The 52086-nt window shown below is 39.0% G+C and overlaps 1 protein-coding gene across 2 annotated transcripts; it reads left to right on the top strand.

Annotated features, from left to right (window-relative positions):
• Positions 1–3196: 3196 nt before the first annotated feature.
• On the top strand, positions 3197–46895 carry OTUD7A (OTU deubiquitinase 7A). 2 transcript variants are annotated; one of them, XM_026052531.1, is made up of 11 exons: positions 3197–3384; positions 17861–18043; positions 19781–19999; positions 27275–27376; positions 28926–29053; positions 29495–29607; positions 36298–36425; positions 37904–38053; positions 41647–41761; positions 42017–42101; positions 44737–46895. In XM_026052531.1, the coding sequence occupies exons 1-11, from the start codon at positions 3300–3302 to the stop codon at positions 46165–46167; spliced, it is 2739 nt and encodes a 912-aa protein (XP_025908316.1). In that variant the 5' UTR covers positions 3197–3299; the 3' UTR covers positions 46168–46895. The 2 variants fall into 2 exon arrangements, with proteins under 2 accessions (XP_025908316.1, XP_025908306.1); XM_026052521.1 differs by lacking the exons at positions 3197–3384; positions 17861–18043; positions 19781–19999 and adding an exon at positions 26651–26706.
• The last annotated feature ends 5191 nt before the right edge of the window (positions 46896–52086 follow it).

Below are 52086 nucleotides of genomic sequence, written 5' to 3'. Positions count from 1 at the left end.
ACCCAGCCTTCTCACTGGCTCAGTTACACGTGGGCTGTGTTTCTGGTAGCTCTGAACGCAGAGATGGCCGGTTCTCTATTGGGACAGAGAACACTCTGTAGTACCAGAAGGAACTTCCTTTGGAGGAACCAGTTTAGAATATGGGCTCACAACATCAGCATGACATACATTAACTTCCAGCTTGTTCTGAATCATTCTCAAACTGCAGCAGTTCAAAAGTTGCTCATATCGGTAGGGATACGCAGGGAAGGCTGTTTTACTGATATGACTTACTTCAAATAAATCTTTGTACTTGCAGTTTCAGAGCAATATCACTAAAAATAATCATGAGAAGGAGATGCTTTTTGCATGTGTGCACATTGGAGCACACACAAATGTGCTTTTGTGCAACACCTGTATCTGGAGGTGACCAGAGTACAGACTGGCTAGGGGGAAGTCATTTGGGGATCACTCATGCTGTTTCATGGGATGAGAAATGGCCTCTGCAGAGTTTGTGTATTTTAGTTTGTGTGTTTTCTTTTGTATGCAGGAAGAGTTAGGAAATGGAGTGAGAAAATACCGAGCTTCTTGGCTGGGTTGGGGGGGGCAGTGAAATGCAGTTGTTTCCATCTTTTTCCACAGCTCATTTCCCTGTGGCTGTGGTGCAAGTAATAACCAACTTATAGCATCTGCTTCTGCCGTAGATAATTTGTATGTTATCCTTTGGCTTGGGCATGTGGTAAAGTCGCACCTGAATCTGCCAGAAGTGAATAGCAGGAATGATGAAATTCATGTTTAAAGGCGAACTTTGACCAATAACGAATAATAGACATGAAAGCAAAAGTACGAGTCTTACCAATCTTTTATCTAGACCTTTCTTTTTCTTTGCAGTATTTCCACAGCAGGGCAGACTGAGAAATGTGGAACACCTTTAGCCTAGCTGTTTTGAATGCTTTAATGTCTCAGTAGCATGTCTAGCACCACCTGCTAGAGAAAATTATCTAGAAAGATGGATTTTCTTTATTCAGGAAAAGGTACAAAATACAGTAAGATAGATGGTTGTCAGTTAGCCATGGATTTGGCAAGAGAAACTCCCGTAACATCAGTGTGTTATTTATCACTTGAGACTGGACTTGCTTTACTTCCTAATGAATATTAAGGTGCTTGTGCCAGAAGAAGGTGCACTGTTAAGACTGCATCTTCAAAATGTTGAAAAAMCACAGGACAAAACTGTGCCATCGTGGTTGTCAGTAAATACAAGACAACGTTATACATCACCATAATCAGCTCCCTGTTCCTCTTCCTCCTCCTAAAAGCAACTTTCTAATTTGATATAAAGTAGGACTGTGACTCACAGGCGCTGCCATAGTTGTGATATGTGATTCACTTCATTTCCAAATTGTTTTATTCGACAAAATAGAAGAGAAATTGTCAGTGACAGAAAATTAAAAAGACTTCTCTTCTTGTTTCTTTTGCTTGTTTTTAGTGAATGCACAAACATCTTTCAGGRGCATTGTTGAAACTACACTTAAAATATTCTACAGAAGAATTAATTGCACACTTTGTTTGTTTTGTGTTAAAATCATTATCTGTACAAAAACAAGAACACATTTGAATTTCCTCAGCTCTGACTGTGATGCCATTAGCTGCTATGTGCTGCAGCTACTTTGGCTGTGAGTCATTGTCACATATTGGTGTGACTGTTGCTTCTGGGCGAGGGGAGAGTGCAAGGAGCCCTTGGCAGCTGCTGAGGACAGCGCCTCRCTGGGCCTTGGGGCCTTGCACAAGCGATGTATTCTCTAAGGGAATCCTCATGTCTTTCACTTAGGAGGAAAAAATTATGTGTTTGTCTCTTGTGGTTAATCTGGTATTAAGCAATAACTATTTGAGAAAGCCAGGATAGGCAGCTGAATCCTTTTTTCTTTTTTTCTTTTTTTTTCTTCTGGGGGAAGAATTAGATAAARGTTTTGAAAGTTTTTACTAAATACCCATGTGTACCTTAACTGTATTAACCTGAGCTCTAATTCCATCTCTCAGAGAACATGAGTGAAGTCCTACCAAGCCCTTTTGCCCTTCTTTTCTGCCTCCCCCAGCTAAACAAGTGTTTATATTGAGTACCTGTTGCAAGTGTTTCTGATTTAGGTGATTGCACCAGTGGAAATTCAAGAGCAGAAATACAGCAATAGAGGAAACTTTTCTTTCCAAAAAACGTGCAGGGTTTTCCAAGGCAGTATGTGCATTCTCTCAGGCCTAGAGTTCCAGAATGCCGCTGGCCAAGGACTGAAAGCTGCAGGTCTGCGCAAGGTCTGTGTGGTAACATGCTGCAGTTTTGATTGTGATACCCCAGTTTGTAACAATGAAATAGGCTGTCACTGTGGGTCACGCAGCCACAGCCAGGCTTTGGCTCCCAGGCCTCTCCTGAAGTGTCATGAGACTGGCCTCCTACCACTTCTAGGAGTGATGATGAGCACGAGTGCAGCCTTTTGGATGGGAGTGGCTGTTGGTGCTGCTCCTTCTGGTGTGGTTGTCATCATTATGATTATATGGAAAAGGCTTGTATTGATGCAGTTCCTCAGGGTTTTTTTAAAACACTTCTGTGAGGCAAAAGTTGATACTGAAGCTAAAAAAGAATGTCCGCTGTCCTCATGCGAGGAAGGCATCGCTGTTTCAGAAGTGCATGGARATGATGTGGATTCCATATGCCCAAGATCGCTGAGGTGAGGCAGCTTGAAATAACACAAAGGGTGTTGGCAAGGGAAGTAAAAAAGCAAATACAACATTCTGTATGTGCTGTGCTAGCCTTAGCAAGTAAGGGCAAAGAGTTATGGTCTAACCAAACACTTACCTGCCAAGCCAGAGTGTGTGAGCAGCCCTAATCACACGCACAACGTAGGACTTTGGTGCTTTGAATGAGCAGGAGCCTTTCAGCTGCAGAAATGGGGACTTCTGGGCAGAAAGCTCAAACCCTTCAGACTGTGGGTCCTATACGTATCATGTTCCACCTAAGCTTTGAGGAAAAACAAAACTCTCCTGAAAGCCTAAGTGATCAACAGCTTCCRGGCAAAGGCAGAGATGCAATGCAAATGCTGTTTATTAAAACATTGTAACTTGGATGTTTTAGGATTTTAACGAGTCTTGTTTGGGAAAGAAAGGAAACATTTGGTTTCTGTCACTTTGGGGTATATTCTAAAATCCTGCGTTTTTTTCTCCTTTGCAGATGGATACCTTCTAGCGAGTCCTGCAGCGAGTCTAGCGAGTCCTGCAGCGAACCAGTGAGTCCTGCTGCTGCTGCGTGCCCGGCAGCAGCCCTACATGAGCCCATGACTCTTGATATGGATGCAGTCCTGTCAGACTTTGTTCGGTCCACAGGGGCAGAACCAGGTCTGGCAAGGGACTTACTGGAAGGTAAGCCCTCGAGACACAAATATTCACCATGTTCAGTGCCGCCTTAAAGCAAGAGCCAGTAATAGAAAGAAAACTGTTTAGTCTGTGGAGAGAGACATTTCTGAGTATTTATGCTAGTAAGCCAGTTCTTCTAATAAGTAGATCTCAGCCCATACAGAGTAGGTGGTTTTTTTTTTTTGTAATATGCTTTTTGTAATATGCTTTAAGAAATGTTAATGATAATTATGATTGTTATGATAATTATAATTAACATTTCTTATAATGTTAATATCTAATATCTAATGTTAATATCTAATGTTAATATCTAATGTTAATATCTAATGTTAATATCTAATGTTAATATCTAATGTTAATATCTAATAATGATAGTTTAATCAAACTAAACTACTGAATGACCACAGTAGGTTTTAAAGAATTCTTGGGGGTATATATGTTTCCCCCTGTTTTCAACAGTTTGACTTAACATGTCCAGTGTGCATACTATAATTTTATGGTAAGTTCTCTTTTCTGTCAGGGATTTTAAGTAATAAGGGATGATTTACTATTAACTCATAAAAGCACCCATTTTTTTGCTATTTCCTATGACATCTGTGTCACATAATGTAAAACTTTAGAGTAGCAGTGAATATTATCATTGTCTTTCTATATTTAACAAAATCCTCTGTTTTGTCTGACTGATTTGATAAACCTGTTGTTCTAGACCAGGTCTGTTGTCGTTCTGACTTGGTCTGTTGTTCTTTTTGAGAAGAGAATAGGAGAAGGGTTTTTTTTCTTGTCTCAGTGGTATCAGAACAAGTTGTCAGTTATTGTGTTTGTCAAGTGTTGCTAAAATTTGAAAAAGAGTTCCTGTGTGTCAGAGCTGYTTGAGAAGTGTCACTTATCTTGCTTTGCTTGTTGTAAAGGATAACATTTCCAGATAAATATAAAACAATGTGTTCATACCATAGGTATTATCAAAGATATAGACAATAGTTCAATAATTCTGAACAGACTAAGTGACTTCGATATCTAATGCCAATCATCATCTCCTATGTAGGAGTTTTTCAAGGTAAAAAGAATTGTTGCTAGTTCCTGACAAGATGTGCTCGTGGGAACATTTCAGTACATGTACTTATGGCTGCATTTGGTGTAACAGCTGCTAAAATTGGCTATGTTTCATGCCAGAAGATAGCAATTTATCCAGTGGTTTCTTGTTTGTTTAAAAAAGAAACACAATGGACTGCTTCACTTGGACCACTATTACTGCTCTTAGTAGCTGTCATTGGGTGTAAGTGTTGTGGTATTGAACTGACAGAGTCCTGCTTGGCCTGCTGTTGTAACATGGCTGCCTTTAAAATATATTTCATTACTCTGAAGACAGGTCTAGAGTCAGATGTTTCTCCAAACAAAATACAGGTTTAGTGTAGAACAGTCACTAGGATGCTTTCTTTGCATCCAGTTTGAGGTCAGGATCTCCAGGTAATAGCTGGGCAATATTGCTGATTTTCCTTTCTCGTTTTTGAAATGCAATGCTCTTTATTCTCCTGCCTTAGATTCTGCAGGGAGTAAGAGCACCCAAAAGGTCACCCCTTAAAGACAATATTCAGAATAGCAACTCCCCACACCATGGTGCACAAGGTGCAAAGGAACTGTGCCTGGTCATGGATCAAAGATGTCTGTCTAATGATATCAATTAGAAGCTTGGAAACAGATGTGTACAAATATTTTTAAGAAGTTGGAGATTTGGTGGTCATTTACAGACCCAAAATGACTGTCATAGAGAACATTGAACCAAACCAACCTTGCTTGTACAGACTCTCATTTCCAAGCAATGACAATTTTGGTCAGCCTTGCTAGCACCCCATGGCCTCCTTTCTTCCAGATCTGCACATGGGTTCCATTTTTCTAGCTTGTTTTCACTGTGTGTCCAAATCATGCTCTTTATGGCATAGAACTCGCTCTTAAAAAGAAGTGTATAATATCTTTACTGGAAGGGTGAAGGGGGCTGGAATTCTCAAGTCCTGTCTAGCTGCAGCCAATTGAGGAGAGGTTCTCCTGTGGTTGTGTCAAGGCAGGTTGGTGTGCAGGTTGTGATGTGCTTCCTGGCAGCAAGGGAATTAAATGCACATTGAGAGTTTGTTGTACAAATAGTTCAAAAATCTGTAATTTAACATGCATATAGATTTTGTAAACTACCCAAAGCAGTCTTCTAAACTGAGTTTATTGGTGTCTTTATACTGCATGACACCATTTCTGCTTGTCCTGCTAGTAAAAACCCTGCAGGTTTTTGCTCTATGGAGCTTTATATTGAGCAAAATTGCTTGCCTGACCAAAGTTGTCTTTTTGTTGTGTTTGAGGCACACAGCTTCCAGAAGCGTCCAGTCTGGATTTTAAATGAAGAAAGGGAAAGATGAAGAGTGCATCAGTTCTTATGATGGTTCAGCCAGTGTTGTTTGGGGAGGAGGGAGACTTGATTTGGCTCTAATTTACCTGTCTGGAGTTTCTTGCTAGCTATTAGTATCGTGAAATAATAACACTATCATTCATTTGCTTTTCTATCTGATTTTGAAAAGATAGGTGTGTAGAGCTCCAAGTCTCATTTTTGCTCTTGCTTATGCCCCTTCCAATAAGCTTCTTGCTTATGCCTCTTCTAATGGAGCCATGGGAACTTATTGTGCAGACTTGGAGAGGGTACAAGGCAAGTGGTGAGGAGGCAGAGGGGACGTAGCACTTGCAGCGCATGTTGCTTATTTTGAAGAGCCTTCCTTATGTCACCACTTGYTCCGATAATTTGGTGAATTTGTAAACAGTCCATCTCCGCTGCTAAAGAAAGCTTGTATCACTGCAAGGTGACGCATTGTGGAGTTGTGTTATGACTGATCGGTGATTTTCATTAAGCTGTGTGTAAATATTGAAGAAATAAGCCTTTTCTCCAGGTGCAGAACTAATGCCAAGGAATAGCCCAAGAAAGGATACCTGTCTTCGTAGGTGGATGCTAAGCCAAGTTCGCAGGTTCTTGACCTGAAGACCAGTAAGTCTCCTCTTAAGACCAGTACTTCTGTGGGAACTTCCTTCATGTCTTCACAAAGTAATCTGTGCCAGCTGGCTTTCCTAGGGTCAGGTTTACATCTCTACAGTAATTTCAAAATGCAAAATACAGGAAATTTTTCAGATGAACTCTATGAAGGAATAGTCGGATATTCCTTATTCTGCTTCCCGTACCCAAAGGGATGTTTGAAAATGCAACTTTTCTTGTAGAGTACAATGTTCCTATATATTTCATCAGATTTGCAGCTTTTTCACATATATTTATTCAGCTTCTAAGAGTAAGTTTCATGAGTGAAAGTTTTATATTGGTGCTGTCATAGCATTATCTGGATGTTCGTGTTTTATCACACTATGGAAGGTATATTGTGAAATTTTCTTTAAATGCACCTTCTAAGCAATAGCAAGATATAGGCAGAGTTTCTAATCCTATGGGAGAATTTCCTCCRAAGGACAAGAACTTGAGGGTTCTCYACCTGCCGGAGGAACCCAGTTGTTTTCTGTCTTGTCTCTAGATGGAAGATAAGACCATGTCATCCTTGCAAGTAAATCTACAAGTTCGCACCTTATCTGTCTTCCTATTTTTTAAACAAGTTTCATTGAACTTCAATACTATGATAATTAAAAACACTAATTAAATCAGCTATTATAATTAGCAATTATGCTAATCATGGTGCAAGTGAAAAGAGCTAGTGAAATTTTATTTTGAAATTGTTTTCAGCAACCCTGCAGTCAAATGCAGTTTGCTTTTACAATTACCACCCTGATTGACTCTTATAAATTAAATAAGCATGAAATTATAAGACTAGGTTCTAACTTGAGCCATTTGTTTTAAATTAATAATTAAGCATAACAAAGAATGTTAGTTTTATATTCATGCAGAATTACATAACTGCARTGCTGCAAAGGGCAGACTCTGCACTGTTTTCCAGCAGAGGTTTTGACAGCACAAAATCATTTAACTTATTACTCATTCATCTCTTAAAGATCTATGGTCATTTGAGGAATCAAAATTTGTTCTACCCTGGTGTGCTGAGCATATTTAGTAATCAAGCTTTCTAACAGCTTAGAGTGACTTTATAGCTTTAAAGTCTAAAAAATCTTCTCTCCCTTCCCACCTGACTTTCTTGCTTTTGAACATCCCAGTAACTGCATCTCCACTTCTAGGATGAGAGCCTTGAGGGTGGTGAGATCATGAGAAGAGAAATGAGTAGTGGGCTTTATGTATAACTAACCCTAAAGCGCACCTTATCTCTGTTGATTGGAGAGACTCCCATGCACCCTTCTCTGTAGCTGTATAAATCTCTGTGTCCTCTGTGTGCCTGCATGCCTGAGCAATAGCTGAGTGAGCTATTTCTAGGTTGAACTCTCCAGATGATCCGTCCCCATGTYAGACTCTGTCTTCCATCAGAAACTGCAATTCTGTCTGTTCTGTTAGTTTCTGGCAGTGCTTTGTGCATAAAACACTTCATGTCTGTTTTTATTTTGATTGCTTCTTCTGTTTGCTACCCTTCTATATTTTCATCCTGAAGGGTTTTCTTTCTTTCTCTATTCAACACTCCTTTCATTCTTTGCCGAACTACTCTCCTGGACCACCCAGATGACTTGCGTTATTATTTTCAGTTGAAAGAACAGCTTCCTAAGAGTCTTGCTAAAATGCTTAACTAGAATTATGACTAAATTATTAAAAGCAGAAGCACACTTCTGTCAGCCTGGTTTGGATTACAAGTCTTTGCCCAATGTTCCTCCGTGTTGTTTAGGACTCTTAAGGAGGACAGTTGATCAATAGCTACTTACCTGAGCTATAATCTTGCCAAGACTTGGAAGTAAACACCCAACAGGAATTAACCTCAAGACTATGAACATCTGCAGATTGTGTCCTCAAATTTATGACATTTCCAGTCCTGATGATTTTATGTTAAAAATGAAGAGGCAAACTGGCCAAAGAATAACAAATGTATCCCTATGGAAATACAAGGACACTATAAGCTATTTGCTGACTGTGCCAGATAATAAATAAAACCCTGTGTTGGGGAGAATGTATGAGCACCATATATGTCAGCAAATTGTAGAGTGGGCAGAGTGAATGTGACAGTTGCTTGGCTCTCCTGAGTGGCATTTGACTCCTGGGACATGGAGACTGGATCTGACATTGCTCATTGTGATGGTTCAGGAATCAGAATGCTGGGAGCAGACCTGCTCTACCAACAGAAACATTTCCAACATCTGCTACAGATGGGCAGACCTGAGATCTTGAGTAGTTTGTACTTCCTTCTAGTGGGCAATGAAACTGGAGGAGTTCAACTGCTTTGTTGTTTTTTTTTTCTTTTTTTTTTTTTTTTTTAAATTTCAAAAATACCGATTTATTCCACCAACCTATCAGTGCAAGAGTGTTCTCATTGCTGTGAATCGTGCTTATATGACCATGCCTGTAATCCCATGAGGAAAAGGCCTCGCTGGACTAGTAGTATCCAAGAGCACAGTGTGAACCAACCTCTTTATCTTTTTGAAGTTTTCAACTACTTTCATAAAAGTACATTCAAATTTCTCAATGAATCTTGTGCTTGATGGCCTCATCTTTTGCTCTGAATATTCTTCCAGCATATGTCACTCTTCTCAGTACTATTTTTGTACATGTCTATGTATTAGTATTCTGTCTTTCATTAGGAGCTTAACGAGCCATAGGAAGCTTGRGAGATGGTAGACAATCAAATGCTTTTAAAGTAGAGCACAGTTTGTTCTGTGTTATTGTAATAGAACTTTTTCGTTAAATGAGAATATTAAACACTTCTGTGTTTTCATTGGGGTCAGCCTCATGTTAGAAAACCAGAAATGTATATCCTATAAAGTCTACTTGTATCCTTAAAGTCAAACTAGCACAAAGACGTTTGCTTCGCTTCTTGGGAGAGTCTCTTCTGGTGCAGTTCTGACTGAGTCTTCAATACCCTCGTTTCAGGTCTGTCTGCTTTTGATGCGCTTTTTCCTTTCCCTACATTTTTTCAGTAATTGATTGTTTAGCATTTTTTTCCTCTCTCTCTCTCTCTCTCTCTCTGGAAGTATATATTGAGCCTTTAATTGCATTCAAAGGTATGTTTCTCATGTTATGCAGCAGCATAAGTGATTCTGCTCCTAAGGGAAAGCACTTGTGGGTTGCATTCTTTGAAAACGTTTATGTTCCACATAGATTTTAATGGTCAGCATTTTTTCTTAATGCATCTAGTGCAACATATAGTGCAGTGTAGTCCCTGTGGTAATTTATCATGAACAGATGGATGGGTTTAAGAAAAGAAAAAAAGTAACATCATTACATCCTTTTAATGGCTTTCATCTAGTAGTGATCTTCTGTATTTATTAAGATGTTTACTCTATTTTAAAATAATTATAAGTAAATATTCATGAATCTTGAGAAATGTCAGCTGATATGTACACATTTCCTGAACTTATTTTTTATAAATGTTATTTTCCAGCTCGTTTCTTTGATGGATGATTAACTGTGCATCGGTTCCTGACTCTTTTATCTTTGTTTCATTTCAAATTTCTGTTCAAAAATTAGTTCATAACTTTGAGGTTTTTGTCTTGTTTGTGAGTGAAAGTATGCTCTGCATGTGGACTTCAGTATTGCATGTATTCCACGGGTATTCCATGTTGTAACATATCACTGTCTTGTCATTTTAAGATTTTGCCTTTTTTGTGTGTTACATATCTTCTAACTGACTTTTCAGATTCCAGTTGAACTTTTTGATGTTAGCTAATACATGTTCTATTAATTGTACTTACTATTACTTGATACGCTAGTTATAGATTATCACCATTTCCATTAAAAAAAAAAAAGTAAGATTTTCCTTTAGTGAAAAAATGTCTTCATATCTGCAACTTTCTAAGAGTTCCTTAGCTCAGAGGTTTGTTCTTAGATCTCTAAGCTTCTGCTGGAGAACCTGAAGTTGTTCTTCATGGTTTCTTCAGGAGTTCTGGAGTGCTGCATATGCTGCTACATGTTTTTTGTTAAGGTATGTGTTATCTTGCAGCTGACTTTGTGCAAAACRCGATAGTCTCCTCTCCTCCTCTTTTGCTTCCCTTTATAGTTTTCTTGTGTGAAGCTTAGCAAAGAAAATTAACCGCAGTTATTAATGCCTCATTAGACAGAGATCAAAATTGTCACTTTTAACTGTCAGTTCAGCTTTCAGTGACTTTGATTTCTAGTGAAAATTGAGCAAATGAAGAAAATGTAAAAATTTTCTTGCTGCGTTGTTTTGCCCTGAGAAAATGAACCAAAGGAAAAATTTATTTTAAAACSTGTTCTCTAATTTTAACATGCTTTTGCATACAAGTGTATTCCAAGGAGTAAAGATAGTCCAGATTCCTAAAGCTGGTCTAGATTTCCTCTTTTTGGCTGATGYCTGTTAATATTCATGTTAATCTACATCATGTCAGATAGGAAGCGACTGCATTTAATTTTAACTTATGGATAGCTTTATCAGCACTTGGTTTCCAAGAATAGAATTCTTTGCATGTGAAAGAAGCTGATGGGAGCCTTAATCTTGAAAGAGTTTGTAAATTTAGAGGAATTTCTTTTTAATGTAATCGGCGTGCTGGCCCCRTGGAAAAAAATAAGAAAAACTTTATGTTGATGAAAACTAATATGGTATCAACAGATTTGAAGAGTCCCTTATCATTTGCCTGGATGCTTTTTCCGCATCGTCACCTTTTCACTCTTAACTCATAGGTTGACTAAATAGCTTTTATCTAGTAAAATAGTTTCTGGAATTAATCAATGCTAGCAGTAACTAAAGAGATTAAAAAGCTTTTGTTGTTGAAATTGTTCAAATTGAATTTACTGGTGCATTTGCTAGATTGTGTTCTGATACCCAAGGCCCTCCATGCCTGATGCTGCTTTTCTGCCTTAGCAGAAAGTTAGCTTATTGCCCTGTTCTTGGTGTGCTAGAATGGCTCATGCTGGTGGGRCTGTGTTGCTGTTTGTGAGTGCAGGTGACAGTACTTGCACTAGATTAGGGTTAGGAAGTTTCCAAGGACAACCCTTATTCCAACCTAATATGTAACTCTGAGTTTTGGAAATTCCTCCTGTCAGCAGCTCCAGATACTCCTTCCTGATTACTTGGAAGGAAGAAATACAGGTAGAGATTCATGCTGTTTAATTATTCAAACATGGCTAATTGTTCAGGGTGTGCTGCTTTAAGTGGGTTGTTGTAGATTCACAGCAGAGAGCCAGGCACAACACCAAGGCAGTGTAATGCACCACGAGAGGGATAATGTTTCTGTCCCCACAAGGCACACGTGTCCTATTCGCCTTCTGCTGCTCTTCCCGCACTTCAACGTACAGCAGCAACACGTAGCGGAGACCCAGGGGCAGTTTCTCTACACAAGCCTTGGAACAAGTTGAAATAATCGGGATGATATTGGAAACATAGTAAATTTTGTCTTATGCCAATGCCTCTCCTGTTYTATGGGCAGGAAGTTGTTGGGTTTTTTATTATTTTTATTTTTTATCAGTGAGCTTTTTGTGAAAGCTTTGAAGTAGGATGAGAACACTGGAATTGTTAAATATTTCAATTCATRAGCGAAAACAAGGACAATGATAGTGCAACATTTCTTAAAATAGTGCCAAATTGTTGTTGAAATTGATGTTAGTGTCTCTGTAATATTTTTAAATAGTGTTATATTAAACATGAGTTTCATTAAGAGTGAAAAACATTAAATATAAAGTGGGCTTCTGTGAGGCTCATTTATGTTTTTTTTCGGTATTTCCTTCTGAGATCTTTGCCAGGTGGTTTTCTCTCATCTGTGAAGCATTTTGGTGACTCTTTTCTTTGTGTTTTATCAGAGTTTCACATTCATTCTTGATGCATGTTTTTATGTCTGTGGTTTCTTATACCTTAGGTATTTACACTTGCAGACYGTGAACTGTCAACACAGCCTGCATCATAATTTCTTTAATTCTCTATAAGCTCTCCCTTGTCTTCCTTCCTCCTTTTCATAAATATTTTCAGTCTTTTTTTTTTTTTTTTTAGCCTTATACAGTATTGGCATTAGTTTAGCTTTTTTCCTGCTCTCTTAGTTCCTTTGCTGAGGTTCTGCATGTGTGGGGGTGTTACAAGGTGGCCTTCCCTGTTCTCCCTGCTGGTTAAATGTTTCTTTCTTCTCCTCTAAGATTACATCTTCTCTAGCATGTTGTTTATCACCAAATCAAGAACTGCTGGTGACCTTTCCAATGTTCTTTTTAACATATTGGAGTAGGTGGATTTTTGAAACCTGTGGGTGGGGCTTTACAGCTGCACGCTTGCAATTCCCACTAATTAACAGCACGTGTCCTCTAGTTTTATGATATCCATTTTAAGAATTGGAAATGGATTTATTAACTGTTGCAACCCTATTAAGCTGTATTGCTTAAGCAAAACAAGAAAAATCAAAAAGGCAATATTATATGACTTACGCTTTGCTTTCTGAATGTTATCTGCCATGTCTGTTGCTGTGAAAACCACAGAATATAGATATTAGTAGAGCACTGRCTGCCCAACTGTGCCTGATTTTTGTTATTAAAGGATGTGAGTAGTGACCTGATAAAGCCAGAGGTTAATTTGGGCGGGAAAGGACTGGGAATGCTGCTCTCTCCCCTCACAACGTAACCAGGTTGAAGGCTAGAGAAAGGGCCTGGGGATCAAATCACCAAGCAACCCATTTCTAACCACCTCTTGGACTACTCTAAGCACCTAAGTGAGAGGAAAGCAAACCAACAAAACCAAACTAAAAAGAAAACCTGCAACAAGTCAGTCTTTTTGAATGGCCAAGAAAATTGGAGCCTTTCCTAGCACTTCAGAGGTCAGTCTATCTCCCACTGTTCATCCCCTTTTCCATAGCAATTGAAGCACTCTCTGCAYGTGCAGCCTTTACTGATCCACTTTGAAGGGGTAGGGCAAAAAATGGATAAGGGACTTTTTATAGTTATATTGCTCTATGTGTGTCTTTGTTTTTYCCTTCAGGCTGACAAAGCCTCATGTTGTATTAAAACAGTTATTATTTGGGATGAAAGCTTCACACTGCAACTGAGTTTATTTTTGTATTTCCCTTTCATCTGGATGTCAGCTGTCTCTGACACTAAAAATCCAGTACTAGCTTTCAGTCATAATGTGTCTTTTACTTCTTATTCAGTTGCATTTTTTTCTATCCTTTTTTGCCTTTTTGTTTCTTCTATACCAGAAACACTTTGCTTTGAAAGCAGAGATATTTCACTCCTGTTGGATTTTACACCTCCTGACCCACATAGCACATGCAGCTATTCTGGAAATAGTTGTTCAATAAGAGAATGCTTTCCATTGAGTTAGTGGATTAATTCTGTGCCTAAAATACTAATAGAATTTTATATTGTGCAACAATCAAATGATTCATGACATTGGATAGTCAAGTCAAAGGCATGCATGAATAACAATCTTTAATAAATTTTTCTAAGATCCATAGTAAATATGTAGTATTTAGTGTGAACTCGGATATCTTCCATCTTCTAGTGGAAAAACTGTTTAAGAAGGAGTTTCTAACTGTAAAGCYGTGCCATGAGGAAGTGCTTCTGGGGCCATTGGAAGGTAGTGTATAACTGCTTATGTGCTACCAAGTATAGTCTGGACAAAGCAATGCTGTCTCCTGCACTGCAGCACCCATCAGGGCTGATTGGGAATTCTAGAAAACCTCAATGTTGGTACCAATCTCGAGACAGAGAGTTCCTGGAGAGGGATGCTAAATCTGAATAGCAAATAATAGCTGTTAGTGCTTTAGGGCAGTTATGGCTCATGGTAATGCACTTGAGATAATTTTCAGCTTGGTTAAAACGCCTGTCTCTAGTGTTAATGACTACAGCTCATCTGTGATTGTCAGAGGCTCAATACGTGTTTCTTCACAGAGTGTTGCTTGCGCTGACAGTCTCACATCCTGTGTCTTCCATTCCAGGTAACAAGTTCATCGTAATTTATCTTATTGCAGTCTTGTACTGGCTTGTCCACTGCTTCTGCAGTCCATTTCTGTGGTCCTAGTGACATCACGAAATCTCTCTAATAAATGCCTCTGTTCAATTTTCTTTTTTCCTCTTCCTTTCTCCTAATTCTCTCTGTTGCCTCCAGTTTCCTCTACTTTCAACTCTGAATTCACTCCTATCATCCTTCCAGGTTTATTAATTCTCCTTCTCTTTATGAGCAACAGGAAAAACAAGAGGTCTGGTGTTGTATTTGCCTGACAAAATGAGAACCCAAAGGAGCAGAAGCCCTGGCAAGGGAACAGTCACGTATTTCCCAGGACAGACTGTGAGGTGGTGGCTGAACATGCCCTTGGCTGGTTAGGCTGACTGATATTCTGAAACACTCATGTAGCTGGGAAGGTCCTTACTATGTTGGTTTATTTGTCATACTGAAGCTGCAGGAAATTCTGGGGAAAATGAGTCTAATGATTTCTTATGTGGATTCTCTGGAGTTTCATGCTTTGGTGCTGATTAGTGCTGATTCACTTTAGCGCTTTTTCTCAGATGGGGCAACTCCAGGAGACRGAGAGATTTGAAAAGAAAGTTCTTTTCTTCTCTCTAAGATGGATTTAGATATAGGAATTTTATTTAATGTATAGGTTCATGTTCCTGTTAGAAGTTCAGTTGCTACGCTGTGCCGTGGGGCGTAATTCAGAGTTGCTATGCAATTTAGATTTTAAATGCAATACACTGAGCCCTGCTTCTGAGCGCTGCCTATTGATTATGATAGAGCTTGTGCACAAGATGATTGCGTTTACCCTAAAACGAAGGACAGCAGGATTCCTGTTCCTTGACTAACTTTCTGCTGTTCTGTTACATACATCAAAGCTGTCGCACAGCAGTCTCTTACAGCACTCAAACAGTGATTTTGTTCGATTTCAGAACTTAAAGTCTCCTGATCAAGATATTTTCCTATTTAAGAAATGCACTGGTTTGGGAGGAATACTATCTGTGTTCTCGTTCCCTGCTGTCTGTTACCTCGTACTCTCCAGTGAATAAACCCAGTTGCTTTGAGAGCAGCATCATGCAGGATTCATTGCATGGTCAATACTGACAGCATTTCCTTTCAACCTTTGTCTTCTAAAATGATATTTAGCATGAATATAGTTTTGTTTTCAAATTTCATAGCACTGCCTTTGTGATTAAGAAGGAGATCTAAAGAGTGTGACATGGGTATGTCATAAAAACAGGACCAATGAAGAACAATCCAAGATAGGAAAAAACAGTAATAATAGAAAAAGACAAAAAGCAACTCTGCTCCAAACATTTGCCATCTTATCAATTTTAGGAATTTGACTCTTGAATGTCTGACTTTGGCAACTTCATTCAGGTGATGTATAAAAGTAGTACCAGAGCGCTGACTAGTTTGTAACCAGTGATTCTATATGAAATTAAAAAACAAAAATATTAAAGAAAAAAATGGTAGTAACTCAAGTGTCCCTTGTAAGTATTGATTTCCAGCAATTTTCTGTTAAATATGCATTTTATCCTATAGGCCTTGGAGGAAAGGATTTYTGCATACTACATCTAACCACATCACTGAAAGAGTGTTGTACATTAATGTTCTGAAGTTCTTCAGGAAGTGCAACATTCCTGCTAAGTATTGCCTCAGATAGTTCAGTGCAACCGTGTAGATAGCAGCCTTTTTTGAAAACATATGCTGAATTTATGTTGTTGCTTCCTATTTCAGTTAAACTTTTGATGTGATTATAACAGTAAAAAGACTTTAWAAATGCTTTGTAATATTATTAGCTTCTTCTTTATGTGAGCAAAGGAGTTATACTGTACTGCTAAATGAACTAAATGGAAAAAAGGCTACTCTTCTGGAATTTCTGGAAAAAATGCTCAGGRAAGACTGTGAAAGTCTTATGTAGTTAGTGGGGTCTTTTTTTCTTACTATTACATATTTATAATATGCCAATTGAAAGGAAATACTTCAAGGATGCTAAGAAATCTGTGCGTTTTAACTTAACAGGATTGTTTTGAAAATAGCATATGAATGTGTTAGCGTTTTGTCTTGTTAATTTTTTTGAGCCTGTCAAGAGCCATTTGTCTAACTGTACAAAGCAGACTTCCTTATCTTCAGACGTTAGTCCTCTGTCATTGCTGGTCGTAACAGCATGATGGAACGGTAGCTCAGAGGTAAAACTTCTTTTGGAGGATTCTACATTGGTAGATCTCATGAGCAGCTCCACTGGATTTGGACCTGCATTGACCGAATCCTCCCTCTGCATGTTTTGTTAGAAATGTTGTCCTATATTATCTGCTTTCTAAAAGACTTTGAGAATCTCTGTAAGAGCATATTYTTTCTGTTGTATAACATAAAGTGACCTAAAGTATTAAGCATTTGCATTCAAGCTGCCCTGGGAAAAGCAAGATAAGGAAGTTGGTCTCTTGTGCTGTAGCACTAAGGATCATGCCTTTCCAGCGCTGCTGCTATTATCTATCTATTCTTACCCGACTGTACAGATGGGAAGTATTACTGTCTCTTGTTATTTTGTGGGATTTAGTGTTTATCTTGAATCCCAGTTCTTTGGGTGATCTGGGATCAAAGCAAGAACAGAGCAAGGGAAGTCCTGACTCGCTTCTATGATCAGATGCCTAGATCTGTGAATGGAGGGGTGAGCTGGGGATGCTGTTTAATTCAGCCTTAGGAAGATGTTTTGTGCTGTCTGCTATAGAATTCTGATATCCAAGTTAGGTCGTAATGGGCTGAATAGGTAGACAAGTGGATRGATAAATAACTGTTGGGGTCTTGAGTTGAGAGGGTAGTGGTTAGTGGATTGCATACTTAGAAGCTGGTAATGAATAGGCAAAGAGCAGCTCTACTCCAAACAGTTGCAATCAGGGGTCTGCCTGATTGTCCCTCAGGGCTTTGCCCCTCTTTAAAGTCTCCAAAAAGCTCTCATCAGGTTTGTACATGACACTGAACGGGGGAACCTCCTCAGCACTGCCAGGTGCCTCCTATCGGGGCCCAAGAGCTGGGGAACGCCAGGTTTATTGGAGTATTTTATAATCTTGTTACTTCAGTGTTCCCTAACTTAATGTGGCTTAGTCTTCACTAGTCATGTATCAGGAWTAAAATAATAAAAAGCAGAGTGTTATTTTTATAGATATAAGATTGCCTTGGAATGCAGGAAGCATCTCTATTATATGTGTCAAGTTAATACTAAACAATATTAACAGTAGAATTTCATTTAGGAAAAGGTAAGAAGATTTGTTGGGATTAACTGTGAAATTGAAGTCAAGATAATTTTAACAGATGATTTTAAATAAACAATGTTAAATCCTACTTAAGTTGCCTATGCTGAGTATTTCAGTCTCTTCCACGGAGATTTTATTTTCTTCAGTTATAGAGACAAACCTGTCTGTTAATGGCAAAGAATAACTGTTCACTTGCAGACACGAGTCCAACATCCCTCTGGCTTTTGGCAGGCAAAAACTGGGACTTGTCRGCAGCGCTGAGCGACTATGAGCAGCTGCGGCAGGTGCAGCCGGGCGGGCTCCCGCGCGTGCTCGCCGAGGGCCCGCGCTGCCCGCAGCACGAGGCCCCGCAGCCGCCGCAGGTGACGAAGGCCGAGCGACCCTGCCTGCAGCGGCAGGACGACGTTGCTCAAGGTGAGGGCTCCTCCCCGGCGCCTCAACCGCTTCTGTGTCTACTGGGCTCCCCAGGGAGCTGCGGCTCCATCGCCCGTGGCATGGGCTATGTGTAGCTTTTGCCCTCCTGCACCCTGCATTTCACCTGTTTCAGCTGCTGTGAGCTTTGCTTTAGCTTTGCATGTGTTCTTTTGATTCCCTTTAACATGTGATTGCAGTGTGAAAATAGGTTGTCCTGGAGAAGTCCTGTGGTGCTCGTAGAAGCAATTAGTTGAGGGTAGCACAGGATCTGTGTGTGTGGAGATTTGCATGCTTTGTAAGACTAAACAACACGCATCTAAATGATAACGTGTATGTCAATAACACTTAGCTTTAAAAATGGGTTAATTTTATCGTTCTTCGGAAGAACCCCCCACACACACAGTCAAATTTATATTTCAAGGACTGAAATCTGAAGAAGAGGAATGAGTCAGCTGCCTTTAGCAGTTGGCTTCCACTAGGAGATACTAAGCAGTAGGACTTTTTTTTTTTTTTTTTTTTTTTTTTTTTTTTTTTGTTTTTTTTTTTTTGTATTCAGACCTTTTATAAGCTTAGCTTCAGACCAGTGTCTGTCTCGGGCTATTGGAATACATTTTTTTTATTTTATTTTAGCAAGAAAGAGTGGTTTGCACTGAAATAAATCCCCATGCATGACAGTTTCTCAGCTAGAGAGCTAATAGCCCCAGCTTGGCGATTCCGGCAGGGTTTTCTTTGTGGTTTTTAGAAGGACCAGAAGGACTTGCCTCTCCCTGATGGCTGTTGCCTTCTACTAAACAGGAAATGGCATTTTGGACATTTAAATACCTAGAGACTACTAACCTCCTGCRTGGGTCTGTTTTCTGTTATCAGTTTGCTGATTTGCTGTTTTATTCTGATATTTATTTCGTTTCTTTACCCAAGAATGCCAGACTGTTTGATGTCTTTCAACTACAGAAGTAGTATCTTTCTTGCTAATTTTTCTGTTTTCCTGTTACTGTTGAAGTTCTTTTGGAGATCAGAACTGAGACCATAAAATAAAAAGAAATATCATGATATTATTACTAATGGTTTTTTTTTCATATTCCAATACTTATTTTGTTTTAACGACCTTACTGACCATTCAGCAGACAGTTTTTTCACTGTGGTGTGTAAATCAATGCCCAGATCTGTTCTAACACTTGCAGTGCTCATAAATAATTCACTTTAAAAGGCCTTTAGTGTGCCTTRCATGGCATTCATCCATGGAGAGTTTCAGTACAGACTTGCAGTATAGTAAGATGTTGTTCTGCACGATGTTCTTTGGCTTAGGATTTTAAAATAAATGTGGGCAAAAACTGAGTCTGCCTTAAATTAACCAAGTAAAGTCACTTTTGGGTAGATCATTCTGAGTTTCAGGTAGTGTGAAACGCTTATTGTGAAGTAATTGCCAAATACTGTTTTTTTTTTGAACCACAAGTCAGCTAAAGTTTAGCATTTGAAGCATTTGTTCATTAGCATGTCTGCCAGTAAGAGTTTCATCCAATGCATTTTGGAAACATAACTTTCTAAATATGTTTTTAAAGAAATCCGTTCTTTCATGTGTCCTTAATTGTTTATCTACTTTGGTAGAAGCAGAGTGAATTTATCTGTTAGATGCCCCACTTGTCTCCATTTTCCTCCTCTTAACTGGTAGAACTTTTTGACTTAAATGTTGACTGGCCTATAGTCTAATAGTCTATAATGTTTCTGTTTTTTCTACAGAAAAGCGACTTTCTAGAGGTATCTCTCATGCCAGCTCAGCCATAGTCTCTCTTGCTCGATCACATGTAGCAAATGAATGCAACAATGAGCAGTTTCCTTTGGAGATGCCCGTCTACACATTCCAACTACCTGATCTTAGTGTGTACAGTGAAGATTTCAGAAGCTTCATTGAACGTGACTTAATTGAGCAGGCAACAATGGTGGCTTTGGAGCAAGCAGGTAGGTAAATACTTCAGGTATCAGCAGCTCAGCAATCTGGTGTTTGATTTGACATTCTTTAATCACACTTCATTTCTAGAATTCGTGCACCATGCGTGGGAAAACAAATGCTTGGGGGTAAAAGCAAATATGCTCTTTGCAGCATGACACAGAGCCTGATGTTCTATTTCTTTTAAAACTTTATAGCGAAAAGTGACATGTTTGCTTAGGGGAAAAAAGGAATGGAAGGAGGGAGGAAGAAAAGGGAACAGATAGGGAAGTCATGCAATAGAAAAAGATCTGAGTCTGTATTCAGGGTGTTGATCTGAAGAGAGAGAAGTGTGTCACCAGGGTTGGAAACAGCAGTTCTGTGAGATCCGAATAATAAGTAATGGAAAATACTTGCAAGCTGTAGGTCTGCAGTGGGATGATTTTTTGGTTTAAAATAGTAAACAGCCTTCTGCATATTGTAATGACTGTGGACTGAAGGGGAGATGCCTGCTGATCCCCATTTCCTCCCACCACGTCTTTTCTGAATTAAATGACTGGGCTGCTTATGAAGTAAACTGTGAATAGCTGTAGTTTTGAGGCAAGTTAGCACCAATGCTGGCTCTACACCAGCACATTAACCCCATTCCATCTATCTCGTTCTGTTCCATAATTCAGACTTGGAAACTCTCCTTCCTTCTCCTAGCATGCAAGGTGAACCAATGCTGGGATTCCAATTGCGTCATACCCATCTAAAGGAGCTTTGTTTTTTGGGTCAATGCGTCTGCCTCAATCCCTACAGCATCTCTGTACATCTAAGAGTCCCTGTGTCCAAGCCTGGTAATACAAAGGAGCTGCAAAGCAGATTTCTTTTACATAATCCAGCAGTGACTTTGGCTGCTTTGTGTTACTGGCTATATTGGCCTGTGTAATGCTGTGTATTCATCCAAGGCTTCATTCTCAAAACYCCGTGCATACTTATTCTCTCTGTTCCCACTGCTGAAGTGCTGCTTTATCAGGGCATGCAGTCCCAGGGTACAGGTAGGACCTGAGCAAAACTGGGTCACTACCATATGTCATAACCTGTTCATTTTTTGACTTTGGTAAGTAATGTATTTGAAAAGCAGGAGATACTTGGATAATAGTGTCACACAGTATGTGCTTTAAAATGAAGCAGTGTTCAGCAGACTTTTTTCTGGAAAATAGAGAAAAAAAAAAAGGGGGGGCGGGGAGAAGAAAAAGCTACTGGCACAAAAAAAAAAATGCTACCAAGCAGAAAATGCATCTAATGTCATTAAAAAGCATCTAACACGGGGCAGGAAAAAGCAGAAGATGCTCTTTCCTCCATCTGCTCAACCGAACATGCCTGATTCCATAGGGCTATCAGAAAATACACAGTTAAAACAACATTCTTTTCCCTAAGTGCTGTAGTGAATTTGCAACACTGACAGTCACTTACACAGAAGTACAGGCAAAGAGGATCATAGTGGATTTCTGACCTTAAAAATGTAGAGCTGACATCATCTTCTGACATTCRTCCAGAACTGGCTGGCTTTGAACTTGAAACAGGGCTGCTAAAACTACTGAAAATTTTCTGCCTCTGAGTATTCCTCTTTCAGATCTCTTTGCAAATTAGAATAAATAATTTACTCTTTTCTTCAAGTTACTTTAATTAGGGCAATAACTTGGCTTGCACTAAGAAGTCTTTCTGTTTCTCTTATAAAATATGTAAGTGGCAAAATCAATAACTGTTTTCATCCTAATGCTGGTTAGCGCTCAATGAAGACTGTCRGTCCTCCCATTATTGGCCTTGTGATGAGAGCAAGAGTGTTTCCTACCCGGAGCCTCCTGCGTCCTGAAAAGGAGGGGAGTGAGAATTTGAAGGTGTAGTGCTTCTGATGACAAATATTCTTTTAGGCTAGGTCAGCTTGGTGTTCTCGTGTAAGTTTTCGGCTCAAATAAACTGGACTGTCCTCATAAGCAGGTTTTTGCTTCAATAATGTTGAACAGCCCAAACGGTAATTTTAAGAAAATCATTTAGGATTTCCTGTAAACTGACCTTTTGGCTGTCTTTGCTAAGGACATGCAAATACTCTTTCTGGTTTCTTTTTCTTTTCTCTGATTATTATAGACATACTGTTGCCTGAAATGATAGCAAATGAATATGAAGTCAGCCCTATACATCTTGTTGCCTCTAACCAAAAGAGGGCCCAGAGTGACTGTGCTTTGATCAATGACATCAAAATGATGTGATAAGGGAGCGTTTCCTGCCCCCAAAAATCTAAAGCTTATGAAAAAACAAAACAAAAAGAACAGGACAGTAGCTTCTGTACCTGAGGCTGGGGGTGATGTTAATGGAAAAGTGTATTTGAATTTTGGTTTAATGRCATGAATTACAAGAAAAAATATATAGGCAAGAAGAGAAACTTTTTTAGGGAAAGAGCAGCTTACTACTCACAAAATGTTGATTGGGGGAGCAAAATGAACATTAATAGGCTGCAGCACGTGTTCTTTAAAGTGCCTACGTGAGCTGGATGTCTATAAAAGCCTGTAAAATTGTAAATATGCTCTTCACTTGCTAAGGCGCTTGCTCTCATTACATCGGTATGTGAAAGGATATTTGGGTTATATCCTAGATGTGCAGAAACCTAGAGCAAAATTCTTGCTGCACACAATGCTGCAAGGTGTGTGAAAGGAAAGCCCTGAATAAGGCACTGCTCTTTACTCACTCTCCACTACTGGAATGCAACTTTTATGCTATATATCGTGGCTTTTTGAATATTGTATTAGGATTCATGATGCACTTGAAGAAGGGATTAAGACTCAATATTCAGTTGTTCCTATCCAACTTGGCCGAATCATATATTATGTATGCCCTCTTGTTTTATGACCTTTCTGTTTTGATTTGCATTCTGGTCAGTGGCTTCTGTGACAGTGTCAGGGTTGCTTATGCATCAGACTAGAAGAGAAGCATTGATTTGATTGCTCAGTTTTACTTATTTTTTCATGTGTGACTCAATATTGCATTTCAAGGACAGAAGTAAATGATGAATATCCTTGAAGAAACTACTGGGAAGCTGATTTTATCCACCCAGATTAAAGCAGGGAGAGATCTTTTGGAAGATCTTTTATTTGAAGGACAGAAACTGTATTGATGGATGCTTTATTTATATTAAAAAGTTACCAGTCCAGGAATGATTAAAACACAAATGTTGTAAAAAAACCGCTCTTGTATTTTGTTTCATGTCAGTACTTATAAACAAAAATTGATGAGACTAAATCCAAAAATAAATAAGACCTTTTAGATAGTCATGTAAGAAACAAAACAGATGCAGAAACTCTGTATCTTCTAAATGGTTGAAGTTGCTCTGCYGATATCTGGCTTCAAGGTTCCTGCACGCAGTACGAGCGTGTGACTAGCTGGGAATGTGTTGTGTGATGCCCTGCTCTGCTGCTGTAACTGCCTCTGCTGCACGGAGCCGCGCGGTAACGCTGAGCAGTTACTGCTGTTGTGGGACAAGAAAAAGCCTGTGGATGTTTAGAGGGAACCATGGCTTCTGAGAATAAATGAGGTGTCCAGCATCAAACTTSCTTTGCAAATTGAAAGCACTGCTTTGTGATTTGCTTATTTTGGGGAGTGTGAGGTTGTGGATGTTTTTGTTCAAGAAATGAGAGATTGTAGCTTCATATCGTAAGGAAACCGAGTTTTCTGTCACCAAGCTGCTCTTAGGATGCCATTGTACCCCTGCACAGGGAACTGCTTGTTTTCCTTGCTGAGAGGTCTGCTSCAGCAGTGCTTTTGAGATATAGACCTGAGACTGGTTTCTGTAGCTGTATGAGGCAGAATATTGGAGTRAGGAGGATGTTCAAGACAATCCCAGTCAATCCGAGGTCAAGCTGTACAGACTGTGACAAGACACTTGACACATTTGTTGACAAAGACCTTTATGTGCCTTTGGTTTTCTTTGAAAGTGGATTCTGTTTTTCTGCAAGAAGTCTGCCTTTTTTTCCTTACGGCGTTTCCCCTCAGGCACTGTCTGCTTGTCTTTGATGCGCTGACACGCTGTTTAGCCTTGCATGCAAACTCAGTGACACTCAAGTGTCCAGAGCTTGGGAGGGCTCATCCTGGGCGGGACCTCCTTTTGCCCTGTCAAGAAAAAGAGTCAAGTTTCTGATCATTATGTACTTGCAAGCTTTTGGTTGTTAATTCCACAAAGAAACAAGGCTGTCTTATCTGTTAGTAAACTAAATTAAACCAGGAAAAATAAACTACGTGCTGAGAAAAGGAAGAAGGGATGGAAGATACATGCAGAGGTTCTATAGAGCTTCTTCAGTCTTATATAAGGCAGTGTTGGCTTTGAATTAGTTTGGCTTTTATATGTACCAACATATAAACATTTGCAAACATTTGGACAATAAATATGGACCTTAGTAAACTGAAAGCAGCACTTTGATGGGATAGTCAGAAGCCATGGTAAATCCTGATGCCTGTTTTATCTTTTTACTTTACTATTAATGGAATTTAGCTTAGAGGACATCATGCTGAAGGCATCCTCAACCGTGTGTGTGTGTGTGTGTGTGTGAAAGGCATCAGGGTTAATCCCGAAAGCCAAACCAGGACCCTGTTAATACTTGAACTAAATTTTCTGTTCTTTGCTGTCTTTCTTTTAAGTTATTCAGGTCATGTAGCTCCCTGTAATTCTCTTTGGCAGTTTCCTATGGTAAGTCATGGAGCAGGAAGTGATGTGCCTGTGGCTTAAAATAAAACATACAGGCTTAGAAAAATATTATTTAAACATTTCTAGTGACTATTCACAATACTGCAGAATTATAAACTTTTTAGGGAAAGCCATGTTTTAAAATATGCAGCGAAGTTTCTTTTTTATAATACTGATCTTTTTCAGCCCAGCAGTTGCTGAAGACCTCTTATGCAAGTGGTTGCAGTGGGTTTACAAGAAGGCAGCTGTTGATGTTTGCATCTTTTGGGGGAGTTATCAGATATTTTATCATAAAATGGCATTGAGCAGAAGTGTAAGAAAGCATCTTTGTCTGCTATTCCAAGCTTTAAATACTTTCACTGGATTTTCACTGTACTTTGTATAATATTCTACCCCACTTCTCTCCCTCCCCCCCCACTGTATTTCCTTTTTTCTCCCCCCTACTTTAAATACATGCACACATACATATACATATGTGTCTCTGTATATAAATGTACACTGTGTAGAGGAGAACTAGCACAACATGGGAATACAGAAGTAATTGACTGCAGTATTTTCGGTCGTGGAGGTACAAGATTCTGTTGACAGTTACTTTTGAATGTGCACCCAAAATCTAAGTATCTTGCAAAGAAAGAGCAGTGCCATGTGTTGGATTATGCATTGCTAGACTGCAAATCTGAATAGGGCTTTTAATCTTGATATACAATTTAGATCAAATTGGATGGTAYTAGAATATGACATTAATTCTCAGAGTGATTTTACTCTAAAAGAACAGATTAGTATTTTAAGATTAAATAAATGTAGTGAGAAGGTAAACAGCAAAATTATGGCAACGAGTGAAGAGTGAGAGGGAGAAGTCAGTTGAGTCTCAAAAATATTGTCTTTTAAGACGGGTAGAAATGAGCTGAAATGCAACTGTTTTCATGTTGGGCCTCATTTGAGCTCCACTTTGCTCTTGATTCCTAAAGGGATTTGCTATAGCTGCTTCAGTGTTTGTCTCTTTTGGGTTTCGTAGTTGTGCTTTATGTGGTACCTCAGTTTAACTGCTTACTGAATATGATATCACCAAAATTATTCTGCAAGAGACAGGTGGCAAGTTGTTATTTCACAGCCCACAGACACGGTAGATGCTAAAAATGGTAACTTGTTATTTCAGATTTATCGTTCCCAAAGGCAGTCCAATAACACTTTAAATTAAGCTTCTCTAATGCACATTAAATTTAGAATTTAATAATGCTAGTCTGAGATTTTAGGCATTTACAAACTAGCAGCTGAAATCATATGAGTATTACCTAGAGTGTTTAGTAATTGATCTGAAATGCATTTTTACCTTTATAGTGCAGTAGCTCTCAACCTAAATTAAATTTAATGACACAGTTTTTGTTGAGCACTGTGTTCTGAGGCAAGCAGTGAGGGGCACATGTTGAAGTACCTTTTTGGCATGTTATGTACTACCTGTACAACAACAACAAAAAAAAAAATTAACAGATGAAAGTTTTTTTTCATTGCCTTAAACTTATCATTTCTATTTTGGGGGCTTAACCATAAGCCATATATAGTTACTGTATCTTCTCAGCTAGCAAATTAAGGAATTGGGGAAGAAAAAAGAGTACAAACACAAAGTTGAGTCACCATAGTCTGCCTATTGCATTATTTACTGAATCAATTGCACATTACTTAAAGCTTTCCAAAAAGACTCAGGAAATATACCAGCTGTACTAATTATTTTAATCACTTGCTTCTCCTTGTCCTCAAAGGTGTTATATAATTAGTCACATTTTCTTTCTTCGTGTTATAAAAACTCACATAATCAGTGAACCAAGCCTAGGCTTTCCACTAAGCTACCACAGTGCAATTCATGAGCTAGGAATGATGTACTCGGTTTTGTCTTTGACATTGATACTCTTCATGCCTTTGTTTGCTTCATCCAGATACCTCTGAATATTTGTACTCTTGTCAGTCTGTTTCATCATCCATCTCTGTTGTATAATCTCTAAAATAGACTTCATAGAGCAAGGATGGGTAAGTGATCTTGTAACTGATGTTCTCAAATGAAGAATCTACATGCTGTCCTAGACCTTGGGCTGTCCATGTGGCCTCACCTTTAGTTCTTCTGTGGTGGTGTAGCTGTTGATTTCAGTAGACCTAAGCATGACTTACACCAAACGGGAAAAGAATCAGCACTAGAACAATCCATGCGACTGAAACAATAGTACTCCTAAATAACACACACGCAATACTTGTCTTCTGAGACTTGATTGCCATGATATAATCTGTGATCTATGTATAGGATGCTGATGGACATTGTTTTTGGAAACTGATACCCAGCCTCAAAAGGGGATTTAGACAATGAAATCCCTGGAAATCTCTTACTGAGTGAAGTATTTGAGAATGGAAGTTGCAAATTAATTAAAGATTCTCTCATCTTATCTACCTTTCTATTCCTTTTTAGTTTCTACTTCTAACATTACATTTGAGTTTATTTGGCAGAAAGGACTTTTACAGYTAACCTTCAACATTATTCATCATCACATATGCCTGTACTTTTTTAGCATCCGCTCAGMCATTTTAATGTGTGCTTTCCTTTCAGGACGACTGAATTGGTGGTCCACGGTGTGCACAAGTTGCAAACGTCTTCTTCCCTTGGCTACAACAGGTGATGGAAACTGCCTCTTGCATGCTGCCTCTTTAGGTAAGGGAGAATCTGTACAAAAGTCTTTTACCAATGATATTTATTCTTCCTTATCCCTGCAAAAAGCTCAAGCACACGACATACAAAGACTTTCATCAAAACCCCAGTTCTAGAGCAGTATATCCTTCAACTTTAGCTTACAGAAGTGTTTGCTGTAGGCATATTTGAGGAATGAAGCTGCATGGCTTATTTATTTATTTATTTATTTATTTATTTATTTTTTCCCTCCAGTATCTGGAACAGTATCATAACACTTTCATCATAGATGACGGTGATTCACGTTTTCCACACTGAACCCAATCTAATAGTACTGGTACAGGTGCAGCTTTGGTGCTGCTGATAAGATTTCCTATCTTGGGGTTGAAAAATTACATTCATTCTCCTCTGCATTTATTAAACAATGGTCCTACTATCCTGTGTATCTTGAAGAACACAGTATCTTGAAGAACACAGTACGTTCTTACTGTTTCTGTTGACTCTTTGGAGATCTTAATTACATGGGAGACAGATTTTGAGGGGAATTAAAAATACATTCCAGTTTTTTAATAAAATACTTTTGAAGGCTTCCTTCAAATGCTATCAAATAAATAAAAATCCCTGAAGCTGAAAATTTGTAACAAGTCTTTCCCTGTTATAAGTAATTTGAGGAAATTCCTTTTTCGATTATTATTGCTAAAATCTTGCACTAGTAAAGCTCCTAAAGATTTTTTTTTAAATATTGAGATTTTTAATCATTGGAAGAGACATTTTTTGGAAAAAGTAACAAGAAAAACATTTCATTGTTTCTAAGAGCCCTTTTATCTATGTCCCCTCTGTTTTCACCTTCAAGGAATTTTGTTATTTACAGCAAATGCTTCAAGTATTTTGACTTTAAAGTTTGAAATAAACATATTAACTGACAGCAGCTGACAATATAATAACTGAAACGTGGCTGCCTATAGGCACACGTCCTGCTGAGGGCTTTACTCTCTTTTATCATAGGGTACATTTTTCAAGTACACGAAGACATTTTATTATCTTAAAAGGATCTTGAAAGCCTGTGGCTGCTTGTATTTTTAGACTTCTACTCGTCATGAATGCTCATCTCTTTACTAGCATACAGAAGCAGAAGAAAGTCATTAAGCTGTGTAAGACCAGTCTTATGAATGTCTGTGTCATCATTTGAGATACAGTTGTCATTAGCATTCCAGTGTCCATGCTGGTAATTCCAGCTAAACCTTTGTATTCAATATTCCATTACTTACAGCAAAGTTGAAGTTGCAAGGTGAAAGTTGCAAGCTGAAACAACTCAAGTCTTAAGTCCTTAATCAATCTTTAAAATTTGCAATCCATCTTTAAAGTTTGTTAGAATTCCTTTTTCACTAGCTTATCTATATTGACTGTTTCATTAGGAAACCTCAAAAATGGATGAATTGTTTGCTACTAAGAGAAGTCTTAAATAATGAATACACCATGCTGTTTTTGCTTTAAAACAGTATTAGTTGTATTGATACTGCTTCTATTTCACTGTAGCTTTGTTAAAATTGAGTGTCGTCTTGTGCTGCTTTAGGGATGTGGGGATTTCACGATCGGGACCTTGTCTTGCGTAAAGCGCTCTACACTATGATGAGAACTGGAGCTGAAAGGGAAGCCCTGAAAAGAAGATGGAGGTGGCAACAGACTCAACAGAATAAGGAGGTCAGTGCAGCCTGAAGATAGGCTTGTTAACATCATATAGGGTCAAGAGCATTCTTGTGAAGTTTGGTATGGAAGTTCTAATTGCTACCTTATTTTCTGTATTTCAGTCCTTCATTTGAAAGGAGATAATTGCATTTAGAATTTGAGTATTCAAATGCAAATGTATTTTTGTCATTGTGGGCAGAAATGTGCAGTTTCATATCTACAAAGTTCTATGATGGTTTGGAACCAGTGGAATTTTTCAGTCTCCAAAACTAAATGTAGAAGAGATGATCTAGATGATGACGACTGTATAGACAGGATGAACATAGAACCACTAATAGTCCAAAATATGTCATGTTTGAAGTGCAAAATATATTACTTAGTTCTAAATGCTACTGCAGAATGCTMGTTACATTTTGGAGCAGCATAATTTTAAAGGTATTTCCTTATCTCTCTTAGTCGGGCTTAGTATATACAGAGGAAGAATGGGAACGGGAATGGAATGAACTGCTCAAGCTGGCATCAAGCGAACCTCGCACACACTTCAGCAAAAACGGAGGCACTGGTGGCGGGTGAGTTTGGTGTATAATACAAGCTGCTGGATTTTGCTCTTAGTAGGAAAACTAAACAGTGTAATGTCCTCAAATTAATGAAGATACTGGTAGTGTTGACAAACTGCCTTTTCAATCAGTTGGTTTTTTTTGATGGTGGTTGATTTTTTGTTTGTTTGTTTTTTTGTGCATGGTACAATATAACTCTCTACCATTGCTTGTGGTAAGTAAAGTGACAAAATGGAGCTCAGAACACAATGAGAGTAAAAAAACTTCTGTTTTCTTCAAAAATATATTACATTGCTTTCTCCTTTAAAACCTTTGGCCATGCAAAGGACCAGACRCAACAACTTTTTTTGCAAATTGTCAGTCACAATATGCATCTCATTTTTATGTACTTCAAAACTTAAGGATTTCTTTTTTCACTTTTAATTTTCTACTCTGTTTCAAGATGCTTTACYGTAAATAATGCTTTAGTGTTTTAATGCAATTCAATTAAATTCATATTTCTATTAAATTTGACCATTTACCACCAGTCTTTCATAACCTCCCTGTTTCTGTCTGATTTTGCATGTTTCACAGTCCGTAGGTTCTGTGTGTTCCAATTAGAGGTGTCCTAATATGGAGATTTTGCATTTGCTAGCCAATCATTTGTCTTTAACTTTAGTTCTCAGGTACTTTAGAGGATCATACTGTTAAATATGGGATTCATTTCTTATTTTTAATGTTTTCATCATAGTTTGCATGGGAATGAAGTCAGGTTAAAATGACAACAGTTAATTTTTCAAGTTAAAATGTTCGTTTTTAGCTGAATAGCGAAAGCAAAGAGGAATTGCCARGAAGCTTGAGCACCTGAAAACATGAATGTGTAAACCTCACTGCAGTTATTGCAAAGAATAGTGATGTAATGAATTGCTTTCTCACTGTAAACGAATYTAAAATTCAAAGTAATAGAACACTTGACAAGGAAAAGGGAAAAATAATATTTTCTTTATGGCATTTGCTATTTAGGTACAGTATTAAGAAAGTTTGCAAATCTTTACATTATACATGAGGCTTTCTCCTTTGGTGTCAAAACTAACTAGAGCATCAAAGTTGCATCTGCCTCAAAAGAATTTGGTGACAACAGATTTGGAATTATGCAGCCTCGTTCACCTGCAGGCTCCTTGTGTGTATTTTTGAGAGTGAGGTGCTTGTAAAGGAGATGGGCAATTGTCACAGAATCTAAGAGTTTTTATTTTTTGAGAACCTTCCCTTTTTGAGAGCTAGAAGTCAGAGGCAAAGATGAAGGGAAGTCAAAGATGAAGGGAACAGAAAAATCTTGTTATAAAGTTCTGATTTCCAGCATGTGGAATCCTTCAAGCAGTTTAAACAGGCTAACTTTGAAGCAAAGTCTTATTTTGAAACTGGTCACATCTTTTGCACATCTTTTTCATATAAAAACACTTTTGGATTATCTTATTTCATTTATCAAAGGCAAGGCTAAATTAAAACAAGTGCTTTGAAAAAGGAAAATATCTTGCACCCTTTCTTTTTGTTAAAAACTTGGCTACTGCAGTCCCACTAACGGGACAAAATTACAAGCCCTTCCTTCATCTTGCAGACTATATTCAGTCAAAAATTTCAAAGCCTGTTCTATTGGTAGTTGATTATCACTGTTGTTACTCCACTTCTTGGAAAGCAACTAGGGCTTAAAGCTAAATGTTGTGTAGAGTCCTGGCAGCAGCTAAGACAGATTTTGGATGTGGCTGCCGTTCTTGCTTGTATTAACTGGGAGCTCCCAGGTAGCTGCCTCATATTCTTCATACAGTTGGCAGGACCTTATTAAGGCAAGTAATTTGAGAAAGGTAAGAAGGGTGGGAGGACTATTGCAATCTTTGCTTGAGTCATTGGGGTTATATTTAAGGCAGCAAAAACTGAGCAATTAAATAGGAAGTAGCTTTCAAATGTGTCTAGCTTRGGAGGTTTCAGACTGAGTTATATATTTGGAATATTTCAATATAAAATCCGAACTGAAATGTGCTTACTGCTATTCCTCTAAATCTGGGAAATGCAGGAAAAAGCACTCTCACACGTTGTTACATAAGAGAGGAATGTGGTTCACTTAAGACATTGCTTAAAAAATGTGTGTTTTTTTAGTTGTTTTTTTTTGTTGTGCTTGTCTATTACAGGAGTGCTGTTCCATTTAACTATTTCAGTGTAATTATAAGGACACTGATAGCAAAAGGTTCACTAAAGCAAATAGTACATCTTTTCTACATTAGCTAAAGTGTCAGGTAGATATCTTTCTGGTTTATTTTTCAATTAAAATCTATGCTGAAGCCTGATGTAACTTGGGAATACTGTTATAGTGGYGGTTTATCTAAGCTACTTTAGGTCTTCAATTTTATCCCTTGAAAATTGCTTCTTATATATAGTTTGTTTCTCAGTGATTAAAAAGTATTGATATTTTTAAAGAAAAAATAAAAATAGGAACTTGAAAMACTTGTATCCTGAATTTACTGTGGTCAGTGCAGTGTATCATTTTTTTCTGAGGAGGAGGAAATCGTGCCACTGTTGTGTAGTTACATATTTAAGGGAAATGTCACATATACTGTTATATTTTTAGATTTTAATATTTAAAATGTAACTTTACATGAACAGAGGGGTTARTTTCTATTTATTTCTTCGAAGTTATATTGACAAAATGAACTTGGCCACAGTTATCACAGACATTTTCTTGGGCTTAAAAAAGGACCATGAAAAAAAGCAGAACAAGTGGGCAAAAGGACCTGGCAGGTTTATATGACTATTAATGATTGTATTTTTCATTCTCATGAACCTATGCAAAATTTCATACTGAATATTTAGAAATGATAGTGAAATACCACAACATTGTCTAGATACGTTATGGGCAATAGTGAAACAAAATTGAATGCTACARACAAGAAATGGAAAGCAGATGTGATAGAGAAGAGAGGCATTGAAGTGTGCAAATGTGACTGTTAATACTGAACCGAGCAATATCACATCGGTGATGTGATATTGAAGAATAAGAAAAGCTCAGAGCAATGTTGCACTTCATGYGCTATCTGGCTTGACATCATTTAACCCAAAGGATGAAGGTCCTTCTGAAACTGCTCTATCTAGAAACTTCATTGATTAGAATGATAGATTAGAGGATTTAAGGGGAAAAAAAACTTTTAGAAAGACTAAAGTCTGAAAATATTTTATCAGAAAATAAAATCTTTGTGTCATGCTGTCTTATCGAGAACACGGTTCAAACTTCCTTTTGGCTAAGAAATAGCTATTAGAACAACATAATTGACCGTGAATGCTGGAAAGCTCTCACAGCCCATCATGGAGAAGAATTCAGTAAGGAATGTAAGAGGAAATTAGAAAATAGAGAATTTATTCTGGATATCAGGAAAATATTCCTGGCAAGTTTAGAGAAGGGGAATGGGGACCAGGGAAGTACAGATTTCTCGCTGTTTGGGCAGAGAGTTTCTGCATCAAGAAAATTTGAGCAAAAATATCTGCATCAGCCTGTTGTTAAAGACTTGTATTCTGCTGTGCTCCCCGAGTTACAATGAAAAACCGTAGTAGAAACTTGTAGGGCTGGGCTGGGTGCCCTTGGGGCTGCTGGACCATCCCTAGATTTGGCCTGTGTGTTCTGGAGCAGTGCCCACGCAGTTRCTTCCAGTTGTTTTTCACAAATATCATATAGGAAGTTAGTGCCTTAATTACATGCAACCATTTCTAGTTGAGTCAGGTGTCTTTATCACTGTATAGTGCTGCTTGGGTCTGACTTTCCTCTGGAAAGGAATGACCGAGGGGGAGTCAAGCAGGAGCCGGTGGTGAGGGGAGAGCTCCCTTCTTGTGGATGCTGCCTTGCATGGGGTATGCTTCAGCAGAGCTGTGGATGGAACTGTCCTTTTGTTTCTGTTAGTGTCATTTCTTGTGTGTTTTATTTTTATGAAGTGTCCTCTCTTCATTGTGTTATAAATTTTTCTATTTATTTAAAATGTGTTTGAATACAGAAGAAACATGACTGAAATAGTTGCTCAAGTTCAGTTTAATTTTCCTTGGGCTTTAAGGTCAGGTCACTTACTAATAATGGGTTTTGTGGTGAAGTGCTRTATTTGGCAGAGATTTATTAGCTCTCTAATGTCAGAATCCCATTATTGCATGAACTCAGATTGTCTCTGTTGTCTCTCTTGTGGCATGCTAGCCAATCCTCATCAAAGTCTTCATCTCCTAGCCTGTGGTTTCCCAATGGCTTGCAACAAGTTAAAATAGCACTTGTTTGCCTGGGAATAAAATAATCAAAATRTGTTACCACCAACTTGGATAGAAGAATCTAACCACAGCAGATTATAATCTCCTTTTTGATAGAAAGAAGCCCTTGTTTGAGACATGCAATTTACCACTGTTTCCTTTTGAATCTATTTTAAGAACATATGTCATTTATAACTCTTGTTTGAAAGAAGGAATAAGTGTCTAAATGCCAGTGTCTGGTTTAACTGAACTAATCATGCACAAATAAGGGGATTTCTGACCTATTTCTGACTTTTGTCTCATTCTTTTGGAGTTGTATCATTGGTATCTATAAAAGAATAAGAAAAAATAATCAAAAACCCAAGCGAAAAAATTCCTTGCAATATACTGCAGGATATCCATCCAGGCTCTTAACACAGACTGTGTTTAGCTTATGTGTTGGTGAAAACTTTCAAATACCACTGGCTTTTGGACAGTTTCTTTTGGTTAGCATGTGTCTAGGAGCAAATTAAGGATTAAGAAGTAAACAGCTGTCATCCCAAATCCTTTCCATTGATTAAGGCACCTGTTCCGAGGGGGTCAAGGAACTTCCTGTAAAACTCTGAACAACTACATTTGGTACTTTGCATTTCTTCAAAAGGCAAAATGCTCTATAGATGCTTTATTTTCTTAGCTACAGTGTATATGAACTGAAAAATGAAGTGGTAGCCTATGTTGAGTCTGAACTGTGAACTGTGGTAACCTATGTTGAGTCACATTCCATACACAGATAAGCTTATGATTTAATTTTCCTGAACTTTTAACCATATCCCACATTGATAAACAGGCAAGTTCATTGTTCAAAAGAGTTTGGTTTTCTTTCAGATCCCTTGTGTACATGAGAGGTTGCCTGATTATGTTTCTATTTCTGGGCCCATCAGTCTATCTTTATAGTACTATTGGTATTTAAGTCTGTGTTTTCATGATGTCTCTGAATAAAAGAGAGAATCAGGATATTTGAATCAGGATGATATTAGACAGTTATCTCAGGAGAGGAGCACGTTGTGTGCAGCCGAGATGGATACCTCAAGAGRCCCTTGGGCGACTGCTGTGGAGCGGTAACGCAGCCCTTGGCACACAGGTTTGTGAAGGCAGATCCTTGGACAGGGCAGAAGCTGTGTGTGTGCACAGCATGAGGGGACCAAGGCAATAAAATGGTTTGGAAGTTATAAAATGGCTCAAAATGTTCACCTAGGGAAGCAGGGAATTAGAGAGAATTATTCTTGCAGTCTGGATGAATGAATGATCTTTTTCATAAATGATTGACATCCTAGGTTTGCTTTTCAAATACATGGGGCAGTTCCATTTCCTGGCATAGTGTGAGCCTGATTCAAAACGTGCTGATGCTGGTGACTGGAAGGCTTTTTTTCTTCTTGTTCTTCTTTGAATTTTACATCAGTTTTTCAGCACTGCTTTCTTAATGGAAAAGTACCCTGTAACATTCAATGATCAATTGTGTATCACTAGAAGTTATCAGCACGTATTCTTTAAGAATGGCTGGTGCTGGCTTTCAGAAACTGAGCCACAAAGCACAGGCAAATTGGCGTGCTTTGTGAGCAAAACTCATCAACTTTTTCAGACTAATAAAATAGCACAGATGTCTCTTTATAAATTGAGGTTGTTAGTCCATACATTATATTTTAAGGAATTAGCTGTCTTCATAAACATGGTGGTAGATGATGTTGTTAAAGTAGTGTTTCTGACACATGATGTTGTTGAGAATAGGTATATGCCTATTGGGCAGGTATTGGTGGCCTTGGTACATTATAGCTATATAGTGCTGACCTTAGTGCAAGTCTCGCTCTAGATGCCGTTCACATTTTCACTTTTGCTAGGTACCATATCTCTATGTTCTCCTTTTAATGGTAGGTATGTAATTTAACACGAGTCTTTACAGATATTCTTGCAACATTCAGATATAATTTTCTATTTGAATAGACATCCTGACTTTCTGTTTTTGCTTGTTCTGTCATTGCCTGTGCCTTCATCATCAGAAGAGAAATTGCTTGAAGATCATCGCAGATAGGACTGGTGTAATCTCAGTCTCATTTTCTTATATTATGTGTACTCGACCCTTCAAATTCTTTTAATAAGTAATTTATTCATTTTGGCCACCTCTGTAGTTTAGAATTTAGAACTAATTGTGGATGATATTACTTAAAACATATTGTCAACTGTGAAATATTATCAGTGAACTGGAATGCCTTGGAGTCTGCAAGTTAAAGCATTCTCTCTGTTGCCACTATTGTCTTTAAAAAGATAAAAAATGCCCTTTAGCTTTTTGGTGTGTTGTTTCTGTTATCTATTTCAGTACTTGCAACGTGTGTTGTTGTGCAGAAGAGGGAATATATAAGAGATGAGGAAGGGTAAATAGCTGCTGGTGTGTCACTGAAGCTCCTGCGCTCTGTCTTCCAGGGTCGATAATGCTGAAGATCCAGTGTACGAGAGCTTGGAAGAGTTCCACGTTTTTGTCTTAGCCCATATTTTGAGAAGACCCATTGTTGTAGTAGCAGATACGATGTTAAGGGACTCAGGGGGAGAAGGTAAGAGCCTTTCATTRGAACTTTAATTAACCTATTTTTATTGAATCGGTGCCAATCTATCATAACTAGAAATCACAGATACAACATACTTGAGCATTTGTGAGGTTACTGCTGCCTTTTTCTGAGGAAAGAAAGGCAGAATATTATTAGGCCTATTTCTAGTTAAGTAAAAATACTGGATATTTAGGTGACTCGCTGATGGATACTGACAACTGCAGTATCCAATGAACTACAACACACAACACATTTCTTAAAAATTTCATACAATTCTTTAAACAAATACAAGCCTGAAATATTTTAGTAGACCTAGGAATATGCAGGCATTAATATTTTTAAAATATTTAAATTCATAGAATACTGTTTTCTTCAAATCATTGATCTCTGTTAAAGTTCTGATTTCTCTCTGTCCCTTGCATTCCATATGTTTTTGTTCTTCTCTTGTCCTTACACGCATTTTACCTGTAAATTTTGTTGGAATGATGGATTTCAGAGGGATTTGGAGGGATTTTGGATTTTCTGTTAGATAACTCRGTCAACAATAAATAAAATTTTCAGCATCTGCTTGTTATACTAACAGAAAAGGACCTTTTTCAATTCACATAAAATTTTGATTTTTACCTCTGCAAAATAGCGAAATTACAAAAGTTGCCACCAAGTAAAATAACTTAGAACCAATCATATACTATAATGCATTGTTTTAGAAAGGATATGATTTATTTTACATTTAAACCATGTCCTAAAAGCTTTTTATATCTTCCACTTTATAAATTCAATGCAAGGAAGAATGAAATTCATTTTAAAAAATTAAGTATGAATAATTCATTGATTTTTCATTGTTGTCCTTTATATTTTTCATTTGTTCACCATGATATAGTTTTAAAAACATTATAGTCTAATTGATATTATGGAAGAGTCCAATAATAATAAAATAGTAAATACCATAAGTAAACCTCTTGACTAGAGAGAAAGAAAAAAAAAAAAAAAAGCATTTTCTCAGGTTTCTCCTATCCTAGTTTTGTGCTACTCATTTTTGTTTSTCCTATAGCCCGTCTGATTTTTGTGAAAATAATCCCAGTGTTTTTCCTCATGAGTTATGTTGCCAAAAGAACTAATAGAATTGGTAGTGTATTTACTGATGATGGTTGGAAAATATTCCTATAATAAAATGTATTCCAGGCCTCTACACAGATGAGAGCTACAATAACCTTTTAAAAGACACTAATGTCTTTATTAGTAAACAGTTAGAATGAGGGAAGATGTATGTGTGAGGGCAAAATGCTTTCCTCCATAGTTCATTGTGTTCTTTTGGAGCCTTTTATAATGAAATTTTATCTGATCATACAACTGTTCTTAAAATTGCTTTCTCCTTTTCTATGTTGTCTACTGCACTATTCTAGGAGCACAATTGTTGCATGTTACAGACYCATCCTTCATGCCCATCCTTTCATATAGTTAAATACTCCCATTTTTCTTTGCAGCRTTTGCACCTATACCTTTTGGAGGAATTTATTTGCCTCTCGAAGTTCTACCGAACAGATGTCATTGCTCACCTCTTGTCCTTGCCTACGATCAGGCCCATTTCTCTGCTCTTGTTTCCATGGAACAGAAAGATCAACAGAGAGAACAAGGTACACAGTGAACATAGCAGCTGAATGTTATATAGTGTCTACGTATGTATTTTGGTCAACCTGGAAGTGTATTTGTATCAGAAGGAAAACAGGATCCACTGGGTTTTATTGCTGCAGTCTTAGGAGTGTAAACCTAACTGGCTAATGTCAGCCCTGGGAGTGAGAATGCTTTAGCTTTAGGCCTTGTGCTACCACAGACTCTTTTTGCACTTTTGCAGCTTTTGGGGCTATTCCATATATGTAAATAGGGACGGTCTTTGATATCTGTTTTAATTTTGAGTTCCTGAAGGTGGGTGCTAATCAGGGTTAATAAAGTGTTTGGAAGATTACTTAGTGAGTCATAATATTATGGAAGCCATTAAATGGAAACGGAAAAAAAAAMCACTCATATTGTGTGTTAAATGCTAATGTTTTTTCTCATTTAGGAAAAAAGTCACTTGAAATGTTTTATCTCATTATCTTGATGTTTTAGAGTATATTAGCACTTGAGTGCACCCCTGCTAGACTCAACTGACAATTCTCTGTTATCCAAGTTACTTGGATAGCCCTTTGGTTAATAAGAAAGCAGCTCCAGAGTGAGATTTTGGTTATGTAAATGACTTAGGAGAAGTCATGGAATAATGCTGCTGGTAAAGAGCTGATGTGGGAGTAAAATAAGAAGAAAAGTCACTGTTTAAACATATAAGTAAAAATTTTAAATGGGGAGAAAAGAATTGTAGCAATTTGAAACATCATGGTCATGCAAGAATTATTTCAGTTATTTCAGTTTATGGTTTTAGAGATTGCTTTGTAGTTTTTTTTGTTATTAGTGTGCAAGTTAGCTAGACTAAGAAGAACCTCCCATTCCTCTTCCCCACCTCTGGCAAATAAGTAAATAGATAGATAGATAAAAGTAAGAGCTGGCCTGGATGCTGGCAGTTCCACTTGGGCACAGAGTCGTGTAGCAAATCACTGTGAGCGCTGTTATAGCACCCTGATAACCTTGCAAGGTCTCGAGTAACGGGCTGTTGTCTGAGGAGGATTTGAAACACGTATTGACAGGTTACTCTCTTTGCCTGGCTTTTAATGAGGCTCTAAGCTCTGCTAAACGCTCTCTTGTTCTGCAGTCTGCAACGGGTTAGAAACCTGTCAATACTTTCGTCTTCCTACAGGCTATTTATGCGGCTATTTTTTTTTTTTTATCTTTGCTCACAAACTAACGAAAATGAAGAGTAGTTCTCAACATACCCCTGGGGCTGATCCAGGAGGCTGGAGCTTCCCACAGTCCTGTGCTTGTCACCCAGTCCGCAGGGACCAAGTGGTTTCGCGCAGCAGGGTCAGCACTTTATTTCATTGGTGCCTGCAGAGGCAGCCAAGCTGTTGTGTTTTATAGAAGGGCAACAAGGATGCTTGTGGCATGAGCACTAGGAAAACTGTCACTTTCCAGCATGGAAGGCAAAATACCAAACKGAGGAAGGCAGCAAAGGTCCCCACTGGGTGTTTTAAAACTGGCATGGGCAAAACAGCAGCTGTTACTTTTGTTTGTATGCCTGCTGCTATGCACTTGATTGTGTTTCAAACCATGTGGTTTCAGCTAGAGAGCATCCAAAATCAAGTTTAACTACAGTAATGCAGCAACACTGCAAAGTCTTTGATATAGCTGGAGTGCCAGAAGATTTTATAGTCATCAGCTTTGCTTTAGAAATGACCATGATGGATTTTGCTTACAGTGCTGAACATCAAAATAATTTGCCTGTTAGGATCGTGGGGAAAACTTAGTGAAAAACATTATTGCTAAATGGAATTCCCCAAGAGAGAAGGGATCTCCTACAGCAAAAATAAAACTCAGTGAGTTTAGCAGCCACCTGTCTYATGAACAAGATGACAGTGCTTCATACCAATGCCAGACTATCCATAACAGTGAGCATAGGGTTTACTTGCAACTCGGAGCCTAAAAAGAGGAAGATTAACAGACATTTCTGTACAAAGATGCAGACAGTACTGTCATAGTATGCTAAGACAATAACAGAGTGATACTACATGGGAAACCTCCTCTAAATTTGTCTTCTACTTAGAGTCTAAGATTTCAATAAAATAGGCATTTGTATGCATTTTAAAATATGTATTTTCAGTATAAATAGAACCAGACAGCTTTAAAGGGTTGCTTTAAATTTGTTTATGTAAAGTGATTGTTGTATTCAGTTAAATGGTAGTCTCAAGTCTTAAAAACAAAAGGCGTTTTCTTCCTTCAAACAGATGATTTGCTGCATTGTGAGGCTTTTTTTGTAAATCCAGTCAGAATTACTATCTGCTTAATTATTTGGCAGAATATGGATATTAGTAAGTTTTCCTTTGGAATTAGGATCTCTTAATTGTGTTCTCGGTTATTCCATCACAGCCCCTTGTTGATCAAACTTCCTTGGATTCAGCAAGGTTACCCCAAAGGTTACCCCACAGCGCGATGCGTGTGCTCAGCTGCCGGCCAGGCTGCTCCTCCTTTCTTGCATTCTTAAACTTCAGCACCTCGTTTTACAGCGTAGCTTGAGTTGTAGAGTTGGAGGAGGCTGTGCTGACCACTCCCAGGCAGCTTCTTCGGGGTGCTAAATTCTCTTACAGTATTCATTTCAATGCTTGCATCTTAAAACAGCATCTGGAACGAGAATTGATTAATCTCTATCTGTTCTGTACTTCATGTGCAGTTAACAGGGAGAAAATATTTCAGAAATTACATATCATAAGCAGTAGGGGGCAATGTTTCCATGAAATTTGTAGAATTTTGACTTTATTTCCATTCTGCAGATAAAAGCAGTTGTTTTTTTTGTTTGGTTTTCAGTTGTCAAACTGTCTGAACTAAATCCTGACTTCACCATGTTAAAACTGCAGATTTTGTTTCATGTATTCTGCTGGGCACACTCAATATTTAAGTATAAATGCTGTACCTTTGTGCCAACAGCATGTTTTCTGCAGTACTGTTTTGCTGACAATRTATATTTACTGAACTGCAGAAACTACTTTAAACAACACATAGCCAATAACGCAATAAACCTTCTATAATTTGCCGATACGATGTTGGGTTTCTTTGCCCCTTGGCTTTGTTGGAATGAGTGCCTAGGCTAAGTCATGAAGGTTTCWTTATAAAAAATTCAGTTCCTTGATGGGTTGTCAGAGTGACAGCAGCGACCTGTAGAATGCTGAGTCTCACTCAGTCACTCMACAGCTTTAGCTTTAGGTTTCTAACGAAATAGGAGCAAATTGCTGGCTTTAATTAAAGCTCACAGTGCTGTTCTCTTAAGTTACTGATGGTGAGGAGGAATAATAGCTTTTTTTTTCTTACTGTGTCACAGTGTAGTCTGTGCAGAGTCATTAAGCCCTGCGTCAGAAGGCGGGGAGCCCAGGCAGAGCGGGGAGAGGCCRGGGAGCGAGAAGCGCCTGAGAGCAGGGACGTGGAGCCTCTGCACATCACTGGGGGMGCTCTGCTTGAAGGGCAGGACGCTTGTGCAGGGCACTTGGCTTCCGCCCTTTCTCCTTAGCCAGATACTTGATTGTTTTTCACAGCTAAAACTTTCTGTTGTTTTTCTCCACAAACTTTCTATTGTTGTTTTTCTCCATGTCAGCGGTGATCCCCTTGACTGACTCTGAACACAAGCTGCTGCCTTTGCACTTTGCGGTGGATCCCGGGAAGGACTGGGAATGGGGGAAGGACGACAATGACAACACCAGGCTGGCCAAGTAAGACCCTTCTGCAACCCCTATGGGCCAGTAGAGTGTCCTGAGCTGCGCGTGGCCTAGGCTGGGGCCACCTGCTAACAGTGGAGCTTTKTTCCTGTTCCGTTGTTGCATAGATGAAGAGCTGGGGGGTCTGCAGTCCGCAGTGGCACCTCAGGCTGCTGTTCCGCTCAGTGGTAACTCCTCCCTGCAAGCACATATTGCTTTTCCTTTCAGGGTGTTTCTAACTGGTTTCTTCCTTTCTTTTTTCATCCTCAGTTTGATTCTGTCTCTTGAGGCAAAGCTTAACCTCCTGCACAGCTATATGAATGTAACGTGGATACGCATACCGTCTGAAACACGGGTAAGGAGAACTGGCCTCCATCTGGGCCGTGCCAGCCTTAGAAAATGTCTAGTTATTAGTTTGAACAAGGTAATTGCTTGTATATTTTTGAGTACTTTCTTTTCTTATGAGAATGCTTTTGGAGCCCAGGGTAGCTCCTGGTCAGAGAGGGGCTGATGGGGGCTCAGGGTGCCACTGGAGCGGCGCCAGCTGCGCTGGGAAAGCTGTTTCTGAGCCGTGCCCAGCTGGCACCTCATCARCTGGAAACTTCTCTGCAAATTACACTGAAGAGATTGAGGGGCCCGTCTGGAGGCAAAAGGTTGCTAGGAGAGCATGGAGGTGATTTAGGCAGCCTGCACAGATGGGATTTCAAAGGAGGAATGGAACACAAAGGGAAGAAGAGTTTAGGAGGCAAGAGGAAGAAAAAAAAAATCTATATTTCTTCAGTTTCATTCTAAAGTGGCAGCTACTGCAGCAGAAGGAGAGGCAGAAGGACCCTCCAGTTGTCAGCAGTGTGACCTGAGCTGCCTTTCCCTACTCAGATCTTCTGCTCCAGCAGCGCTCGGGTCGGGCCGGCTCCCCTGCCCTCTGCTGCAGGCGRGGACCCGCTCTGCTCGCAGCAGGTCGGCTCCAGCACAGAGGCTGTTTGACTCCCCGGGGAGGCAGAAACGCACGCACGTTTCTGCARTAGGAATATTCATATCTGCAGAGTCCTTGGAGTCATTAGGGTTGGTTAAATGCTTCATGTTTGTTTTTAGCAGATTGGGACTTTGTGGTGCCTGAATGATTTGGTAGCCACTGCAGCATGTGGATGCACTTGAGCTCTTCCCTATTGCTGCAGATTGGCCTCCTTTAGCAGAAAGTAATAAAGTTCTGGACTATGCTTTGAGCAGCGCTTAAAGAAATCAGCAATAACAAATAAGCTTTTCTGCTTGCTATTGTCCATAAATGAAACAAATTTCCACATTTAGTTTAGTTTAGTTCTGTTCTTCTACAGATTAGTCTGACTTTTAGCATGTAGTGTTTGTAGTGTTTGTAAACATGGACAAGCTGCATTAGGATTCTCTCAGTCACTTATGTTCTTTGGCTTAGCCCTCTGCTGCTTGTTCTGCCACAGTACTGAGGAATTACAGATGCCAAAACCGCTGCCTCTTGATCAAGGGGGGTTAATGTGCTAGCACCTAATACTGACCACCAGATTTGATTTGGATTAAATAGTTTACTCGCTTCCTCTGCTGAGTTCTAAACTGACCTGCTGCAAACAGAATTTTCAAGAATTTAAAAAGCAAAACTAACATTTTTTTTCAGGTAAAAATATTACTTTTACAAAGCAAAAGTTTGATTGGAGATTGTTATTCTTACACACAGCTTTTTTCACGCAAAGTATGTATAATTGAGAGCTGTTAAAGGTATCTTCACCAAACTTTCAGCGTTTCTTATGCACTGATGAAATGCAAATTCTTCTACACTTGCACCTGTATTTCTAGTTTGATTATAATTGAAATGAACTTGCAGATATTTAATCAAAAATGAAGATCACCTCTCTGTGAAAGGAGCATCTTCTCTACTTCTTGTAGGTCAGGCTACCAAGTTKGAATCCTCCCTGGCTCTTCAGGATCCTAATTCCGCTACTTTCTTGCATTGAACCTTTTAGGGGAAATTTCACAGTTTTGGTAACAGGCAAAGTTTGAGAGAAATTGCAAAGCTTTGCTAAGCATCAGTGGAGACTTCAGATTAGAACTGACTGTAAACTGATGCAGTCATGCAAAATCACCCTGAGAACCAGCCTTGGAAACAGCCTGTGAAGACTTTTTGCAAGACTTGCTGAACAGAGCCAAATTTTATCGTATCCTAGGATCCTTTTGCTTACATTTTTAGGAAAGATGCTTTATGATCTTACCTAAAATATACCTTACCTAAAATACAAATAGAAACTCAGAATATCAATGTCAGTTTTATCCACCCTTTATTTCTGACAGGATTCTTTCTGACAGGACTAAATGTACATGATTGTATGCTGTAATGCACTCTGTGCCAGATGTTCAATATTTCAGGCAAAATGTTTAGCTCTGATGTGTGGTGCCTTTGATTTTTTTATTGCACTGGAGACCACAGATAATGAAGAGACCCATTTAAATAAGATGTTATGTGAGCATTGTAGCTTTTGAAGTACTGATATGTGCAGATGTGTACTCTGCATCCTCCTAGCAGCTTCCAGCAGGTTATCATTTCCCTGCCTTCCCAATAACAGCCGCTGCTTTCCCTGCTTCCCATCCACGCCTGTTCTGTGGCTGCCCCCCGAGGCGCCGTGTCCAGCGGCCCTGCCGTGGCCCAGCCACGGGCTCCCCTCGGCAGCAGCGCGGCCGCGCGGCGCCGCTTTCAGACACGGATCTGCAGAGGTGACACTTGCAGTGAATGACGTCTGCTCTGCCGGTGGCCTTAGGACRAGCCAAAAGCTGCTCTAGGAAGAAGATAGGTATTCACCCCAGCCTAAAAGGCCTTATTTTGTGAAGAAACCTGTCTAAAATGTCAGTGTAAAAATTAGGAAGTAGCATAAAGTCAATCTCAAAATCTACATTAGATTTGCTTACTTGCACCAAGTCCTTGCATGAAACTGGCTTTGCTGTATCTAACTATAACTCATTTTCTATAACAGGCCCCTTTGGCTCAACCAGAATCCCCTACAGCTTCTACAGGGGAAGATGTTCAGTCTCTGGCTGACTCAATGGACTCAGACCGAGAATCTATCTGTAGTAATTCCAATGGCAATAATGGCAAAAACAGTAAAGAAAAAGAAAAGGACAAACAGAGGAAAGATAAAGACAAAAACAGGACGGATTCAGTTGCCAATAAGATTGGAAGCCTCAGTAAAACGCTGGGAATTAAGTTGAAAAAGAATATGGGTGGTCTTGGAGGCCTGGTGCACGGCAAAATGAACAGAGCCAATTCAGGGAATGGGAAAAATGGGGATGCTGCAGAGAAGGTCAAAGAGAAGAAGTCTAAGTCTCGAAAAGGGAGCAAAGAGGAGACAGGACAGTCAGCGAGCAGCCCTCCCTCTGAAAAGACCACCCCGTCTCCTACTGACAAGGCTGGCAACTCGCCCATTGACAAGATGAACGCTAAARGCTTCTCTGATAAGCAGCCTGACCCGTGGAAATACAGCACTGATGTGAAACTCAGCCTCAATATTCTGAGAGCTGCCATGCAAGGGGAACGCAAGTTTATTTTTGCTGGCCTCCTTTTGACCAGCCACAGGCATCAGTTCCACGAGGAGATGATTGGCTACTACCTGACCAGCGCACAGGAGCGGTTCAACGCGGAGCAGGAGCAGAAGAGAAAGGACGCTGAGAAAAAGGCTGCACTGAATGGGTCATCCGGCAGGAAAACGGAGCCAGAAACATATTCAAAGGAAAAGCTAGAAACATCTCCTCAGGATAGGGCATCACCCGTCTTGCCTCAAAGCCATACAACTCAACTGGTTTTAAAATTTAAAGATCGCACTAGTCCCATTCCGGGGTCATTTTCTTCACCTAGTAACGGTGCTAAGAAAAGCGGACCCATTCCGGTTTCTGCCCACTATAGCCATACACCACCCATCCAACGACAAAGCGTCATCCACTTGCATGATGTCAACTCCAAGCCATCGAGCTTCCAAGATGATACCTATAAGCCAGTGGTTGGCACGTTAAAAACCTGTGCCACCTACCCCCAACAAAACAGATCGCTGTCTTCACAGAGCTATAGCCCGGCCCGGATATCTGGTATCCGCACAGTGAACACGGTGGAATCGCTGAGCTATGCCATGCCCACGGAACACAAGTCTCAGACATACACAAATGGGTTCAATACTGGTGATATCAGAGACAACTTAGAATACGTTGATGAGGATGCTCCTCAAACCTGGTTGAACAATGATAAAAATCAAGGCAGAAGCACAGTTTGCCCAATATATTCCATCCAGCAGAACCGCTGTAAGAAGGAGAACTGTTCCTTTTATGGTCGTCCGGAGACTGAAAATTACTGTTCATATTGCTACAAAGAGGAGTTAAAGCGGCGGGAGAGAGACAGCAAGGGACACAGGCATTGAGGATTCTTCTGTGACTACTTAGTTCCATCGTTTTCTTACTTGCAAAGTAAACAGTGTTGAATTGCGGTCGAAGGAATTCTTAAAGAGAAGAAAAAAGCATTGACAAGTGAAGAGTGTTCAGCTTTTCACTTTTCTGGGGTGATGATAGGATTAATTTATCATAAAGATTTGTTGTTTTCCATTTTGTCAGTGTCTTTTTTACATATACTGGTAAGCTGAAGGGTTATTTACTCCTTTGTCAGTGCTGTGTATATGTTTGGTCAAAAATTTACTAATGGTGCCTGAATTTACACTGACATCACTCAGGTAGTCGAATGACAGGAGAAGGTAAATGCTAGAGCTGTGGCGTTGCCGTGGGGTAGTGTCTGCCTTGTAGATGTTTGAAATTCTATAGCTATTACGAGAGTATTTTTTCTCAGTAAAAGATATTTTTTTCATAGCCCCCTCCCTTTTTTTGAAGGGTAGCGATTTTGCATACAGCACATTCTTAACATAGCAGCATACTGCATTATTATTAATGTTTGTACTCACTTTTGTCTGAAATGCAATGACTTCAGGAAAATGGGAGTGAAGGTCTGAATTCATGAGGTCTGTAGCTCTTCCTAATTGTGAGCTCCTACCACTTATTTCTAAGTTTCAATAAAAAGGTAGGTTTGAGCCATTCTTCTTTGTTTTGAATTTTTAAACAGGTTCTATGAAAAATATATTACACTTCGCAAGACTTGATGTCTGAAGAAAACCCCCACATAATACAGTTTTGGGCACCTGCATTTTGGTAGCAATTTCATTGCTGTTAACATGGAAAAAAGCATTAAAATTGGCTATCAATTTGGGGATGAATATCACCAGTTAGGAAATTAAAGATCAGTTTAGAACATCACGCTTGTATGAGGGGTTTTGTCTGTATAGTTGCTTAAGTATATGCAATAGTTTCAAAAATAACTTTCTTCTTAAAAAATGTCTATAAAGCAATCTGTAAAGCAAATATCAGAAATGCTGTAAAAGTAGATGTATGAGATCAGTAGGTTTTCTTGAATATAGTATTTGCATTTTTACACTTCACCACCATCAGCATTATTTAATAAGAATAGGTTTTTAATGTCTCCACATTTGTAAGCAATGGTCATTTAAATTGTATTTTTGAAAAATAATTCATTTTATCCAAGTAGGGATGGTGCTGCCTTGAGAACTTCTTAGTGTCTGGCACCTGGAGATACACAACAGGAGTGACTTCTGTTCCATGGAATTGTGAACTTTTCTGGCCCACTCAAAATAGTCTGATTCTTTTCTGCCATTTCTTGACATATTTGACACCACTTCACTTGAGTACAGTTAATCCCAGTTAGCCTTAAAGCCAAGTACAGAATAATCCGTGCAAGAGGAAAGACTCGTGCAGATGTGCACTAACGTTCAGGAAAAGCTCAGAGCACTGGCTAGTGTCCCACTGACATGTGTGGAGCTGAGCGCTTGCTTCCAGGTGCCCACGTGTGCAGGTTTTCTGTGGGTTGGAAAATTGAAAGCCGAGTTTGCAGATAGGTCCCACGAGCCAGTCTGGGTGCTCATGGTCTTTGCCGTGTTAGCTCTTTCATGAATCCAGACCTGTACTTCATATTTCTGGTGGTACACAGAGCGTACAGTGAATATCACCGAATTTTGCATTCATTCATAAAAGGGAAATGTTGGCAAACTTGATGAAAAGTTAAAACTCCTTGTAACTGTTTTTAAGGTAAGCAGCCTCTGAGAACCACATTTCTTGCTGTGTGCACTGGTGTGCAGGTTCGGGTTCTGGTTAACAGTTGTCATTATATCTGCGTTTTTGCTGCCAAAGAAACCTGTGATTTCAGATCATGCTGAAGCAAACCAGATCACCTGAAAGAAAATCAAATATCCCACTTGGCTGTCTTTGTTCCTAAGATGGAGAAAACTGACAGGAATAAGCTTCAAGAAATCAAAAAAAAAGAAGTAATAAACACTTCTTGGAGCATAAGAGTAGCAGTAGCCTCTGATACTCTTAGAAATGCTTCTGTATAATGTGCTCAAGCAGCAAGCTTGTATTTCAGTCAGTTGTATTTTTCCAAAATGAGGAAAAAATAATAAGGCATATGTAAAATGAAACATTTGACTGGTTCCCATTGTGAAAAGGAGTTGTTGCTATCATGCTTTTAAGAGGTACTACTTGGGAGGGAAAAAAAAAAGTTTGCAGTAGGTCAATATGTAGATAAATAGTGACCCGGTTCTAAATTATTGAATAGATTGTGACTGTTTACAAGATTTTTTGAAAAATTAATTTATCTTCTGAATAATAACAGGGTTATCTGAATAGACTAGTGTATTTCATACCATTTAATGTCATCCTTAATGTACTCAAATATTTCCATAATTATTTACTAYTATTACTAGTTGTCTCATTTTAAACAATCTCTAATGTGAAGTAATGATGGGATTCCCTTTAGTTGTATCTGTTTCCTTAGAATGCTTTTTCTTGCTGTTTAAGAAACTTGCTCAATATTATTGCTTTCTTTCAGAAGTCTCTTCTATTCTGTTATTATCTAACATTCAGTTTTGGAAAGAAGTTTCAGACAGAAAATCTTATCCCTGTTTTCCTAGTAGTTGTCCTCTTTTCCTCAGCCCTATTACTCTAACATTTTCTTTCTTATTTCTGAACGGATGTGTCACTATTTGTGGCACTTATTTAATGGTGAAACCATACTTAGCTTTGAACAGTCCAAGCATGCAGAAACAGTGCCTACCCCAAAGACACTTATTGCAGGCTTTGTCACAAGTGTCCCATTTAATGAAAAGTCTAGCTATAAGAGGGAGTTTTCTATGTGTTTTTATCAGAGATGATTAGCAACTGTTCATGACTTGCATCCACCAGCAAATGAAAGAAACCATATAATTCCTTAGCTAGGCGTGAGAAGGAATACCCTTCCAGTCTCTTTTTGCTATTGCACTAACTAACCAACCTCTAGCTGCTACTTTGATTTAGCTTTTGTTGCATTGAAAATTGCTGTAGCCCACGGGTCAGTTTGTCCCTTTGTGCCTGATGGGCAGGAGAGTTGGTCACCCCGTGGGGTGGCAGAGTCRCTGCTTAGCCCCGCGGGACCAGCCACTTTGGGTTGGAGTGCCTGACCTTGTCCCGCCTTGGCTCGCGTGGCTGCCGTCTTCATGCCCATTTGCACATCTGTGAGGGCTTTTTTTTTTCTCTTTCCTTGACAGTGATTCCACACTGTTGTCCGCTTCYGAAAGGTATGGCCATTTTGCTCGGTAGGCTCCATCTATCCAAAGCAGATTCCAAACCAACAGACAATATTTGGTTTGGAGGAATTTGGGATTCCTTAAACACATGAATGTGCCATTTTTCTAGTTTAAAATAACTATTAAACCTATTATGCAWTTTTTTTTTTACTTTGTTCAGCAATTCGATACAAAGGTCTGTCCATAACAGAGGGGGCCTGTGCTACATCATGGGTTTCAGTCGCACTTTAGAGTTCCATGTAAAACGCTGTATGAAGAACTGGTAAACCATCCCTAGACTGTAGAAATGTTTTTCAGACTTGGTTGTCAACAGATCACTAACAAGGAGCTCATTCAGAAGAAAGATGGTGGCGTAAATTATCACAASGCACTTCCGATAGTCTGGATTTTAAAGTGATTAAGCACGTATTGATGTAGTTCATTAAGCTTTATAAATGCAGTGATAGTATTGCATGTGACCAACTAGTTCCGTCTTCCTAAGACCAAGGTAACATCAAAAGGATCAGTGAAAGGAAGATGCTGCCTTGAGAAATATTTGTTGCTTGTTTCTGAAGAAGTTTAAATAAGCCCAGTGACGTCTTCAGTCTTTCTGTCTGTAAATGTGCAGAGCTCCTAATGAGCAGTATTTCATGATACAGAAAGCGTTGGGAAGAGATGCTCAGACAGACTTGTGCACCATTTGACTGCAGAGCAACCAGTCTGCTGAGGCAATACCAGCCCTGTGCATACAGCCATATTCAGGGTAACCTACTTCTAGTGCGCTGAATGTTTAGATATCAAAAAAGGCACAGCACAGATGTGCCAAAATACTGCCCTGCGCTCTGCGATTCTGCCCACAGCCGCACTGGTGCTCAGGCTCCCCSGGGTGTTCGGCCTCCCTCGCAGCGAGGAGGCTGTTCAGTTGCACAAACCCAATCCACGTGGTTGCAGGGTCAGGGTGAGGGTCAGGGCCTCAGGTTTCGCCAGGGCTGTTCCCCAGGGCTGCCTGTTCCTCCTCCTCTGCCCCTGAAGCATTTGGGAGGCTTTGGCCCGTGGCGGAGGAAAGCTGTGCATCTCGTGGCTCTAAATGTGCTGCCTGCAGAGCCMTGGGGGTGAACAGCGCTGGTTGTTGGGAACCTCAGACTGGCTGCTTGGGGGGCACACGCAACGTATACAAGGTTACTATAGTGGAAGCAGAGTAAGGGAGCAAGTTCCTCATCACGCTGGGAATGAGAAGCCACAAGAATTTCCAGTCAGACAAGGCCCAGAGAAGCAAAATAGCCCRTGTTGATCGTAGATGGCTATCAGCTCAGCGCACTCCAAGTGTCTGTCCATGTATTGGAGAAGTTTGTTTTGAGGTATGGCGACTCGCACAGTGCATCACCAAACCCTATACAGCATAGAATTTAAATTATTTTGGTGATAGAAACAGGTATATATTTCAATTTGCACATTAATTTCCAATGTATAGGACTAAAAATACTATATTGTTAAAAATGACAGAAAACATAAAGGTGTTTGTAAGCGTGTTCTGTTTGTAGACTTAAAGCTGTATTATGTTGGAATTTTACAAGCCAAGTTTAAATTGTAATATAGAAATTATTTTTATAATTTTCAAAATAAGCTACAGAGCAATATTTTGCGCCTTTATTATAAACAGGGTTATCATTTTAGTAGGTTCCATTCAGAAATGCTGGTAGAAGTTAACCATGAAAAGAAAGCTTTGTAAATGTACTTGTTATTTCAAACTGCTCTCTGTTGTGCACATCTATGTCTAATAGAACTGAATATACCTTTTTTTTAATTGAAAAGCTTTAAATTTTTCGTTATATATTTTGGTATAAACCCAAACCTCCCACTCTTCCTTTCAGTTCCTATCAAGAGCCGATTTTATAAGCTGCTTCTGAATAAATATTCATCATACCCAAATGAAACATTTATGCACAGGTATTGACTTGGAACATTCATAAAGCACCCTGAATCCACTGAAATAAGATTACTTTGTTTTTGCTTTTTTTACAAAACAGAATTATGGATTTATTATTCCTTAAAAATGAAATTCAAAAATGAATAATCGGTGCAATGACTACAGTAAGAAAATGGCTCCAGATTATAGAAGTTTCAGCCTCTAATTGGTAGGTACACTATGTCTTAATATATATAAATCAAATATGCATCAGTTTTTGCAGGTGAAAGGGTTCAGTTTTTATTTCTGCATACTGTTTTGTACTGTACATATAATCATCTGGCAAACTGTGCAAAAAAGACTGTGAAAACTAATGCATTTGTGTTTAGTAATCAGTCTCATTTTTAAATTCTGGAACTAAGTTCTGTGATTGGCGTGGGGAGGAGGGGGCTGGGTTGCGTTTGCTCTTAAGCATCTTCTGTTAAGGCATATATTGCAACCAAAATATTCAGATCTGGATGCCAGAGTCAGGATCTAGGTCTCGCCTAGTACACAGCTTGGTTTTAAGGGGCACAGAGCGTCATTTTTTTGTGGGGACAAGAGCTCCTTCTTGGTTTCAGAAAGTCAGGTGGGCATTTCTCCAGCACACGCTTCCAGGCTTTTCCTTATTATTTTGTACTTCATTTAGTAGGGGAAAATTACAGAATTTTCTGCATATAAACAATTGTGCTTATTCATAAAGCGATGACTTGAATGTGGAGAGACTTGCCATGTAC

The sequence above is a fragment of the Nothoprocta perdicaria genome, unplaced genomic scaffold, assembly GCF_003342845.1.
Source record: "Nothoprocta perdicaria isolate Ctin4 unplaced genomic scaffold, notPer1 scaffold_113, whole genome shotgun sequence".
NCBI lineage: Eukaryota > Metazoa > Chordata > Aves > Tinamiformes > Tinamidae > Nothoprocta > Nothoprocta perdicaria.
Note: the sequence above shows the minus strand (reverse complement) of the source record. Positions and strands in the feature narration are given on the sequence as shown.